The following is a 70,663-nucleotide window of genomic DNA, read 5'->3' as shown; positions in this document are numbered from 1 at the left end:
TTGTGTGACGCACCTGAGTGTAGCTACTTATTTCAGATTTCAGTTCAGTCCAGTTCCATCGCTCAGTCGTGTCCGACTCTTTGCAACCCAATGAATCGCAGCACGCCAGGCCTCCCTGTCCATCACCATCTCCCGGAGTTCACTCAGACTCATGTCCATAGAGTCGGTGATGCCATCCAGCCATCTCATCCTCTGTCGTCCCCTTCTCCTCCTGCCCCCAATCCCTCCCAGCATCAGAGTCTTTTCCAATGAGTCAACTCTTCGCATGAGGTGGCCAAAGTACTGGAGTTTCAGCTTTAGCCTCGTTCCTTCCAAAGAACACCCAGGGCTGATCTCCTTGAGAATGGATTGGTTGGATCTCCTTGCAGTCCAAGGGACCCTCAAGATTCGTCTCCAACACCACAGTTCAAAAGCATCAATTCTTCAGCACTCAGCTTTCTTCACAGTCCAACTCTCACATCCATACATGACCACAGGAAAAGTTTAAATTAGCTTTTAAATGTTGGAATGAGACCACAAAGCTGTGGCGCTCCAGAGCCCTGCACAGGGAGCACAGCCCTGACCCCGGGACATTTTTTCTCCACAGCATCTCCTGGGGCCAGCCTGCCCCATTCACAGAGGTGCCGTGGAGGTGGGCAGGAGGCCATGTGTACCCCTGGCCTGGAAGCAAGCCCCTTCCTCTCTTGCCTGACCTGGCAGTCCCAGTAAAATGATCTCACGAAGGATCGGTCACCTCCCCGAAACCCATTAGAAACCTCAGGGTCCCAGGAGAGGCTGGAGGGGCCTCTCGGGGAGGCCCTTGGCCCTCCTCCGGCAGCTTGTGGCTGTGCGCTCTCGGGCCAGTCAGGAGGAAAGAGCAGGAAGCCTGTTAGCGCCCGATGTGGACGCTGAGGATGTCCAGGCCGTGTGTACAGGCTGAATTCTGCCCCCACTTCCAACATAGGACCAGCTTGGGAGAGCCTAACACGTTCCCCTCGGCAGTCATGTGGGAGCCCCACATGCAGCCTTGCCCCAGCCCCTGCCGTGGCACTCCTAATCCCCCTCCCATGACAGAGCTGTCCTGCTCCATGCCTGCCTCCGGCATCCACCAAGCACACACAAGGGCAGCTGCCCCCAGCTCCAGGACCCCTGAGGAAGCCACCTCTGCTGGCTCTGCTGTGGGTGGGTAGCAGTCTGCTAGTGACTTGGACAACAGGAGCCGAGTTCTCAGAGCTCTGGAGGCTGGAAGCTGACAATCAGGGTGCTGCAAGTCAGGTTCCCAGGGAGAACCCTCTTGCTGGTTCACAGATGAATCCTCTGGCTGCGTCTGCACCCAAGAGAGACAGGGAGAGCTCAGGCCTTTCTTCGTCTTATAAAGCCCCTAACCCCACCATACTGGAGGAGGAAGCGGCAATCCACTCCAGTTTTCTTGCCTGAAGAATCCCCATGGACAGAGGAGCCTAGCGGGCCACAGTCCATGGGGTCGCAAGAGTCGGACACGACTTAGCAACTTAACCACCACCACCAGTCCCATCGTGGGGTCTTATCTGTACCAGCCACCTCCCAAAGGTCTGTCTCCAAGAACCATCCTGTTAGCGTTAGAGCTTCAACAGGTGAACTTGGGGCAGGAGGGAGACACACGTTCCGTCCAAATCCGAGGTTCTCATCTTCATCTGGCATCCCTGAGAGAAAGGTTTCAGGGGAGCTGCTGAGGAGAAGCAGGGACCCTGGAGCTGGAGGAGGAGCCAGCCTCGGGGACACGGCCTCCCGGGGGGAGCTTCTCAGAGCATTAGGATTGGCGGGCCACTGGGCGCTGGCCCTGAGACACCTGGGCTCCGTCCGCAGTCTCAGAGAAGCCAACCACCATCTGAATCCCGTCACTCACTACATAGACAGGGGGTCAGAAGACCAGAGAAGGCAAGGGAGTTGCCCAAAGGCACACAGCAAGGCAGCCGCAACCCCAAGGCAGTGCATTGATCATTTCTTTCTTGAGGAGTGACGCCCAGGCCCCCCTCCAGGGTCTAACACAATTCTCTGGGTGTGCGGGGGGAGGCAAGCCCAGCCCCCACTCCAGAGCCAGGTTTTCTGGAAATGGGTGTCATGGTCTTGGTTCCAGGCAAACGACGGATCCGTGGATGCCTCCTGTCCCCTTCTGTTCAGCCCTCTTTCCTGGGATCTCAGTGGATCAGCCTAGGAAGCAGTAGATGCTGTATCTGTGTCCCAGGCCAGGGTCTGAAGCCCCTGAGGGTTTGGAAGTAATGTTTGGAAGCAGAGCACCCTGAGCAGGTCACACGTCGACCTCCATTGTGGCTCTCCGTAACGTAGACCTCCAGCCCCAGGATGGTGGTACGGTGTGGACACACGGAAACACACACGTGTTTGAGAAGCACCGCACTGAAGGACACGGCCCCACGGGACCTGAGCAGGTGTCCCCAGGGCGTAGGCTTTGGCCCCAAACATCCAGCATGCTGGAGGACCAGCTATGACCACAGGAACTGCTCCCAGGAGCCAGCACCACGGGCCGGACTCCCCTGGACGGGTCTCTGGCCACTGGCAGGTATGCGGAGCTGCCGCGGGGCAGCCAGCACCCACGACACCCTCAAGAGGCCCCATCTGCCCTCTCCTTCCTCCTCTCTGGCCCCTGGAGCTCAAGCAGACCCTCAGGGCACGAGGCGGGCGCTTCACGCTGGGAGAGGCAGAGAAGGAGGAACACGCCTGGGGTCCGGCAAACCCCAGCCCCGGCAAACCCCCCACCCTAGCCCGGTGCTGCTCTCCGTGGGCTTCTCACGTCCCACGGGAAGAGCTGTTAGGGCGTTGCTCCAGGAAGCAGGATCCCCACTTGGCCTCATGCCCTGGGACTCCCAACCTGCAGGGGGAACCTGCTGCTGTTTGCGGAGACAGGAGCTGTATTGAGCTCCTGGGGAGCCTCTTGCCAGTCAAAGGCTGGGTGGGTCACAGCCCCTGGGCCCCCGAGGCTCGTGGTCCTGCAAAACTCATCAGGCCTCATCAACATCACAACACACGGCCCTGGGCGCTTCAGCACAAAGCAGGTCCGTCTTCGATGATTCAAGAACCAGGCTTGGGGACCAGGCAGCGGCTTCAGAGCTGGCATGACGTGTCAGTTACACAGGAGTTTCAGGGCTGAGCTCCTCCGCCTGGAGAAGTAACAGCCTCTCTGCCCCGCTCCCCCGTTTACCCTCCCAGTAGAGCGGCCCTGCTTCATCCACAGCCCGGCTGGAAGGGGGGCAGGCGGGCGCAGGGGGCGGAAGGGAGCAGGCGGGCTCTGTGGGCGGCCTTTCTGGGCCACCTCCCCTGTGCCCTGGCGGCGGGGCCAGGAGCTCGACTGGTCTTCCCGCGCTCGGGTCCGTCATTCGTCAAGATGAGCCTGGCAGGGGTCCTAGCTGCCCGGGGGCTGCCCTAACAAAGTGCCCCAAACCGGGCAGCTCAAGTGGCAGAAATGTATGCTCTCGGGACGCTCGAGGTCAAAAGTCTGCGATGAAGGTGTTGCAGGAAGGGGGACCCCTTCCAGGGCCCGAAACTGGGCTCTTGTCTAACACTCGGAAATGAATTGTCCGAGGAGACACATGTGCTGACAAAGCGAGAGATTTTATTGGGAAAGGGCACCCGGGTGGAGAGCAGGAGGGGAAGGGAACCCAGGAGAACAGCTCTGCCACATGGCTTGCCGTCTCGGGTTTCATGGTGACAGGATTAGTTTCCAGGTTGTCCTTAGCCAATCATCCTGACTCAGGGTCCTTCCTGGTGGTGCACGCCCTGTTCAGCCAAGATGGACGCCAGAGAGGAGGATTCTGGGCGGTGGTCGGACATGTGGTGTCTCCTTTTGACATTTCCCGCGCTCTTCTGGTGGGAGGTGGCTTATCAGTTCCGTGTTCCTTACCGGGACCTCCTGTCATAAAACAACTCATGCAAGTGGTTACCGTGGTGCCTGGCCAGGGAGGGCGGTTTCAGTCAGCGTGCTTTCCCTCACAGAGGTGTTGGGGCGTGGGCCTCCTCCCGGCTTCTGGGGGTCCCTCCGTTGAGGTGGAAGACCTCCGACCCTCGGACAGCCTCACCTAGCCTGCCCGAGTCCACGTTTCTCTGTTCCATGAGGCCACCTCCCCCCTGGTCAGGAGCCACCCTGCCGGCCGTATCTACACTTGATCATCTGCGATGGTGGAGCACAGACCCCTGGAGAAGGTCCCATCCATTCAAAGCCCCTGCGGGTGAGTTAGGATGGGGTGGGGGGTGGGGGCAGTGACGCATCTGAGCCCCTAACATGGGGTTTCCTGCCAAGGGACAGCTTGGGTGTTGGGGAGGAAGGGGAGACCGGGGCCCGAGGGGGCGGCAGGCCTGGGGGTCCGTGAGCCGGCCTGTCCTCCCACCCCGACCCTGGAGGAAGCCAGGCTGCCCCTGGAGGGATCTATGCGCTTCTGGGAAGGGGCGGCCACAGCCCCCCGGGCCCTGCAGGGCTCCCCACTTCCTCCGGGCTCCCGTCTGGATTCTCCCAGTGTGCACCTCGGTGGAGCCGGGAGCCATCCACGGCCCTGCCGGCGGCTCGCGTCTCAGGGAAAGGCTGTGGGGCCCGCAGCCACACCCGCAGGGGAAGGCCCGTAGGAGTGGGGCTAAGGGGCCTGCCCCCCCCACCCCAGGCACGTGCTTCTGGGCCTACCAGGGCTTCCCACAGGCAACTGAAGGCCTTTCTTTTAATTCTAGAAAATCCCCAAAGCAGCTTACTGACCCTCAGGAGGTGTAGCCCTCCTGCCCTCCCCAGTCTTGCCTATAGACGCCTTCCCACCAGGGCTTCGGGTTTCCTGAGCGCGGGCCGCCCACCCACCCTCCTTCCTGGCCCCGGCCGGAAACCTCTGTCTGCTCCAGGTTCTGTTCAGCCTCACTGGAAGTCAGGCATGGCCTGGGAACCCGGGTCCCAGGGCAGTTGGGCCTGAGGGAGCCATCTTTGCCCCTGGCATCGTGGTTTCTACCAGAATACCCCGCCAGGCGCAGGGGGAGATTTCCTAGGCAGACATCCAGGAGAGGGTCGGGCAGTCTCGCTGCCCATGGGGACACCCCATCCCACCTCCCAGGATGGAGTGGACAGAGGCCCTGCCGACAGTCAGCGAGCGGCAGGGTATAAACCCACCCAGCAAGGATGGGCTGGCCCAGAGGAGCCGGGCTGGTCCCCAACCAGCGTCCGGTCCCCTGGCCTCCCTGAGAGGCCTTGAGGGCAGATGGGCGAGGTGCAGCCTGCCGGCCACAGGCTCCGCGCTCAGAGGGCCGCCCTCCACCTGCCTGCTGGCCGCTGTGTGTCCCGGGCAGGTGTCCTGGCCTCTCTGGGCTCCCACTCCCCCTCTCAGGAGGCAGCGGCCAGCTCAGAGGGGATGAGAACTTGGGTGGCATGTGATTCCTGATGCCTGGGAGCCTCGTCTCACCCAAAGAGCTGGAAGGATGCCTGACAGTTTGCATTCCGAGTTTCTTAAACTGCAACCTGAAGAACCTCTGGGAAACAGGTTTCTGGGCTGGAGGTGGGCGTGCTCCAGCCCGTGGGGGAGTGCTAGGTGGGCAGAGGGTCCCTGGGGCGTGGGCCCGAGAAGCGGGGCGGGGGGGGACTCCACGGGGGACCGCAGGCCAGGGTCACAGGGGGGCTGCCCCGAGCCTTCCAGACACAGGGCCGGGGTGGGGGGGAGCAGCGGGCGGAGCCTGCGCCCCGGGGGAGGGCCCCCACCAGGCCTGAGTCAGAGCTGCGGCCAGCAAGGGAGCGCCCAGCCCAGGGAACACTCACCCGCCGCCCTCACCCGCTGGGGAGCTGACGCTGTGCCCGAAGCCCACAGGGGCCAGGGCGGGAGAGGCCTCGCTCGGGGACCCCCGGCGAGCCCCAGTTGTCTGGTTGGGTCCCTGTCACAGGCCTGCTGGGGCGAGGAAGCAGCCAAGGACTCGGGAGAGCTTGAGACCCCAACCGGGCAGCGTCGCCCCCTGCCCCAGGGCAGCTGTGCCTGCAGTCCGCGTCCAGACAGGCCGGGGAGCGCCCAGGATCCCGGAGAACCCCGGGGAACAGCGGGTGGCCCGGGCCTCGTGTGCAAGGGATGCCCAGGTCCCCCAAGGCCGCAGGACGGCCGCCCCCGGGACCCTGCGGCTCACGGTGGGGATCCATGCGTCCGGCAGGCAGCTCGGCGCCTCCACAGGAATGTGCTTGCCTTTGTGCGGCTATTTCCTAGGAACTGGGGGGTCAGCTGTGCCCAGTTGGCACTGAGCTGGTTGTGGCTGGATGGGATCAGGGCCCTTCCAGCTGGGCCTGCACAAGTGCCCGGGGCCTTCGGCACGTGGGGCGGCCTGCGGCCCTGTGAGCCCCTGTGGAAGGACCAGTCCGCACCTTTTCCCAATCACCTTTCCCCGTGCTCCCCACGTGCAGCTGCCTAATTCCTTATCCTGTAAACGCCCCAGCCCAAGGCCTTCTGGGAGGCAGACTTGATTGTTCCGTCTCCTGCTCCGCCGCCTTGTGAGCAAGCCCTGGCGTCTCTGCGTTCAGCTGAGCAGCCGCCAGGAGGAACGGGTTGGGGACCGGCTGCACAGCCTCCCCTGGGACCCAGCGCTCAGGACCACTGACTCCCGCTGTCTCCACAGGCCTGCCATTTTGGAGACACCAGGTAAGGTCGGCTTCAGGCAGACCTGCCCCATTTGGGCTTCTCAGCGAGTCCCACCTGCATTCCCAGGCCTTGGGGGCGTCCGGGGGGCGCCCTGCAGCCCTTCCTGAGGGCTGTGTCCTCCCCCAGGCCGCGCTGCTGCTCCAGGCTGGTCCTCAGCACGCCTGGTTCCTGCTGCGTCTGGTTCCTCTTTGTGGACAGGCCGTGTTCTTACAGGCGCCTCTCAGGGAGTCTGACCAGGGCCGCGACTGTTGTAGTTTGGTGGATTAGTCATGTCGGGCTCTTTGTGACCTGTGGACTGCGGCCCACCAGCCTCCTCTGTCCCTGGGACTCTCCAGGCAAGAACACTGGAGTGGGTTCCATTTCCTTCTCTAGGGGGTCTTCCCCACACGGGGATGGGACCCGCATCGCCCGCGTCTCCCGGATTAGCAGGCACATTCTTTCCCACTGTGCCACCTGGGACGCCTGAGCAGCTGACTGGGGTGTGACCTGTCGGTCTGTGCTGCGACCTGCTGGTGTAACTGTCTTCGGCGGGAAATTACATGTGATGGTCGCCATCACTACCACCTGGTACCATTAGGCAATAAAACGAAGGAGACCCAAGCCTTGGCTTATGGGCAGTAGTAGTTATCTTAGAATAGTGTCCTTTTCCAAGGAAAGTTATCCAAGAGGATAGTTTGTTGTTGTTGAGTCTGACTCCTTCAAACCCTGTGGACTGTAGCCCATCAGGCTCCTCTGTCCATGGGATTTCCCAGGCAAGAATACTGGAGTGAGTTGCTTTGTTCTTTTTCTTCGAGATGGTTTTAGCAGTTCTGGGTCTTTATGTTTCTACCTAGGTTTTAGGGTTATTCTAGCTGTGAAAAATGTCCTGGGTAGTTTGCTACAGATGGCATTAACTCTGTTGGTTGCTTTGAGTGGTCTGGCCGTTTTAACACTCATTCTTTCAATCCGAGAGCTCGGGGTATCTTCCCACTTTCAACCGTCTTCAGTTTCCGTTATTAATATTTTTTTAGCCCTTTTATTGTTTTAAACCTTTTATTCTATATTGGGATATAGCTGATTAACAATGTTGGTGATAGTTTGAGGTGAGCAACAGAGTATATTCTCAGTATATAATTCTTCTACTTCCTTGATCAGGTTTATTCCTAAGTACTTTATTTTGGGTGCGGGATGCAATTTTAAAAGGGAGTTTGTTTTTTCTTAAACATTCCCTTTTTGATATTTCATTTTCAATGTAACAAATGCCACCAGTTTCTGTATGTTAATCTTGTATGCTGCTACCTTACTGAATTCGTCTCTCAGTTCTAGGAGTTTTTGTGAGGAGTCTGCAGGGTTTTCTATATATAGTATCATGTCCTCTGCATATCATGACAGTGTCACCTCTCCCCTCCAGCTTAAATACCCTTATTTCTTGTCTTTTTATTGTGGCTAGGACTTGCAATACTATGTCGAACAGAAGTGGTGAGTTCTATCTTTGTTACAGACTTTAGGGGGAAGACTTTCAGATTTTCACTGGTGAGTATTACACTATCTGTGGATTTGCCATAGGTTTTTATTATGTTGAGATACAGTCCCTCTATACCCACTTTTGTAAGCTTTTTAAATCATGAATGGATGCTGAATTTTTGCAGAGGCATTTTCTGAACCCACTGAGGATCATGCGGTCGTGGTTTCCGTCTTTGCTTTTGTTGCTGTGGTGTATGGCATTAACTTTGCTTGCGCTGAGCCACCCTTGCAGTGCTGATTTATCTGACTTGGCCGTTGCGTGTGGCCCTTTCTATGTCTTGTTGGCTTTGGCTTTTGCTAATTTGTTGAGAGCTGGTCCATCTACATTCGTCAGAGATTAATCAAACGACTACAACGTGTTCATCAAAGACACTGGCCTAGTTTTCTTTGCAGCGTCTCTGATTTTGCTATCAGGGTGATGGTGGCTTCACAGAGTGTCTTGAGTGTTCCCTCCGCTTCAGTCTTTTGGAAGAGTTTGAGTAGAATCGGTATAAGTTCTTTGCTTGTTTGGTAGAATTCCCATGTGAAGCCATCAGATCCTGCACTTTGGTTTGTAGGGAGTGTTTTGTTTTTTAATTTGCGGATTCTATTTCACTTCTGGGCTTCCCAGCTGGTTCAGTGGTAAAGAATCCACCTGCCAATGCAAGAGAGACAAGAGACATGTGTTTGGTCCCTGGGTCAGGAAGATGCCCTGGAGCAGGAAATGGCGCCCACTCCAGTATTCTTGCCTGGGAAACCCCATGAACAGAACAGGGGGGCCTGCTGGGCCACAGAGGCATAGACACGACTGAGCACACACACACCCTTCAACTGTCAGATCAGTTCAGCCGCTCAGCCGCGTCCTACTCTTTGCGACCACATGGACTGCAGCACATCAGGCTTCCTCATCCATCACCAGCTCCCAGAGCTTGCTCAAACTCATGTCCATCAAGTTGGTGATGCCATCCAACCATCTCATTCTCTGTCATTCCCTTCTCCTCCTGCCTTTTGTCTTTCTCAGCATCAGGGTCTTTTCCAGTGTCAGTTCTTCACATCAGGTGGCCAAAGTACTGGAGTTTCAGCTTCAGCATCAGTCCTTCCAATGAGTATTCAGGACTGATTTTCTTTAGGATGGACTGGTTGGATCTCCTTGCAGTCCAAGGGACTCTCAAGAGCCTTCTCCAACACCACAGTTCAAAAAGTATCAATTCTTTGGTGCTCAGCTGTCTTTATAGTTCAACTCTCACATCCATACATGACTACTGGGAAAACTATAGCTTTGACTAGATGGACCTTTGTTAGCTAAGTAACCTCTCTGCTTTTTAATATGCTGTCTAGGTTAAGGAGATCAGCCCTGGGTGTTCTTTGGAAGGGATGATGCTAAAGCTGAAACTCCAAGACTTTGGCTACCCCATGCAAAGAGCTGACTCATTGGAAAAGACTCTGATGCTGAGAGGGATTCGGGGCAGGAGGAAAAGGGGATGACAGAGGATGAGATGGCTGGATGGCATCACTGACTCGATGGACGTGAGTCTGAGTGAACTCCGGGAGTTGGTGATGGACAGGGAGGCCTGGCATGCTGCAGTTCATGGGGTTGCAAAGAGTTGGACACGACTGAGCGACTGAAATAAACTGAACTGAACTAAGGTTAGTTATAGCTTTTCTTCCAAGGAGCAAGTGCCTTTTAATTTCATGGCTGCAGTCACCATCTGCAGTGATTTTGGAGCCTAAAAAAATAAAGTTTCTCACTGTTTTCATTATTCCCCCATCTATTTCCCATGAAGTGATGGGACTAGTTGCCATGATCTTAGTTTTCTAAATGTTCAGTTTTAAGCCAGATTTTTCACTCTCCTCTTTCACTTTCATCAAGAGGCTTTTTAGTTCCTCTTCACTTTCTGTCATAAGGATGGTGTCATCTGCATATCTGAGGTTATTGATATTTCTCCCGGCAATCTTGATTCCAGCTTGTGCTTCTTCCAGCCCAGCGTTTCTCATGATGTACTCTGCATATAAGTTAAATAAGCAGGGTGACAATATACAGACTTGATGTGCTCCTTTCCAATTTGGAACCAGTCCATTTTTCCATGTTTGGTTCTAACTATTGCTTCTTGACAACCATACAGATTTCTCAGGAGGCAGGTAGTCTGGATTCCCATCTCTTTAAGAATTTCTCACAGTTTGTTGTGATCCAGACAGTCAAAGGCTTTGGCGTAGTCAATGAAGCAGAAGAAGATGTTTTTCTGGAACTCTCTTGCTTTTTCCATGATCCAGCGGATGTTGGCAATTTGATCTCTGGTTCCTCTGCCTTTTCTAAATCCAGATTGAACATCTGGAAGTTGTTCACATACTGTTGTAGCCTGGCTTGGAGAATTTTGAGCATTACTTTACTAGCGTGTGAGATGAGTGCAATTGTGTGGTAGTTTGAACTTTCTTTGGCATTGCCTTTTTTTGGGATTGGAATGAAAACTGACCTTTTCTGGTCTTGTCGCCACTGCTGAGTTTTCCAAATTTGCTGGCATATTGAGTGCAGCACTTTCACAGCATCATCTTTCAGGATTTGAAATAGCTCAGCTGGAATTCCAACACCTCCATTAGCTTTGTTCGTAGTGATGCTTCCTACGGCCCACTTGACTCCGCATTCCAGGATGTCTGGCTCTAGGTGAGTGATCGCACCATTGTGATTATCTGGGTCATGAAGATCTTTTTTGTATAGTTCTTCTGTGTATTTTTGCTCCCTCTTCTTTATATCTTCTACTTCTATTAGGTCCATACCATTTCTGTCCTTTATTGAGCACATCTTTGCATGAAATGTTCCTTGTTATCACTAATTTTCTTCAGATGTCTAGTCTTCCCCATTCTGTTGTTTTCCTCTATTTCTTTCCATTGATCACACTCAGGAAGGCTTTCTTATCTCTCCTTGCTTTTCTTTGGAACTCTGCATTCGGATGGGTATATCTTTCCTGTTCTCGTTTGCCTTTCACTTCTCTTTTCTCAGCTATTTGTAAGGCCTCCCCAGACAGCCATTTCGCCTTCTTACATTCCTTTTCCTTGGGGATCATTTGATCACTGCCTCTGCACAATGTCACGAACCTCCGTCCACAGTTCTTCAGGCACTCTGTCAGATCTAATCCCTTGAATCTATTTGTCACTTCTACTGTATAATCATTAGGGATGTGATTTAGGTCATACCTGAATGGTCTAGTCATTTTTCCCTACTTTCTTCAACTGAAGTGTGGATTTTGCAATAAGGAGTTCATGAAATGAGCCACGGTTGTTTTTACTGACTGTATGGAGCTTCTCCATCTTTGGCTGCAAAGAACATAATCAATCTGATTTTGATATTGACCATCTGGTGATATCCATGAGTAGAGTCTTCCCTTGTGTTGTTGGAAGAGCATGTTTTCTATGACCAGTGCGTTCTTTTGTCAAAACTCTGTTAGCCTTTGCCCTGCTTCATTTTGTTCTCCAAGGCCAAACTTGCCTGTTACTCCAGGTATCTTGACTTCCTACTTTTGCATTCCAGTCCCCTATAATGAAAAGGACATCTTTTGGGGTGTTAATTCTAGAAGGTCTTGTACGTTCTCATAGAACCGTTCAACTTCAGCTTCTTCGGCATTAGTGGTCGGGGCATAGACTTGGATTACTGTGATACTGAATGGTTTGCTTTGGAAACAAACAGAGATCATTCTGTCATTTTTGAGATTGCACCCAAGTACTGCATTTCAGACTCTTGTTGACTATGAGGGCTACTCCATTTCTTCTAAGGAATTCTTGCCCACAGTAGTAGATATAATGGTCATCTGAATTAAACTGCACCCATTCCAGTCCATTCCTAGGATATCAGTGTTCACTCTTGCCATCTTCCTGCTTGACCACTTTCAATTTTCCTCGAGTCATGGACCTAACATTCCAGGATCCTACACACTGTTGTTCTGTACAGCATCGGACTTCACTGTCACCACCAGACACATCGTTTGCAGTCACTTCATTTTTCTGGATCTATTCGTAATTGCCCTCTGCTCTTCCCCAGTGGCGTACTGGACACCTGCTGACCTGGGGGCTCATCTCGTGGCATCACATCTGAGAGATCTCCTCTCCTTCCATGCTAAATGACCGTCCTCCTGGGTAGAGTATCCTAGGTGGCAGGGTTTTCCCTTTCAGGACTCTGAACTTACCTGGCCACTCCCTCCTAACCTGCAGTGTTTCTGGAGAGGAGTCTGCCGGCAGCCTTGTGGGAGTTCTCTTGTAATGAATCCTTTAGACACCTGAATGCTTCCTTTAGACCCCTCTTTCACTTCTGACATTTTCATGACCCTCCGTCTTGGTGTGGGTCTGCTTGGGACCCCATCCTCTGTGGGGGTGCAGGCAGGTGGCCCTCGGTGCTGTGTTCAGAGCCACTGGTGCAGATCCTCTGAAATCAGCAGTTGTGCACCCAGGCCCGGCCCCCAGGTGCACCCACAAACCCACGGCTGCCCGGGCCCGACCTGCCCCAGCCAAGGAGCCGCCGCTGTCCAATCGGGTGCCCTGCAGGCGCCTAGTGGACAGAACCAGAGATCGGCCACAGGGAGGCTGATTTCAGCCCCACCTCCACAGGTGAGGGCCCTGCTGGTGTCTGAGTGCTCCTGGGGCTTGTGGTGGTGGAGCTGTGCTGGGGAGTGTGGAGGCTGCTGGGGGCCCACTCTGCCCGTCACATCAGTGCTTTGCTTCTACGACGGCCGGGGTGTCTTCCACACCACCCCAGTTGCAGCGGAGCCACACTCCAGCCCCTCAGGCTGTTCATGCAGCCAACCGTGGTCCTTTCCCCCGCCTATCCTGCATGAACCAGCTGGCACACATCTCTGGCTGGAGACTGGCTGCGTGCAGGCAGCACAGAGCCTCTCTGCCGGGCTCTCTGCCCTGCCTGCTACGTGCTCCTCCAAGTCTCTGAAGATCCCCTCTCTGTTTGGGTGAGGGCCTTTCTGGGGGCCGGAACCTGTCCCCTATCAGAGCTTCCTCCTGGGGGCACAGGCCTGGTTCTTCTTCCCCCTACCCGCCCCCCCCTCCACCGCCCGTTCTTCCCCCTGGGTTACCTGGAGATCTCTCCTGTGCTCCTTGCTGCCTGAGCTTTCCTGCCAGGAGGTATTGGGAGAACTGTTCCGTGCGTAGATGTATTTGTGGGAGGAGGTGAGTTCCATGTCCTTCTGTTCTGCCATCTGGATTCAAAGTCATGTACTTGTCTACGCAGAGGTATGAGATGATCCTAGAGGCTTGTTCGGATAGCAAGTGTGCCGTCTGCAGTCGGTCCGTGTTTCTCCCACCCGTTTGCAAAGTGAGATGGTGCAGACCAGCCGCAGCAGCTCTCCAGGCACAGGGCACAGGCCTGGCGAGAGAAGGGCCCAGCTGCCAGCCTGGACGGCAACTTTAAAACCTGCACTTAGAATAACTTGGGTATGTAAATCTGCTCTTTGAACTGTTAAGTGGTCTGAAATCTGAAGTATTTAAAAAAATTTTTTTAATATTACTTATAAATGAAATAACACTTCAGATATATTAAACTGTAGACACTAAAATCTAAAAGCTTTCTTATTGTGACTACTAGAAACTTTAGAATTACATACGTGGTCTACATTGTACTTCTGCTAATTCTTGAGTCAGGCCAGACAATGGGACTGAGAGACTTCCTTATGAGAAATAATTTTATAACCTAATCAACCTAGTAAGTTGATTTATCTTTTTCTTAAATCTTCATATGTAATTTCCTCTGAGCCTCCAAGTCAGTGCTTAGCAGCTGTGCAGGCCAGTTGGCTGTAGACAGCTCCTGGAGTTTTTAAGGAGTATTTCTTGGCAGCTTTTGCAAAAACACTCATTGAAAGGTTAATCAAATCAGTCAGACTTGCATGTTGCTTAAACAAACCCCCCTCTTCACTGAAGACTGCACAGATGCACAGACTCTACCCAGAGGCTTTTATGCCTCGATCATGTTCACTTTCCTTCAAGGGTGTAAGAAGCGGCCCATAACTCTGAATACTGAGCAACCAACATTTTGTGCTAACTCATGAAACTTCTGCCGTACTTCGGGGCCTTACAGATTCTAAATTCTTTCACATCAACATTCATTCCACCTGCGGTTCATGAGGAGAGTCAGTTCTGCAGGGAAGTGCGTTTGCTTAGGTACAAAAATGAGAACCAAAATGGACACACATTGAGACATAGTCTGTTACAGATGCAAGGAAGTGCCAACGGGGTGTTTGGAAGAGCTTGACAGATTACTGTTTCCAGCAGACCACCAGCGTGTCATGCACGAGTGCTGAGACTTAACGGTACCCACACGGCAAGAGACGGGTCACGGGGAAGTCGCCACAGGTGAGGTCCCAGCTGTGGAGCCTCACTTCACAGTGGTGAACTGCAGGATGCCAGGAGGACATCCCACGTAACTAAGTGATGCCCGAGCCTCCCAGCAGTGCTGACCACTCCTGTGGCGTGAAACTCCTGATGTGTTCAATGCACGTGCTCCCCCTTCACTTTGTTCGGGAATTAAACGGTAGGGACTGCGCAACAGGACAGACTGGAGCCAATTCCAGCTCCTTCTGGGAAGACACCTCAGCTACTGCCATGGAGGCAAGTTCCGTGTCTGAGGAGCATGCGGATGGGCGGTGATGTCGGGGCAGGGCTGAACCTCTGTGGCAGCACTGGACTGGAGAATACTGGAGTATACTGGAGAATACCTGTAGCATATTCAACACGCTCGAACGTCAGTAGTCACTGTAAGACGATGGTCTCCACTTCCGCTTTTGTACCTACAACCCAACAGGAAGTGTATTAGAACCGTACCTGGAACAGAAGTGGGAGAGATTAACGCCGTCTGGCCAGTTGGTGCCTGTGCTGTCTTAACTGCTAATGTTGTGAACATACCTCTGCTCAGGAGTTTATGTCTCACCTTGATAGAAAATTACTTCCACGAGAGAAAATTCTACCAGAAAATATTTTGCCTTGAAATTACTTAAAATGTGATCCAGCTTCATGCAAGCCCTATAAACTATACCAAAAAATGTGTCGTAAGAAAGGATCACTCAATTCTAAGTAAAGTTCAAAAGTACATTTATTTAAAATGTGGGCAAGATTTCAATATAAAAGAAAAGAGTATAAGAAATAAAAATAAAAGTACAAAACGTTTCAAATCTTCAACATTCATAATTTAGAGATAGCAAGGTCTTTATTTACATCATTTCTATTTGCAGCTGAAGTTCCATTAACAGTGTTGTGAAAACAGTTAAAAACCTGGCAAATGAATCATAAAACCTAATGTGGGCTCTTAAAAGTCGTATAATACAAAACATAATTTATGTTTCCTCAGAATAAAATTACACATCTTAAATAAGATGCAACATATTTAATATATTTGTCTTCCTGCTTTAGAAACGCTTGTCCCGAAGAAAGCAGCTGGAAAACAAGGGCGTCCGCGGGCGTGGCCGGGGTAGGCCGCGGCTCCTGGCAGCGGCGCAGGGGCATCAGTTGAACTTATATGTAGGCGTGTTGAGGAAAACAACCCACAGCAGCGCAGACCAGGCCCACACCCAGCACGGCCACGTGCAGACACAGAGTCCCAGTGCCCGAAGCCCTGCTCCGGAAACCAGGCCCTGCCTTCCCCTGCAGGGCACCTGCCAGGCCCTGCGGCCCAGGCCTCCACCCGCAGCAGGACGACGCAGCTACTCTCAGGCTACAGACGCGACGAGAGGCCCGAAGGGTCACCCACAGACGGCTCAGGCGAGCTTTACACCAAGTCTTCCTTCCGCAAGGAAAGGCAGTGCAGGACGGGCTTTCGGACAGAAACACGGAGGGCAGCAGAGAGCCTGGAGATGTGAGAGCGCCCACTCTAGAGGACAGCCTACGGGGTTCAGCGGGCCTCCCAGCGGCTCCACCACTAGCCCTGGCAGTGTGCCCTGGCCTGGGGGCTCCCGGAGCGCTGAGAGGGGCCCACCCACCGCCTTCCCAAAGGATATGACTCGTAGTCCAGTGTCTGAGTAAGCACTCCAGTGAGAACAAACTCGGCATTGTGAACATCTGCCAGGAACAAAGAAAAAACCCGTCAAGCGGACGCACCTGCCTGCACCCATGCCGACACGCGGCAGAGCAATGAGGACCTGCCCGCACCCATGCCGACGCGCAGCGGAGCAATGAGCACCTGCCCGCACCCGTGCCGACGCGCAGCAGAGCAATGAACGTACCTATTCCTCTGGCAAAGTACTCTCGACACAAGTGAAGGTCATTTTCACAGGATATCAAGATTATTTCTGACAAACTCTAAGGAAAAGAAAAGCAGCTCCTTGGTTACTGAGCCTCATGCACGACACTGACACCCAGCAGCGCCCCACTCCTGTGCACCTTATTCTGCTTATGTTCCACGAGTTTCCGGAAAGACGGCTGCTTAGACAGCACTTTGCCTCCTGCGCACTCCACAATCGCTCTCATGGTTGACAGACTCGGGCAGATCCCAGGGGTGATGTAAAAGTATTTAGCCTAAAAATGAGGATACACGTACTGGTTTTAAACTGAATTTTCAGTGTGCGTAATTTCTCCTTCTACCCCAAAAGTTTGACAAAATGCCTAAATCCACAGAGCTAAACAGTGCTAGACCCCCCTAGTCCCCAACATGAAGTGGGCCTGGCAGAACCCAGACATGGCATTTCAGAAACAAGCACCCTCATATGCTAGGTGTGACCTGTAATTATTAAAAGTGACTAGGACTTTAATTCCTGTAATACATGAGGTATTCTGTGGTAAAAGCCAGAATAAGAACATTTTTCACAATTTCTAAAGCTCAGATGGAGTACAAAATGATTTATTATGGTTAAAATTTTCTAACACCCTTACTCTTAACTGTACCAAAAGTACCATTTTGTGTTAAACTTCTCAAACATTTAGAATAACAGACTATTTTAGGTAATGTAGAAAAAAAACTGATTACCTTATTAATCTACTAAGCCACTGTTTGATACAAAAAAATTTTCCAAACTGTTCTATCTTAGAAACATTTAAACACTGTAGTCTAGAATTATTAGACACATATTCGGTTAGTATTTTCTCAAGAATGGTCTCCATCTTCCAGCTGAATAAAATGTTTTATGAGAATAGAGTTGCTAAAAGCAAAAAAAAAAAATTTAAATCTCTTACAAATTATTCATAACATACTCTTTGAACCCAGGTTATGTGTAATGCATCTCTCTCCATATCGATTCTCTGAGCCCTGGAACACACCCTGGAGAAGGCCCGACTGCGCAGGGGAGAGGGGAGCGCCCGGCTCTCTGGGGGCGAGCCGCCCGCTTCGTTGCGGCCACATGGCCGCAGCAGCTGAGCTGAACTCCTGTCCAGGCATACCTTGAAGAGCGGAGAAGCGTGGGCCCTCCTCAAGGACTCCTCCAGGCTGAAGGAGAAAAGCACTTCGGCCTCCGCGTCTCGGAGGAGGTAGTTCTGCTCGTCTGAAAAGGAAGACAGCACGGCCTCAGAGAGGGCCTGGCGCTGGGGTACAGCGTGTGCGACCGGCTCCAGGCGCCCCGGGAGAAACCTGTGAATGAGTAAGTCTCCCCGACCATATTTCAGTTCCCTTTCCTCCCGAAAACAGCCAGGCCAAAGACACTCTTCCTCCTGGACCAGGGTTTCTTAGCTTTTAGGAACAAATGTCCCGAAAGCCGTGGACCCTCCTCTCACCCCTGGACGGCTCCCCACCCCGAGCTGTAACTTTACACTGTTGGGGGGGCCACAGTGCCCCAACCCAGATCCAGGTGAAGGGCGCCGGTGCAGAGGGACAGCCCGGGAACCAGCTTCACAGCCGGTGTGTGCTCCCAGGGACCAGGGAGTTCAGAGCCACCGGACTCCAGCCGAGAGTCAATAGCCACAGTTTACAGATGTACCAAAAACAAGTCCCTTTTATATACAAACACACACAGCAATTTACAAAGAACGGTTCTACCAGATCTTGAGGATCTAAGGATTTTTAAATAATACCTAATTTGTCAAAAAGTAAAGATCACAAAATGTTTTAATCTTATGAATACATCTCTTTCAGAAAAGCGTTTCATCATCGTAACCAAACAGTCCAGGGTCGGGCTGAGTCAGGTGACACGCTGTAGGGCCGACGGGCCACACGCTGGGTCCGTCACTCGCCCTTCTCTTCTCAAAACACCACCTCAAAAAGAAGGCATTACACTCAGTGAAAGAAGAGAAGAATGTCTTAAAAGTGAAGTTAAAAAATGAACAAAGAAGTACTGTCATGCACGAAGTGATATACTTGAATCAAGGGATGTATCTGAAATCTTAGCGTCTACAGCAGGATGAAGGTTGCTGGGCCTACTGCAGAGCTGTGACGGAGGAGAGGAAGCAGTCTGTGTGTAAGGAGAGGACTCTGAAAGGAACACAGTGGCTGCGACAACCCTGGATTTCTAAGAGGAGCAGCTAGAGTCACATCAACTTGGTCAGAGCTGTGCTGCTGCTGCTGAGTGGCCTCAGTTGTGTTCGACCCTGTGCGACCCCACAGACGGCAGCCCACCAGGCTCCCCCGCCCCTGGGATTCTCCAGGCAAGGACACTGGAGTGGGGTGCCATTTCCTTCTCCAATGCATGAAAGTGAGAATGTAAGTGAAGTCGCTCAGTCGTGTCCGACTTGTCATGACCCCATGGACTGCAGCCCACCAGGCTCCTCCATCCATGGGATTCTCCAGGCAAGAGTACTGGAGTGGGGTGCGACTGCCTTCTCTGCGGAGTTGTGGCAAGAGTCAACTTGAAAATCAAACCTCCCACAGCAGCGCAAATGGCATGTGTATTCCAGAAAGAAATAACCTATACAACTGGCGTCTCAAACTATGTAAAGACAAACACAGAATGTCAAAACGCCCGTCCCCCACAGCTGGAAGCGCCCAGCGTTAAAGCTGTCAGAGCCCCGGCGGGGGCCGTGCTGCAGGGTTGGGGTGGAGGGGTGGCCGTCAGGGGCTGCCTCCGCACAGGGCACTCGTCCCGGGAGCTGGTGCGTTTAGGACATGGGGAGCAGGCATCTCGCTGCTGGAGCACAGACGCAGGAAGGCAGAGGCGTGCCTGAGCCTGTGCCGCAGGACTGGCAGGGGACGGACGGGCACGAGACGCACCGTGGGAGTCGGCTCGGCACAGCCAGAGCCCATGGGCCTGCGCCGTCGGCTCCTGGTCTGCCCTGCGGAACCGGGGGTGGTGGGGGTCTCTTGGACACGCTGGCACCGGTGTCAGGGCAGAGAAGCCTAAGACGGGCCCAGGGCGCGCCTGTTTCGCCAAAGCCACCAGGAGGCCACGACCGGCGGCAAGAGCGGAGAGGACACCAGGGCCAGCCTGGCCGGCGGCCAGTGGCACAGCAGGCGACACGGGAACGTCGACGAGACGGCAAGGAGACGTGAGGACGTGGGATAAACGGGAGTCGGCCGCGGGGCAGTGGCCAGGGCAGACTTCAAAGCGCTCCCGACAGACGACTCGAGAGCAGGCGGGGTGGAGAGGGGACCACCGTGGACACCACCCAAGCACAGGTCCACCCTGTGCAGCCCCCGGCAGGAGGCGTGCGGGGGGCACGCAGCAGCAGAGAGACGGTCCCACCACAGATGCCCTGCCTGCCCTGGGGTGGGGGGGGGGGGGTGTGTGCCCCGCACTGACCCCCAGGCTGCGCGTCCCATATTCCCAGGACGCTCCTGCCGCCCTGGCCCTGCTCCGTCCACCACCCACACCTGGAACCCTGCTCGACAGCCAGCGTAGCAGAGAGGACGAACCGTCCGGAAGCAGCAGGGCAGGGCCACAGAGCTCTTCCCCGGCACTCCCCATCACCACGGCCTTCCTATTTCACGCTGAGACATGAGAGAGTCTGTTATAAGTCACTTAAAAACTGAACTCGGTGTTTGCTGGGATGAAAACGGGGACAGACTCAAGGCAAACCCCTCCTAACTGGGCACCCAGTCCCCGAGGGGCGGCCCGGCCCCTTACCGATGAACTTCTGGCACTTGAAGCACTCCTCCAGCCACTCGGGGGTGACGATGTGCTTCACCACAGAAATGGCCGTCAGGAACTTGACCGTCCGCGTCACCTTGCTGGCGATGAGGTGGGTGCACTTCTGTGCGGACTCGGCGACCTCCCCGCCCAGGATGTAGAGCTTCTGCAGGCCGGGAACACAGAGCAGGCGTCAGACCACCCTGTCTGCAGAGCCACCCGCCCGCCCGCAGCTGGGACCTGTCTAGACCGTGAATGGGGCTCTGGGCCGCGGAAAGCGGTGAAGCCAGACCCACGCCACCGTGCGAGCAAGGCAGAGACTGGGAGCGACGGTGAGCATCTCCCTCGTCAGTGCCGCACGAGTCAGGAGTAAAGCGGGCCCTCCACCGGGCCCCGGGGGGCACCCCGTGAGAAGCAGGACGTCTGTAGAGGCCCCAGGCCGCCCACGCCCGCCGGGAGCCAGCACGGGAGATCCCACCCACGACAAGGCCATGCGGAGAGGCCTGACGGGCAAGGCGAGTCAGGTCTCGAGGGGCCCTCTGTCTGAGCGTCTCCCCCGAAGCCAAAATCTGCCTGTCCGCTGCGTGCTATACTATACTCGTCTGACATCACCACCTTTCTCTGGAGAGTGAACTCAGAGCTCCAGTGAACAGTCTCCTGCATATAAAAAGACTGTCTCGGCTTAACCCCCTTGACGGCTTTCCAACTTATCTGACCGGTCTGCCCAGCTTTACAATTTGTGGATTCTTTACAGCCCCCAACAGGCACGAAGCTTAAAACATCTTAAAGTTATAGAGCCTTCTGGAACTAAGAATTAGTTTGGTGAAGAGTTTGTTGAGTTAATGTTTGCCACCAAGCCTCCATATCCTTTATCTTTTAGGCACCTGAAGGATATTAATCAATTTAATTGGGATATAGAAAAAGGAATATAGCAGTTTTGATGTTAGCAATACTAGACTTTTGAGTTAATTGATTTTCTCTTTGTTATAAATCACTGTACTCCTTTTACTTGTTATGAATTGTTGTGTCCTTGCTATGTAAGAATGTAACTATTTAGTGCTTTCTCAGAGTGGCACCAGACTTTGGGAAGAACACCACTATTACCCTTATCAGAAAAGGGCTGTAAAATGTTAACTGGCCCTCTGGCCAGAAGATGATGTACATCACCTAAGACTTGTGTATACAGCTAGGTATGCAGAGAGAGAGCCTGGTCTCGATAAGAGTCAGGGCTGCTGCTGCTGCTGCATAACTTTGTATTATCCATTGATCTCTATGTACAATCAAAAGGTATATAACGCCTTTCCGGACAATAGAGGAGGAGCCAGTCATTGGAAAGACTGGTTTCCCCCGTGTCTTCTTTTCTTACTCTATTTTCTGGCTGAATTCCCATCTGGGGCGTGGAGGCTCGCCATGTCTACTTACTTGCCCCGGCTGTTAAGATCCATGAGAGAGGGAGCCCAAGGCGGGGCACTCTCCACTATTCAAATGGATGCGGGCGGCCTAAGGTAGATGGTGCAAACTTCTTGTCCTGAAGTTTTATTCGTTTTCCACGTAAACTAAGTTATTCAGCCTTTTTTCTCCACTAATTTTCCTACTACACTATTTCTTCCTAATCTAATCTTATATTTCTAAATAAATAAGTTTTTCCTCGCCTACGCCATTTCCCCTTCGAATTCCCTGGATCCACCGGGGCAGGACCCCAGCACACGCCCAAGTGAGTGCTGGTGAGGCAGTTAAGACATGGTCTCTAAGAAATGACGACATGAAAACCGACCTAAGACATAGCCACTAAGAGCTGATCTCTTTATGCCCAGTCTTAAAAGTAAAACAAGAATTTTATAGTAGCACTTATAATTGTTTCTTTTCCTTAAAAAAATAAAGGGAAATGTTTGAATCCGTGATACAGGTCAACTATACTTCACCCATCCCCTCCCCAGACAGCCACATAACAAACACAAGCCCACAATCCCTCCTGGTGTCACTTCCAGAAGTGCATGTCTGTAAATAAACACAAATATACTGCTGAGCCCTGGGCCCGCCACACTCCAGGGAACACGTCTTGAGAAGATGGTGGGTTCATTCAGGAAAGCAGGAGGGGCACAGCTGCTCTCGTAAGCTGGAGTCCTTATGGAAATGGGATTTGCGCGGCCTCGCTAACGTGTGCTTACCAGACTGCTCTTGGCCTCCTCGCCTGAGTCGTCCTAACAAGAAAGCACGCATCTAAGGAGGAAGCCGCAGCAAGAGGAGGCGGGAAGGCGAAGGCGTCATGACGACACAATAAGCACACACCATGGACGCTGCTACAGCAGGCTACTCCTGACTACGCATTAGCTTAGAGACAGCTAACCTAAAGCAAACAGACACAGCAAGGAACATTTCTAGAAGTCCTTATGCAAAACAGAAGGAAAGGTCACCTTTATGTACTGCTGAACTTGAAGAGGCTCAAATCCAGTGAAAAGCACAAAAGGGGTCAGTTCTGGGGTTAACTTCTTGGTGGGAGGTGGAATATCTTCGATCCTATGAAACAGAGAACGGCTATTACTTCCCTGACGTGTTCTTTACCAAACAAGGGGTTCCAACAGCTTTAAGAGGCCCTGAGAGCTTTACCTGTGCGTGGTTCTCTTTCCTTAAAGGGAAAGCGCAGTGGCGCATCTGCTCTTTCTTCCCCACCATTTACACAGTCACCCCAAAGGGCTCTCACCCAGCACCCCTCCCACCCCCAGCCCGCGCTGGCCCTGGGGGTCTGTGAGGGCAGGAGCGGGGGCTCCCAGGGGCCCCTGTGGCCCCTGCCCCCCACCGCCTCCCACAGGCCCCATCTCACCCCAGACGCTCTGACGCAGGACGAAGCTGGTTGACCCAAGCACACCTTCTATATTAAACTTTTTTCCCTTTCCTTAAACTTTTTCAAATCCTATTTTTAGGTTATATTTGAGACAGTCTATTAAATTAAAAAACCTGCAGCATTTTAATGATAGATAGTCACATAAATAGGCTTTTACTAAAGAATCCAACGATCCCCAGCCTGGGTGGCTGAGGAGACAAAGACCCTCACTCAGCACGGCCCCGCCGGCTCAACTTCAGCAGGCAGACCAGACAAGTGTGGGCGCGCGGCTCCGCCCCTCCCGGCGCGGCTCCGCCCCTCCCGGCGCGGCTCCGCCCCTCCCGGCGCGGCTCCGCCCCTCCCGGCGCGGCTCCGCCCCTCCCGGCGCGGCTCCGCCCCTCCCGGCGCGGCTCCGCCCCTCCCGGCGCGGCTCCGCCCCTCCCGGCGCGGCTCCGCCCCTCCCGGCGCGGCTCCCAGGCACACACTGCAGAAGCCCGGAGCTGGGCTCCAGTACCCCTGCCCTGTCCCACCACAGCAGATCGTTTCCCAGAACAGGGGTTCCAGAGAGAGAGGGAAAAGATAAAGAAGACTGGACTGGTATTTTTTTTAATAAGAAAGGAAAAGACACTGTCTATTCCCCGTTTGTCTCCAGCACTGAAACGAAAGCTGTCACGATACAGCTGCGAGGCAAGCAAGCAGCAGATCCTTCCAAGTCCTGGTAGTTCAGTTGCTCAGTCATGTCCGACTCTCTGTGACCCCATGGACTGCAGCCCACCAGACTCCTCTGCCCACGGGCTTCTCCAGGCAGGAATACTGGAGCGTGCAGCCATGCCCTCCTGCAGGGCATCTTCCCGACCTGGGGACTGCACCCATGTCTCTTATGCCCGCTGCATCAGCAGGCAGATTCCTCCGCACCAGTGTCAGCCGGGAAGCCCTTCCAAGTGAAAATCCCGACTGCCACCATTTCCTAGAACATACTGGGAAAGACCATCAGCCTTAAAAAAACAAGGTGATTCTTCCTACCTGGCTCTTTTGGAAGAAGGCTGGATATTAGTTACTTCATTCTGCTTCGGTTTGGGAGGTAGTCTTACACCCTGTAATTAAAGGACGATTTACCTTAGTCAGCCTCCCCAGTAACACAGCAGCTTCTGAGCGCTTTCTAGCCACCTCACCTCACACAAGAAACGCTCCCCGCTGCACAACCGGCAGAGGCCACGGGCGCCACGAGCTGCCCAGGGGGCCCTGGCCACCCTCCCTGTTCACCTGACCCAACGGCACTTTAAGACGTCTTCACCCCCTCTCAGCTCCTGTAATAGATTTAATCCTCAACCTTGAACTTTTCAAAACACTTTTTACTTCAAATATTTTTTGTGTCTCAATGGAATTTGGAAAACATAATGATTGCAATCACATCCCTCCACAAAGATGGAGGTTCCCCTCTGAGGGTGCAGGACGGTCAGGTCACAGCACTCTGGAGGCGAATGCAGGCCTCTGACGGCCACTCCAGGACCTGGGCACGGTGCCCGTGCTCCTAACACCAGTTGGAGGCCGTGACCTGCGGAGACGCCGAGCCCAGAGGGGAGCCGGTGCCTGAGGCCGCCACGGCCAGCCTTGCCCTGGCCTCTAATGCAGACCCTCTCCCACAGCACACTCATTTACTTACTATCGGAAGCAACCGCCTCTCCACCTGAGGTGAGGGTGGCGGTGACGCCGCCACCCTGAGTGAAGGGCAGCCCTCACTTATTCCTACCAACCAACCCCTGGTGCTCCAGTGCAGAGTAGCCCACCCAAAGGCAGCCCACCAGAGATTCCAGCCCGCGGGCTACAAGCCCGCCGCCACAGTGAGGAGCTGCAGCCAGGGCTGACGCGCCGGTACCCCAGTTCCCGCCTCCCGAACCCCACGGAAACACACGATCACCCTCTCTTCTGCTCTGCAAACCTTCGCAGCTCTCTAAGAAGTCATGGGGCTAACGTGTGTGTGAATAAGGAACTCCCAGTATCATTAACGAAGAGGTAAAAGGGTGCACCAAACAGCTAACGACAGGCGAGATGATTCAGCCCTCATCTGTCATGACGGCCGATTACTACGTTAGTTACAGACACAAACATAGCCCTCCTTCTTCGTAACACAGTAACGCCACAGCGGGGTGACCAACTTGACATACCATCAACAACTCTGCTGACACTTTCAACGGAACTCTCCAAGCATCTGCAGAGAGAAGACAGGTTACTGTTCAGAAATACTGTGTAAAGAAAGGACCCATAATCAACATAAAAGCCTTTTCAGGACCCCTACACATTATTATATATAAAACAGGTTAACAACAAAGACCTGCCACACAGCACAGCGAACTCTCTACTCAATACTCTGTTATAGCTGCATGGGAAAAGACCCCCCAAAAAATAGATACATGTACAAGTATGACTGATTCACTTCGCTGCACCCCTGAACTAGCACAACATTGTAAATCAACCGTATTCCAATAGTGAAACAATTAAAAATGGAGGTGTGTCAGTAACAGCAGAAATGAGAGGCCTCTCCAGGTGCGAGTCATCCTGGACACGCAGAGGCTCAGGGGACGGCCTCCAGGAAGGGAGCCGTGAGGACTATTCCTGAGTTCACAGGGAAGCCTGGCAGGGGCCGAGGGTTCCGTGTGAGACAATCCCGAGCACACTGCCTGCCCGTGGCCCAGTGCAGGCACCGCCCGCCCGCGTGGGCTGCACCCCAGACCGTTCTGGGAGCCCCGTTCTCGGGGGCTCTGGCGTCCAAGAAACTCTGTGATGAGCGCAGCGCGTGGGGGCGGCGGCCCAGCCGGGCCCTCAAGGACACGTGTCGCCGAGGAAGGGCCTGCCACCTGCACCACGGCTTCAGAGCGGACGTTACACCCAGGTCTGTCCCAGGGAAGCAGGCAGACCGTGGGTCAAACCAGGGAGGGCTTTCTTGCAACTGAGGCCATTAGGACCAGAGCTGGATGGGGCCCCTCACGGCAGCGCGTGTTCTAGCAGCTGGGAGCGACCACTCCTTGGAGGGGCCGCCTGGAGCACAGTCAGGGCAGCACAGAGAAGACAGCACCCAGAGGAAGCAGGAGATGAGACGAAAACCGACACCACCCTGAAGCCAAGAGCAGCGCCTGCAGCGCCAGCCCGCGGCCATGGGGAGCTGCCTGCTTACCCAGAAGGTTCAACACCAGCTGCGGGGTCGGGGCGAAGGGGTCCTGCAGGCCGAAGGCGGTGTAGCGGCCGTACTGCGTCTGCCGCAGGGCCTCGAAGTTCCCCAGCAGGATGTCCCCCAACCACTGGGCGTTCACGCATGGGATCCGCCACTCTTTGGCCTTCTCGTACTTTAAACCAGTCGGTCTTTTTTGTTGTGGGGGGTGCCAGGGGAGGAGAGGAGAGAAAACACACTCATTAGCCTTATCGGTGTTCAAACTTATACTTCTGTTAACACAAGCCAGTCCACACTTGCTCACACTGGACGTGGCAGGGATGGGTCTGCAGAGCTGGCTGGGCTGTAAGGAGGCATCCCCGCGACGCGAGGCCACCGCCGGGCCGGCTGTCAGCTCAGCACCGCCACCTATTCTGACTGAAGCCTCCTAAATCATCCCGTTTCATTCCCCTGCTAGCATCGCCACCAACATCACTGCCACTCTGTCAACAGACTCTGTGACGTCCACCCCAGAACTCAGACAGACCAAGGGACCCGGAGCGGCGCTGTGCGGGCCCAGACGGAACCCGGCTGACCGAGGGACCCAAGGCGGGGCTACACGGGCCCAGATGGAACCTGGCTGACCAAGGGAGCCCCGGCTGACCGAGGGACCCAGGGCGGGGCATGCGGGCCCAGACGGAGCCCCGGCTGACCGAGGGACCCAGGCGGCGCCGTGTAGGCAAAGACGGAACCCAGCTGACCGAGCGACCCGGGGCGGGGCTGCACGGGCCCAGATGGAACCTGGCTGACCAAGGGACCCGGGCAGCGCGTGCAGGCACAGACGGAACCTGGCTGACCGAGGGACCCGAGGCAGGGCTGCACAGGCCCAGATGGAACCCCGGCTGACCGAGGGACCCGGGCGGCGCCGTGCAGGCACAGAGGGAACCCGGCTGACCGAGGGACCCGGGCGGGGCGTGCGGGCTGAGGCTGGCCGTGGCGGCGCCGCGCTTACTCTCTGCAGATGAGGATGGTGTTGCTGCGGCACAGGTAGCCTGTGTACTTGGCGCCCGCCAGGTACGCCATCAGCTTCAGGTCGTCCCTGTCATTGTCGACGAACCCCGTCACAGAGATGATCTGGGGGGAAAGGCCCAGTGAGGTCAAGAGGGCACGATGGTTAACCCGCCTGACGTGGCTCTTCTCCGTTAGCTCTGCTCAGACAGGCGCGGATCCGTTCCTCCTCCAACACTGACGGGCAGGTTGGTGGCACCGCCTCTGGGAATGCTGTTACTGGCGACGATGCTGCACACGAGCCACCCAGGGGGACAGGAAGCACACACCAAAGGGGAGCGCGTCTCTGTGTCAGCTCGACACTGCTCCGATCGCGGTAACAGAGCTACCTAGGCATATCAGTCAGTTCTTACTGACCCCGGTTTTGGGCTTATCTGACCAGGAGAACCGACAGGAGATCACGTCTGGCCGGCTGTGGCCACTCCTGGTGTCACAAACTTAGTTGTAAAGTGAGTGAAGTCGCTCAGTCGTGTCTGACTCTTTGAGACCCCACAGGCTGTAGCCCTCCAGGCTCCTCCATCCATGGGATTTCCCAGAAAAGGATACTGGAGTGGGTTGCCATTTCCTTCTCCAGGCATCTTTCCAACCCAGGGATCAAACCCAGGCCTCCCGCACTGTGGGCAGACGCTTTACCGTCGGGGCCACCAGGGAGCAGGCATTTATTAAACAGTGTCTGAGACGCGGGAGAACCCGTTAAATGTCAGGAAGCCGTGACTGTTACAGGGGGGACAGAGAAGGAAACAAGGCGCTCGTTCCGTGCAGGGAGGCGGGGGAGCCTTACGTGCTGGGAGCACGGCTTGCCCCCCGGGGGGAAGGCCACGGGGAAGTGCAGGGCCCGATGGGGCGGCACCAGCTTCTTCTTCTTCAGGACTGTGTTCAGCCAGTGCGCCGTGACACACCTCTTCCTCTCCTTTATCGCCTGCGAACACAACAGTACGGGCCGGTCGCTGGGGGCTTTACCGCGACACACAGAACTGCAAGGCTGTAACTACAAGGTCGCTTCTGTTGGAAGTCCTATCAATAAAGAATTTCAGGAGCTTAGCACTCAGCTAAACTAATAAACTACAAGTGTCACCAGTTAACTTGAACACAAGACGAAATTGGTACCGTTTACACAGGAACAAGAGCCAACAGCAGGGAGGAAAGCTGGCAGCCCAGGGAATGAACTCAATCACGCAAGGAGAGGACACTCCCGACCATCAGAATTAGAACTCCCCCGTGAGAACACAGCGAGTTACGAAAACGTAACTGCCCCTGAAATTACCGCAGGATGGGGACCTGCCAGCGAGCGGCCCTGCTGGGGCGGATGGTGTCCACCTCCCTCTCACTGGGAACCTGCCTTTCCGCCCCGGTCTTCACGGGCAGAGAAGCCGAGGGCCACAGAGGTGTCCACACGCCAAAGGCGGACGGAAATGAGCGAGAAGCGGCTTCCTATCTTCAGAGGTGGGAGAAAGTCCTTTCCAAGCACGACCGTCCCAGCGTTGCTCAGAGCCCCCCAGTCCCAGCAGAGCCGAGCCCTCACCTGTGCGAACAGCCCGCTGACCTGACTCTCACAGAGCAGGTGGGTGCAGCGGCTCGAGAACGTGGGGTCCACGGCTCCTCCGTGCGCCTGGATTATCTGCACACACACGAGACCCACGGTCAGTCAGCTCCTGCACCCGGGGGAGAGGGCCTTGCGATCTCCAAAGGGACAGCGCTCACGATACCCACCATGTATGCACACAGTGTATTTCCCAAAGTGTGAACTAACCATCGGTTATACTCACAGGCTTTCCCAGCCAGCACTACACAGCAAAGATGAACGCTAAGCCCTGTTTCATCTGAACTTGGAGGAAGAGTGGGATGCCCTCTCTCTGAGACAGGGCACTGCGGATGTTTTAGGTAAACCAGCTGTTCTGCACTGTGGGCATCCCACGTCTCGGGGCTGGCTGCACCCCGACCCCCAAGCCAGATGCCAAGAGCACCTCCCCCGCTGGGACAGCGAGAAAAGTTTCAGACAGCGCCAACTGGTCCCTGGGGCCAGAAGCGCTGCCTTTAAGAAACTTTATTCTAAAGAGAAAGAAAGAAAAGCAGAGCAGCATGAAGTTAAATTCAGCTTCTGAATTTCTGAGCTTCTTCATCCCGGCTTGTATCCCAACTGCAGTGGCTGCCCGGTTGTGTGGCACTGAGGGGAACAGTTACCACAAGGGCGAGAACTTTCTTGGGTTGGCCAAAAAGTTCCTTTGATTTTTTTAAACTAAAAGATGTATTTTTAATGCGGCCCAAGAGCTTGACTGAACAGCGTGTCCACCGCTTCGTCCCTCTGCCTGCTGCCACTTCCCAGGCAGCTTCATAGTCCCACGCTCCCAAGACTTCCTATCATTCTGAGCAAACAACTGTTCCAGGTGCCTGCCTACAGTCTTCTAGGGAATTAGCATTTTTCTCCAGAAAGAGAATTTTGTAAAGACCGAAATAAATGGAAATTAGAAGGTGCCATGTTTAGTGAATATGGTGGATGAATCAGAACTTCCCCGACAAGCTCTCCCAGTTTTTGCCTGGTCGTCACACATCAAAGAAACATGTGGTCTGAGCTATCTTGCTGGAAGAGCGCGAGCTTCCTGTCGATTAACTCCGGGCGCTCTTCATGCAGTGCTGCTTCCGCTGGTCTGAGCGGGAGGAGTACTTGTCGGAATTAACCGTTTGGTCTTCCAGGTGGAGCCACAGCAGAGGACCCCCTTCCACCCACTCCTGATACACAGCATCACCTTCTCTGGTGTGGTTGGTGGCAGTTCACTTCACTTCAGCTCAGTTCACTTCAGCTCAGCTCAGTTCAGTTCAGTTGCTCAGTCGTGTCCGACTCTTTGCGACCCCATGAATCGCAGCACGCCAGGCCTCCCTGTCCATCACCATCTTCTGGAGTTCACTCAGACTCACGTCCATCCCGTCTGTGATGCCATCCAGCCATCTCATCCTCGGTCATCCCCTTCTCCTCCTGCCCCCAATCCCTCCCAGCATCAGAGTCTGTTCCAATGAGTCAACTCTTCGCATGAGGTGGCCAAAGTACTGGAGTTTCAGCTTTAGCATCATTCCTTCCAAAGAAATCCCAGGGTTGATCTCTTGCAGAATGGACTGGTTGGATCTCCTTGCAGTCCAAGGGACCCTCAAGAGTCTTCTCCAACACCACAGTTCAAACGCATCAATTCTTCGGCGCTCAGCCTTCTTCACAGTCCAACTCTCACATCCATACATGACCACAGGATAAACCATAGCCTTGACTAGACGGACCTTAGTCGGCAAAGTTGTGTCTCTGCTTTTGAATATACTATCTAGGTTGGTCATCACTTTTCTTCCAAGGAGTAAGCGTCTTTTAATTTCATGGCTGCAGTCACCATCTGCAGTGATTTTGGAGCCCCCCCAAAAAAAGTCTGACACTGTTTCTACTGTTTCCCTATCTATTTTCCATGAAGTAGTTCACTTCACTTGCCCCCAAATCTCTTCTGTTCATTATTGTACAGTATCTTTTCATCGCTGGTCACAGTTTGTTTTAGAAACAAAACGTGTTTTGTTACGTTTCAATAGAGAAATGCATGTGGAAAAAAGGTCAAGAAGGCTTGTTTCGCTTTACTTGTGTGGAACCCAAACATCAAAGTAATGAACACAGGCAAGCTGGTGCAACTCACTCTCCGTGCTGGATGTGGAAGTCCTGAGTGTGTTGGCTACCTCACACGCGGTGTAATGTTGACTGCTCTCAGCTAATGTCTCGATTTGCTCACTATCCACTTCAACTGGTCTACCCAGCCATGGGGCCCCATCCAGCAAGAAACCTCTAGCAGGAAACTTTGCAAACCACTTCTGGCACACTTGATCAGTCACAGCACCTTCTCCATACGCTGTACAAAGATCCCTTTTATTCCTTTTCAGTTGTTTTTTTACCTTTCTTGAAATAATTAAGCATAATATGCCAAGAATATTCCTTTGTTTCTTTCATCTTCAATATTAAAATGGCTACACAGAAATTCACCAATTTTGATAACTTTTAAAAAGAATACAAGCTGATAAGACAGCTGTCACAGAACAATCTAACAAAACTGTTTTGCATGTGAAGTTAAAGTCAGTTAAGCGGTATCAGAGCTGTCTTACAGAAAAAAACAAATTAGCTTCTTGGCCAACCCAGTGTGAGTACAGGTGTAGGTACACGTGTGTGTGTGTGTGTGCAGGTGTGTGTATCTTAGTGCCCTCACCCTTTTCCAGGTGGCCAGCAGCTGCTTGTCAGACATCTGCTCTGGATAATCCGCGATTGCAAACACACACCCCAGTAGGAAGCCTTCTTCTGGGACTAAAACAGAATCACATAAGGAAAATGAACCAGAGCCCGCGCTGTGAACGTGTGCATGGAACATGAGAAAGCGCACTCTGCAGAGCTCAGTGTGAACCTATGAAGTCAGTCACGCCTGCCCATGATGTCTCCACCCATCGAGGACCTCTGCAAAAGGTCCTGCAAAAGCAGCTGCTACAATGGAGCTACCCAATCGCCCGTATCACGTGATTCAAAACCGGGAGCCACCACGGTCTATGTCTGGGCGCCGAGCGCTCCGAGTGGTCCTTGCAGCAGCCCGCCATTCCAAGGACACCGGTGTTCACTTCAGGGTATGGATGGAGGCCCAGACCACCTGAGAAACCTATCGATTCTGAACTACGGTCCCCGTTTTCTACCTATTTCTCTGACACAAATCCTTAGCCTGCCCTCAAACGCTCTCAGAGCAGGTACAAGGGTTTCAGGGGAGGGAAAGAAGGATGCACATTACTAACTCTCCACCGCTGGGTCGTGTCCAAACAGTGGGGGCTGTGCCTGCGCCTGAGGTGGTGGGGGCTGCAGGGCCTGGGCCGGTGGGCCAGGCGGCTGCGCCGTCGGCTGCATCGGCTGCATCTGCTGCAGGCGCTGCAGGTGCTGGAGGTGCTGCTGCTGCAGGTGGGCGAGCTGCTGCTGCTGCTGCAGGGGCGGCTGGGGCCGCTGCAGGGGCTGCTGGGGGAACTGGTGCGGGTGGGCCGGCGGCGGCGGGAACGGGTGTGGTGGAGGCGGCGGGTAGGGCTGCTGCGCCAGATGCTGCTGCTGGAGCTGCAGGAGCTGCTGCGGCTGCAGGTGCAGGACAGGCTGCGGCGCCGGGGCTGGCTCCGGGGCCACCTTCACCTGGCCGAGCAGTACAGCGCTCCCGGGGCCTTGCTGGCCGTGGTTCACCTGCTGCTCCAGCGTCTTCGTCGGCGCCGAGAGGGACTGCAGGATCTGGAAGCGGAGATCAGGCAAGGGCGCGTCAACAGCTGCTGCCCCCACCTCCAGGCCCCTCAGAGAGCGGAGCGCACGCCCGACACGCCGCGCTCACCCTCACCAGCGGACCCGCCTCTCCCAGTGCACACACACTGCCAGCTCAGTGAAGTGGACACGCTAGTACTTGAGACCTCTTCACCAAAACGTGGAACAGAGCAAGTAAAATGGAAGAGGCTACGGAATGGACGTGGGCAGATACACTCCCTGGAGTGGCTGACTCGCTCCAGAGAAGGACGGGGGGTGCTGGTGGGGGGCTGTTGTGTCCCGCTGACCCCACAGTCCTGCTGCGACCACAACGCCCTGCCACCCCCCACCTCCCCCAGGCCACACAGCCTGACCAACCCTCCCTCCCACAGCTGCCATTTCCCAGCAAACAAAGGGTACAGAGGACGCCAAGACCCCACCCGCATGAGGGCACGGGACACCGCAGCCCCGGACGGCAGCCCCCAGCCCGCCCTGTCTGTGGCCGCCCCGTTCCGCCACACACACGAGGGGCAGGAGAGACCCAGCCCCAGGTATGTGCATGTGGGCAGCCCTCCCCAGGCCAGAGGCCCATGCACAGCAGTCCATTCCCCATCCTCAGGGTGACGTGGGGCCCTGCACACACACTGGACAGAAGGCCTCAGGCTAGAGCCCCCACCGGCCACGGCATCTCCCGAACTCATCCCCTCCTCGGGACAGGTGTCGGCCAAGCACCCGACAAGCAACCAACAAGCCTCAGGAACCAGGGACATCACCTCGCAGAGTCACATCCCATGTTATTCTACTACCTGCATGGCGCTGGACGTAACAAAAGAAACCCGTCTTATTATGAATTTTCCCTACATGCTCAAAAAAATTGGAAGGCAACTTCCTATGGTCAAGGAAAACAGTAACAAACAGATTTTACTAAAGGCAATGCCAAAGAATGTTCAAACTACCACACACTTGCACGCATCTCACACGTTAGCAAAATAGTGCTCAAAATTCTCCAAGCCAGGCTTCAACAGTACATGAACTGCAAAACTTCCAGATGCTCAAGCTAAAGGCAGAAGAACCAGACATCAAACTGCCAACATCCACTGGATCATGGAAAAAGCAAGAGAATTCCAGAAAAACATCTACTTCTGCTTTATTGACTATGCCAAAACCTCTGACTGTGCGGATCACAACAAACTGGAAAATTCTTAAAGAGATGGGAATACCAGACAACCTGACCTGCCTCCTGAGAAACCTGTATGAAGGTCAGGAAGCAACAGTTAGAACTGGACATGGAACAACAGACTGGTTCCAAATAGGAAAAGGAGTACGTCAAGGCTGTATATTGTCACCCTGCTTATTTAACTTCTATGCAGAGCACATCATGAGAAGCGCTGGGCTGCCAGAAGCACAAGCTGGAATCAAGATTGCCAGGAGAAATATCAATAACCTCAGATATGCTGATGACACCACCCTTATGGCAGAAAGTGAAGAGGAACTAAAGAGCCTCTTGATGAAAGTGAACGAGGAGAATGAAAAAGTTGGCTTAAAGCTCAACATTCAAAAAACGAAGATCATGGTCTCCAGTTCCTTCACTTCATGGTAAATAGACGGGGAAAGAGTGAGAACATTGACAGACAATTTTTTGGGCTCCAAAATCATTGCAGATGGTGACTGGAGCCATGAAATTAAAAGACACTTGTTCCTTGGAAGAAAAGCTACAACAAGCCTAGACAGCGTATTAAAAAGCAGAGAAACTACTTTACCGACAAAGGTCCGTATAGTCAAAGCTATGGTTTTTCCGGTAGTCATGTGTATTTGTGAAAGTTGTACTATAAAGAAAGCCGAGGGCCAAAGAATTGCTGCTTTTGAGCTGTGGTGTTGGAGAAGACTCTTGGACTGCAAGGAGATCCAACCAGTCCATCCTAAAGGAAATCAGTCCTGAATATTCCCTGGAAGGACTGATGCTGAAGCTGAAGCTCTAATATTTTGGCCACCTGATTGAAGAAATGACTCATTGGAAAACACCCTGATGCTGGGAAAGATTGAGGGCAAAAGGAGAAGGGGACGACAGAGGATAAGATGGTTCGGTAGCATTACTAACTCAGTGGACGAGTCTGAGCAAGCTCCGGGAATGGGTGATGGACAGGGAAGCCTGGCTCTCTGCAGAGCATGGGGTTGCAGAGTTGGACACGATCGAGCAACTGAACTGAACTGAAAAGTCAACCAATACAACTAATCCCTATTTTTGTATCCCTGTCATTTAAATAAAACTCTGGAAATTCAACTTTCACATAAAGCAAAGTTATACAAAAATCTCAAATATGTTTTTAACATACATCTTTCACTTAAATAGACTCCAAAACGTTATATAATCTGCCAGACTAACAGGCCTTGGATTCAGTGATGAAACAAATTAAAACTGAAAGAAGTTAAACTCAAGAGTCTGAGGATACCTGTCTTAGGAATCACCCTACATGAAAGAGGAGACTCTGGCACTCTGGAAACTTCGAGTTGAGCTCTGGGCGGAAAAAGCAGATTTAAGTAAGTTTTTAAGTAACAAGATCACTGTTTTCTCTATGCAAGTATTAAAAAATACCCAGTCAAGTGGGGCAGAAATGAAGCCCACCACAGACCCAGCCGAGCAGAGAACAGCACTTGGGATGCTGACCCTGCAGAGAAGCAGGCAGGAAGTGGGAGGGGGCCGGGGGGCATCAGGGAGGTTATTACCACTTTACAGCCTTGGGGACCATTAGAATGGGCTTCCCTTGTAGCTCAGTTAGTAAAGAAACTGCCTGTAATGCAGGAGACCCTGGGTCAGGAAGTTCCCCCCAAGAAGGGACAGGCTACCCACTCCAGTATTCTTGCCTGGAGAATCCCACGGACTGCAGCCTGCCAGGCTCGTCTGTTCATGGGGTCGCAAGAGTCGGACACGACTGAGCGACTACACCACCACCACCGTTAGAACGTTACCTGCATGCACGCACTGCTTCCCCGCAGCAGTGGCAGCCCGCGTGAACCTGACAGCCTGCCTGCCGTCAGCAACAGGGCTCCCGAGGGGCTCCCGAGGGGCTCCTGAGGGCGGCATCTGACGGGGCCGGTGCGTCTGGAGCGGGCGGAGAGGCAGACGAGCCCAGCCGGCCTGAGGTGGGTGCCGCCCAGAGGGCCCGCACCAGCCCGCCAGCCGCCGAGAGGCCCGGGGAGCGCCCTCCCTGGCCACCAGACGCTGCGTCCAGCTTTCTGACCTGCGTCTGGCTGGAGACCTGCGTGAGCCCACCTGAGCGGGCAGGCGGCGTGCCGCACTGCCAGCAACAGTTTTCAGGGGACGCCGAGCATGGATGCCGCTCTGCGCTGCCACAGTCCTCAGTTACGTCCCTGACGCTGAGCGCCACATCTCACACACACGCACAGCTCCTCACCACCAGAAACGTGCAATCTCAGCAAAAGTCTGATGGCTGCTGTGTTTCTCCAACCTCCTGATCTAATTTTAAACTAAATCTTCTATTTCTAACTTTCAAAGATTCCTTTTCTCCACATCTAGCAGTGAAATGTCCCAATGTTCTGATGCTGCTGAAGAGCTCCGCAAAGGTCTCCTCCGAAGGTTTCCCGTCGGTATCACAACCCTGCCCTGGTGAGGACAGACCCCACCCAGCCCACACCGCGGGCGGAGAGAGACTGTCTTCCCTGGAGGTGGCACCTGCAGGACGGCTGGCGGGAAGGCAGACGTGTGCCCCGCCACGGACTGCGCATTTCCAGGTGCAAGGGGACAGATTCCAAGGTACAGGGAACTTGGGATTTAAGCCAACCTCCACTGCACTGGAAAGACACAGAAGCCGCTGGAAACACCGTCACTGACGAGCAGGGCCCTCTGCGCTGCTGGCGAGGGGGCACCAGGCACACCTGTCCTGTCTCCACAGCTGAGGAGGAGGAGGCTGGCACCCCCCACCACCCCCAGGCAGCCCCAGGGAGCAGCCCAGGGAGGCATCCGCTGGCCCACAGGGCAGGTCCCCTGGAGGCTTCCCCAGCCTGCCCCACCCCGATTTCTGACTTCCTCCCTTTCTCTGCCTCTGGCCGGGCATCTGCACCCCACCCTCCCCACGGCCCCTGCAGGGCTGGGTGCTGACACGGGGCCCACCGCCCACAGGGGCGCCTGGTCCTTCCCAGGCTCCAGCTTCTCCCCAGGTCTCGGTGGCACCACCTGGCCGGGCCTGGCCCTCCCGTTTTCTGACCACCTCCTCGCTCCTCCTGCCACTCGCCACTCATAGCCGGGGCCAGCACACGGAGTGCAGGTCCTCTGGAGCACAGCAGACGCCTCAGCAGACCTCGCCCTCCACCTTCCCCTCCGAAGCCTCCACTCTCCCAAAACCGCCCATCCGAACGCGCCAGCTCTGCCTCCTCCGGCTTCCCTTGCGGGCTGTGGGTGCTGCCCCAGCCCTCACCGTGGGCCAGACCCCACCGCGCGCACTCTGCCAACACCCCAGGGCAGGGTGCCCCTCACCCTGGCTCCTATCCAGCTCCAGCACACATCCAGAACCTCACATCCATGTCGGGACACTCGCCCCCCAAGTCCCTGACCCCGTGTTCCCCCGCACTCCCCCCTACCCCAGCCGGGGGCCGCCCCTCCAGCGTCTCAAGGACCAGGTACTATCCACTGGTCACTCTTTACCGCAAGACAGGGAGGCAGGGAGGGGACACTTCTCATACACTTTTAACCAACAGGACTCTCAAACTAACCCCCCACGCAAGCTGAGGCCCCACCCGCCAGGCCCCTCCAGCCCTCAGGACTCGGCAGGGTCAGTCTGCTCGGGGTCTGATGGCTGGCCCCCCACCCAGAACTCGCTTTCAGCTCTGCCAGGGCCGCCTGGGGTTAAGTGCTCGACCTAAGGAGCCTCCTCTGCCTGCGGCTGGTACACGACTCAGCACCACCGTCCAGACACCCACGTCATGGGGAGCCCTTCTGCTCAGACCCGTCTGCGCCCTGCCCACCTTCTGCACCCGAGAGGGGGCCGGGCTCCTCATCCTCACTCACCACCTTGTCTCCAGGGCCCACACACACAAACACACAGGGATCCCACCCTATACACACACACACACAGGGCCCCCCCACACACACACATAGGGACCCCCCCCCCCACACACAGGGACCCCCAAACACAGGGGCCCACACACACACACAGGGACTCCCCCCACACACACACAGGGACCCCCAAACACAGGGACCCCCCTACACACACACAGGGACCCCCCGCACAGGGACACACACACACACAGGGACCCCCCCTACACACACACAGTGACCCGCACACACAGGGACCCACACACACAGGGACCCCCCCCTACACACACAGGGACCCACACACACATTGACCCACACGCACTCAGGGACACACACACACACACACACACACGGACACACATACACCTAACTGCCTTCTTTTTGTCCTGAACGGAAGAACAGCTACTGAAGCGTTTAAGGTCCATTCTGTACAGCAGGCTCCCATCACAAAACTGTAAATTAAAACTGAGGCTTCTTCAATGAATGAGCGAACCACGCCGTGCCCTCTACCAACCCATAGCTCGTGGTAAACACCAAGGCACAGCTGGCAGCCTCGGGCTTCCCTCTGGGGCCACCGTCCGGGGCAGCCTGGCCGCGGGGCGTGTGCCGCTCAGCGGGGTCAGGGCCTGTCACCGCTCTCGTCGGGAGTCTGCGACACTGAACACACGGTGTGCAGACACCGAGACTGCAGAACATGCCCTCGGCAAAGAAACACTGCCTGTGCGTTAACTGTTCTGAAGCAGCAGAAAATAACTGGATCTTCTAAAAAGACTGAAATCGACATTTCCATTTCTGTCTAGAAGAGAGACTTACGTGCGCCACGTTGGAGGGGCGGCTCATCTGCTGGATGTCGGCGTTGTTCGTGATGTTCCTCAGCGTCCGCATGGCCGGACTCCAGGCGGCCATCACCTCGGGCCTCTCGGGGCCCTGCAGGCTCTGGCCCGGCGCCAGCAAGCTCCCGCGGACCTCGGGCGGCAGGATGCCCCCGGGGACGGGCGGCACGTTGGCGCACAGGTTAATCAGCCCGGGCTCCTTGCTGGTGGGCAGCCGGCGCTTCGCCGCCGCCAGCTGGGGGACCTCCGCAGGGGTCCAGTTTAAGTTCCTTTCCTGCTTCTCGGGCGAGGAGTCTGAAGAGTCGTCGAACATCAGCTCCCCTTTGGACTTCTCAGCACTCGACTTGGGTGAGAAGGGCGGCTCGCCTGAGGGGGAGCCCTCCTGAGAGCTGGCCGGGCTGGACTTCCCGTCCGTGCTGCCCTCGTTCGGGGAGTCCGGCTCCTCATTGCCCGCCCCCTCCTCCTCCTCCTCTTCCTCCTCCTCCTCCTCGTAGACGATGAGGCGGGGGTGATAGAGGGCTTCGTCCTTCCTGGTCTTCTCGGCGACGCAATCCAGGACCCAGTCGGGGGTCACGATCTTAATACCGGCTCTCCTCAAAGCACACTCGTATTTCTCCTGTGGGTGAAGCACAGACACACACAGAAACAAGCTGCGGGGTTTATCAGATCTCCCAGAATCAGGGACGCAAAGCAAGAACTCTAGGAAGAGAAGAGTCAGCTACTGTTGCGGCCACTTCACCCACAGGAACCACTCAGACCCCTTCAGACAGGAGACAGGAAGAACCACGTATCAGGGGTCACAGGACGCCGTCCCGTGTGCCAACAGCAGTCTGAGAAGACTGTGCTTCAACTGTCGTTTACAAACACAACTTCAGACAACACGCAGCGCCAGGACTCCCGTGAGATGCTCAGGAGCGAAAGGCGTGTCTGCCGTCCAGCGTGGTGATCACCGAGAGCTGCTCGGAGCCGTGCCGCGGTGGACGGAGCCCCCAGGACCACAGGCAGTCACGGCGCGCGAGGACCCCGCCCCAGCAGGCACCGGCGTGCCCCAAGCTCGTTCCACTGAAGACACAAAGTCGCAGCGATCCGGACCCCACGAGGCTTCCGACTCAGCTCTGCACAGAGGTCAAACAGGGGACGGGACCACGAGGGACGCCAGCGCCACGCCGCGTGGGCCGCGGGCAGGGAGGCCCGGCGGGCTCTGCGGGCAGCGAGCAGGGGCGCCTGGGGACGCTCCAGGGGCAGGGCAGGCCAGAAGGCACGCCGGAGGAAGAGAGACGGAGGAAACCCTACGCGGGAGCCATGTGATAAAGCAGCTTCCAGTGAACCAGTTCGTAACTGTGGCTCGGTGAACCGGCAGAGTCCCACCCACCTGTGCTAAAGCCTCCGCTAACAGCCATTCTCCGGGAAACAGGGATTTGGGGCCCTAAACTACACCCACTTCCTGCTGCAGGGCCAGGGGCAGGCTGGAGGACCCGAGGACCCTCCCCAGCTCCGCCTCCCGCGGAGAGCGAGCATGTACACCCGGAAACCAGCTCCCTCCGCCAAACACTGAGCAACATACCCTGTGTTTTGGCCGTTATTAAATTCCTCCATTCTTCTCAACTTAAAACATTTTAAAAATTCAAGAATACAGAAAACATAGTTTCATCATGCCATTTATGTATTTTCTCTATAAATTTATCAAAAATGAAAAAAATTAAACGTGCCATTTATTTTTGTGTATATAGTCAGCTAGCTCAGTTGGTAAAGAATCCGCCTGCAATGCAGGAGACCCCGGTTTGATTCCTGGGTCAGGAAGATGCCCTGGAGAAGGGGTAGGCTACCCACTCCAGTATTCTTGGGCTCGCCTTGTGGCTCAGCTGGTAAAGAATCCACCTGCAATGCGGGAGACCTGGGTTTGATCCCTGGGTTGAGAAGATTCCCTGGAGACGGGAAAGGCTACCCACGGCAGTATTCTGGCCTGGAGAATTCCATGGACTGCATAGTCCACGGGGTCGCAAAGAGTCAGACACGACTGAGCGACTTTCACTTTCGGCTGGTCTGACAAATCCACTCGATTCATATACTGCCTCCAACTGTAATCTGACCCTTTACAAGAATTCTCTCATAGTTTTAAAACTTATAAACATTTCATTCCCCTTAAACTAGCTACCTAAAATCAAAGGATTTATTTTCAGCTATAAACCAGTTGAGAAAAAGAAAGGGGGAAAAAAAAAAAAACCTATACTCTTTAATCAAAGCATACTACTTATCTCTTAAATTGTCATGTAAGATACAACTTTTTACTTAAGTAGACTTTAAGATTCGCCCCAAATTTTCAGAGCTTCTCCCTGGAGTAAGTGGCTTACTAAGGTAAAGCACACTCACCAGCTCACAGCTCACTTTCTTGTCAGAGAATAAGCACTATGAACAGTACACATCCACGGGCTGCCCTGCTTCCGGGGTCCAGGGCAAGGGACCCTCCTGGCAGGTGGGTCTGTCAGCTTCCACGCCCCCTTCACCCCAGACCTGGCCGGACGCCCACCTCCCACTCAGTGAGTCAGCGCACTCGGGTGAGACACACATGGTGTCGATTCAGACTGAAGGCAATGAAAAATATGGAGGTAATGACTGACGTGAGAACATTAACTTGTCAAAAGACCTTCCCACTATGAATACACTATACTTAATTCTCAAAGTTCTAAATAATTGTCCATGGGAGGAAGAAAGCTCGGCCTCCACACAAGAGCAGTTTTCGCACTTCATGTGGGGGTGCAGCAGAAGGCCCGGGCTTCCTCCCCACCCCAGTAGGTCCTGTTCCACTCGGTCTGGGGCGGGTGGGAGGCCAGCCTGCAGCCCTAACACGTCCTGCGGGGCTGCGCTGCTGACCTGCACCCCACTCGAGGACCCCAATCCCCACGGCCCCACCCGTGCTTAGGGAAGAGGTAACCACCGCTTAAATATTCCAGGTTATTAAGAAGGACAGGACACTGAGAACTGCTCCAAATGCATGTTTATAATTATAGTCAGTACGACCCTTTGTAAAAACTGTAACGAGCACTAACACACATTTTCACAAAATTGAAGTTTTAGTCGATGTGAAAGGAAACCTAAAGATTAAAAAAATCTGTCCAATCTTCACCATGAAACAAACCCAAATTTCTTTGTATTTAAAAGTCACATCCGGTTCAAAGTAAAATTCGTCACCTCCCATCCTTTGTGGAATGAAGCTGTTTTACAAGTGACATAAGCTCATGTCATCAGCTTTTGCAAACAGAATCCAGTTAATTTAAAAGAAGTTCAACGAAGACATGTGATGACTGGAAATGCTTAGAAGACGTTTAAAAGGAGAACGTACATGGGTCGCTTACCCCCTTTGGCTCCGGAACAACCAGGTGCGTGCACTTCCTGTTGAGGTTCAGCTGGCAGCCGCCCCCGTGGAAGGTGAGCATCGCCCACAGGGCGCTTCGGTCCTCAGGCGACACCTGGTGGGAACCAGAAATCACGCTTCCATCACACTCACCGACTTGCCTGCCCACTTTATGTGACATCATAACCACTGTGCTCATCTACTTTCTTCCTTCTTAAATGAAATTAACCTAAGCATATTAGTGGGAAAAACAAGATGAGCTTTCAGCTATGCGCTTGTTTCAGTAACTTTTACTCCTATCTTAAGTTTTATAAACATCACCTTTTTTGCCTTGTCACCAAATAAATTAAAAAATACTTATGTCCACACTCCAGGGGCTGAGTGGAGGATTACTTGATTACATAACAAAATGACAGGGAAAAAGAACTAGCACACCACACTCCATCTTCCAACTCTGTCATTTTTTTAAATGTTTACATACAGTAGTATAAAGATCACATTCAAGGGATTCCTTAAGAATTAATGGATAACAAATAAATGCTTATTATGAAATGAATTAAAAATAAACGACAAAAATACAGTGGCGTATAAGCTCAAGGGAAAACGTAATTACCAAGCACACAGAAAATGAGGCAAGCATAAAAGGCGTATTCCTATGCTTGCGCAAGTGATGAAGCTGAGACTCAGATGCGATGGCTTATGCTGTGACAGAGGCTTTCACTCCAGAACCAACAGCTCCATTTATTGCCTGCCTACTATGTGCCAGGAACTGTGCCAAGGGCTCCTCATCCCTGCGACCCCGCAGGGGACACACGAACTCACAGAAGTCAGAGCTGATCATCGTAAAACCTAGGTCTGCCTAAGTCCAGGCCTGACTCCAAACTGCGCTTCCCACTGTTCTAGACTGCTTCGCTAAGGGCAGGTCGTACCAAAACCAATTTCTAAAAAATAAAATTTTATCATCTGAAAGTCAAAAGAAACATTTAAGGAAAACAAGAGCGTTAATTCTAAGATAATCATTGAAGTCAATTTTATGCTAGGTAACTTACTATCAACTGTCTTTGTCTCAAGCTAATTTTTTTTAACAATATTTTTTGTTTTTAACTGTCATTATTCAGATTGCCGAAAATCTAACATCCTGTATCTACTCTCCGTTTTACAAATATTTCTAGAAATTATTCTGCATTCCATACTATGTGAATACTAACAAGAACACATTAATTTTACAAAATCACCTTAAAATCATTATTTTGTACGTCTTTAATTTAGTCAGTGACACATTTCAGGAGACTTGATCAGAAGGTGTTATTTTTAATAGTGACTTCCACAAAAACATACCCTGCAGCATTTGGTGGTGAGACTTAATTACATGATAAAACATATGACTCTAATAAATTATATAATCTTTATTACAAATGAAATAAAAACCGCAATCTAGACATGGCTTTATTATTTTTATTTCACTGACTAGTCCTCCACCCTACAGCCTGGACCCTGGCTGGGTTTCAACAGAGCACAGCAAGCTTGCATGGGGGAGGTGAGGCCCCGCATGGACCAAGCCCCCAAATTCTAGCTTGTATCAACTTGGAAAACTTCCTGGAATCAGAGTCTTCACCAACCTGCGTCTGCATTAAGTGACTTGAACATATCTGCACCAGCTCATCCAATGAGTTTCTAACAGTGTGATGAAGAATGCTCTTTCCACACCAAACTGTTAACAATAGCTACCTAGCGGTGACGGGGTCATGGGGATGTTTCAATTTTCATTTTTATACTTTTCTGTATTTTCCAAATTTTCAGAAGCATTTATAACTGGGGGGAAAAATGCTCTTTTTTAAAACAGCAATCTTCCTAATCTATCCACTCAGCTAAAAGAGCCTGGACATCTCCTCGAACCATCGGGCTCAGATCTGAGCGCTTCCAGAGTGTCTCAGGCACCCCCCAACCCGCCCCAACCTGTGCGCGGCTGCCCCCTCGCTGAGCACCCGCCCAAGCGGCTGGCCCTGGCCCTGGGCCACCATCCTCTCAGCTCAGTGCCCCTGGCCCCTGCACTCCCACAGCACGCTGCCCCCAAGGGGCACTGAGCCCCCTCCACGCTGAGCAGAGGGTGCTCCTGGCTGCGTCCCTGTGGGGACGGGCCTCCCTCTGCACCAGGACGGGCCCCTCTCCAGGCCTCCCGCCCAGACACTCCTGGGGTGCAGCTCCTCGAGCCCTTCTTCGTCCCTCCTGCGCAGGAGCTCTCAGCCCGCCAACCAGGCGGCCTGTCCTGACCTTGGAACCTCGGCTGGGGCCTAGTACAGTGCGAGGCACAGGGTAGGCAGTCAAGAAATTCTTTGTTGATTGAGATACAGATGGAAAGGGCCTCCCAGAGTGCAGTCGGGCCCGGCAGGCTCTCACACACGGGGACCTGCCCACCACCTACCCAGCACACGACAACCGCGGCCACAGCCTGCGCCAACACCGGCTCGGGAGGAGGCGGGTGACGTCTGCGCTTCCCAACTTCTGCCGGCACAAGCGCCCTTCCCTACCTCTCCCTGGAGCGCTCTGGAAGACTCCAGCAAGAGCTCCAGCGTCTCAACACCCTGACGGGAAAAGACAGAAGGTCACTGAGAACCGCCAGCAACAGTCCCTCCGCGGCGGAACCCCGCCTGCCTGCCTGCGCGTCCGTGTGCGCGCGCGTGCGTGTGCGCGTGCCCGTGCTGCAGAGGCCGCTCGGGGCATGTTACCCGTGCTGGCCCCCCCCATCCCCGATGCCGCCCACACCCTGCGCCCCCACCTGAGGGGAACCTGTCTCCTGCTTCACAAGGCACCCGCACAGGCGTGGTGGGCGGGTCCTGCAGCTGCACACTGGACAGACACTTGTTATCCATTCCACAACTGAGTGAGCGAGTGTTAGCAGCCAGAGTTAGTGTCCCCAGTGTGCTCTGAGCTTTCCTCACTCAGCTGAGCCATCGACTCCGATGAAGCAGAGCTTCCTTCGCCACAAGTGACGGACGGTGAGAGTAAGTGCAGTGAGTGACGGACCCACAAAAACCACACTTCCATCCCAGTGAAGATCACACCAAGGTTCTGGGGTCTGAACGGCATACCTAATCGATCTGCTTCAGGGCCACAAAACCCTTGTCAGCGATCTCGCTAAATCCACTGTTTTGTCCACCACAGCTCCAGCCGCACCCCACACCCCCCATGAAGTGCACACCTGGACAAGCCCCCCGGCTGGGCCACCTCCCAGACACCCCGCCCGTTGACCCCATCTGCCTCTCAGGTCCTTCCCGGGGTCCCCGCTCTCCCTGCTGCCGACCTCACCTGTAGCTTTCTCAACCCAGAGCCGGAGGTCCACGCAGACCCCCGAGCCCGCATGCAGCCGCAGCCAGCCCCCTGCCCGCAGCACTGAGCCGGGCAGAGGGGCTCCAGCTGACACTCCGGGTCCCCCTACTGGCCCTGGTGATGAAACCACGCAGGGCCTGACCCCCGGCTCCTAGAGCTGCCCCCGCCCGCCCGCCCGCCCCCGCTAGCATCTCTGCTCACTCTGAAGCCTCCTGTCTTCCCACTCAAGGCTGTCTTCCTGAGCCTGCACCTCCCTCCCCCCTCCTCTGCAAGGACGCACTTCTCAGCCTTCACGCGTGTCCCAGGTCCCTGCGCTTGGACAGTACTGGGTTTCAGGCTGACTTCGTCTCTTCCCCTTAGCGGCCAGGCCCAGCAATGGTCCTAACCTGGGAAAGGAAACCACCCGGCTGTGCCCTTCTGTGGAGCTCCCACCGGAGGCCCACGGTGAGCGTCGGCCCCTCCTTCTTTGCGCCCCCGCGTCATGCAGACCCTCCGACTCCCGGCAGCCAGCTCCTCCGTCTGCGCTGTCTTCAGGGACACGGTGCTCGCCTGGGTTGCAGCCCCCGCCTCACCCCACCCCTACTCAGCCTGCTACTCCTGCTCAGGGCTCTCCGATCAGTTTCACCTACAGGAAGGCAAGTGATTTTGAACTTGTTTGCTTTCTTCCTGTGTTTTCCAAACGTCCTGATGTAAATATCTGCCATCAAGACTAGAGGCGTGAGAAACTAAGGAGGGAAGCCAGCAGCTCATCGAGCTCCCTCCCGAACCCAGGTTTCCGCCCCCTGGATCCCCAAGCTGTCCTCTCCACCCCAGCAGGCAGCCCCGCTCTGAGGCCGGCGCCCCCACCGCCCCTCCAGCTCCACCCGCTGTGCCTCAGCCTTGCAGACCTCGCCACCTCCACCAGGGCCATCCAGACCCTGCCATCCACACGTCCCCGCCATCTGTAAGCTCACAGGTGACCCTGCAGCCTGGCCACGCGCACCGGTCCTCACACACCAAGTGTACTGACCACGTGTAACCCGTTGCATATGCCAAAACCTTCGTCGAACGTCACTGCACTTCTATTTCTCCAAGACTAGAAGGCTCTCCAGTGTCAAACTCAGATCCCTGATTTAAAACCCTGTAATCGTCTCATATTCACAGACTCTAATCAACGAATAATCTTATTTATTTTTCCAAGTCAGGTCTGCTAAAGACCCTGTCACTATGACCTTGACCTGTGAAACAGCCACAGGACTCCCTGCCTCGGCCTCTTCCTCTCATCTGGACAGTGGGCTCTGGATCATGAACCCAAAGATCCAATCAGTACAAATATAATTAAACGCAAATTTTACATTTTAGCCACAGTATACTGTGTTTACGGATAAGGAATAATAGTAATAAAATGTTTTCATTTAAAAAACTTTTCTGATGCTTATTATAAATTTGGAACATACAGAGAAGTATAAAAAAACAATAAAAATTGCATGTAACCACAGTACTCATTATAAACAGGTTTCCATTTTAGCCAATTTTAAAAATCATCATCATATAAATTTACATTTATTACAGATGTGAAAAACACTGAAAAACACAAATACCAACAAGATTTCTATTCTTAAGGAAAAAAGCCAACTTTTCAAGGATCTCTATTAAATCGATGTAGCAAAAACGAAAAGGAGACCATTTTATAATTTTAAAGAACTTCCAGAATTTACAGAAACACAAAATCACTCAACGTACTGTCTGGGCAGAGACGGGGTCGAGGTGACACCACCTGTACAAAAACCTGAGTCTGGCTGATAATCAACAGTTTCCAGTCTTCTGTTACAAAGCTGTGAGGAGGCAGGGTTCTCATCAAATCCCTCATAGTCTCACCTAACATCCTGGACACCCCGTTCTCGAAGGCCTCCAAAGAGATGGGGAGACCCAAACTGTCATCAGAAGAGCCTCAGACGAACGAGGTCCTCGGGCTACAGAAACCAGATCGGGCTAACCAAGCCTCCTCCTGCTCAGTGGCTACGTCTGACTCCGAGGAAGCTGAGAGTGAGCTCGAGCACCACCAGCCTGACTTTTCGTAAAAGCTGTTTACAGACTGACGGTGTCCGGCTGGGGACTGAGAGGACAGACTGGGACGGAACGACACTGATACGCACTGCCCAAATCCATCGCTGCTAACGTCTGGTCCCCCTTCAGATGTTTCTTTTCTTCCCGGATATTTCTTACATATTTTATTTGGTTGATGTAACACTGTACATAACTATGTTATATCCTGCTTTGTCCCCCATTTAAAAAATTACCCATATGTCTGTGCATACGTTTATAAAACAAAATTCAAAACTGGCTAGATAGCTAGATTATTACATATTAACAACAGGCCAAAATAGTTCCTTAAACGTTTCCAAATCGTGGATGATCTGCTTATTTCCAACTTTACCCTCTCATGAATAACGCTGCTTTTATGCCTCAACCTGCCACTTTCTCCATCAATTTGGGATAAATGTCTAAACACACGAGGCCTGCAGGGAAACAACTGAGTCTCCGACAGCTCCGACGTGGCTGGACTTTTCCAGAAAACTGCTCACTGCTCTGCACTCCTGTGGGGGGCGGGGAAGCCTGTCTACAGCTCAGCCAGCACTGAATACACTGTCACACGTTTGAGACACAGACAATCTCATCTCAGTGCTACTAAAGGGCACACCAAGTGTATCAGATGTCTTGCTGCACTTATCTGAAGCTCCTCTTCATAGAAACGTTTCACTGGTCTGCATGAGCCTCTTACTTACGACAAAAAGCTCTGCTTTTACTTCTGAATGGAGTCTCCTTGTCACCTTTTAATTTTACTTTTAACGTGTTTTCATACTCAAGTTTTAAATCTCTGTAATTCTTTAGAAAGACCATTTTCACCCATTAAAGCTTTGACTCTTAAGATTGGGTATGAATATTTAAATAATTGTTCTAAGTTCATACTGAATATGCAGTTTAGTTAAGCAACACTGGTTTACAAATACAACGTATGTCCAATCACATAAAAATTCAGAACTGTTATGTAAATAACACAAGAGGATAACACTGTGCCACACTTACCTGAGAGAGGCAGGCTGTGATTCCAAAAAAAATCTGACACGACTCTGGAGAAAAACCATTTACTCTGTTGCACACGTATTAAGAGTCCAATGAAATGAGACCAGTGCAATCTCTACTCCGCTAAGAGACAGCTCCAACCTGCCCGTGTGGACACCACCCACCTTCTGCTTCCCACTCCATCCCTTTAGCAAAGAGGCAGACTTAAGCTGGCCGAAGAGGGCAGGGCAGGCGGGCAAAGCACCCAACTGCACACACAGGCGCACGCACGCACGCGCACGCACGCGCGCACGCACGCACGCACACACGCGCGTGCGGCCTGGCATTACCCCAGAAGAGCCCTGGGAACCCCGCGCTTGCTTTGGCGCGGTCGCCCCCGTCGCCTCGAGGAATCTTTCATGAAAGAACCCAGGCTCCAGCTTTAGCACCGCCATACCCTATGAACCTGGGCGAGACAACTCTGAGCTTCAGCTTTCCCTTCATTAAAACAAGAGCTAGAGTATGTATGTCATTCCCAAGGCCTGTCCCATTTCTGAAGCTCTGGCTCTTAAAACTCCATCAACACATTCTCTGAGCGCTCACGGCATGCAGCCCCGGGCACAGGGCTCTCCGTCAGCAGACAGGACCTCCGGGGGCCTGAACGTCACAGTTTGTTCAAAGCAAACATGACTTTTTAAGGAATCTGGAGTGTCTGGACCTCAAATGGGCTACAGCGTTACTTCTGCGTGCTGAGCCAACACACAGTGCAGGGGCAGCTTCCTGGGGGCAGACGTGCGGTCCTGGTGACCCTGTCTGCTGTGCGTGTGCGTGTGGGACGGGGTGTGTGTGTTCCACAGTCACACTCGGGAAACGGCAAATGAACCAACACGCAGTGCAGGGCAGCTCCCCGGGGCAGGAATGCGGGCCTGGCGACCCTGTCTGCAGAACTAGGCCCCGAGCAGGCACTCCACATCAAGGGTGGAATTAATGTAGAAACGGATTAATATATTTCCATCCAATGTAATTAAAAGAATAACAGTACATGATATAAAACTAAAAATGTCCTGAAGTTCTCTTCGCCCATCTATTCTTCAAGCAGTTCGTGACCGGGTTTGTACAGACTGAGACTTTTAGCAACAGTCTGTCTAACCAGACACCACAGAAGCCATCTGTTCCAAAGTCAACAGAACTGGGGTCCAGACTGCCTGGGTCCTAAAGCCAATTTGCAGAACGAGAACTCGTGCCTCAGGCCCAGGCTACAGCTGCCTCCATACAGCTGGCCCCCCGCCCCCGGGGGAACGACAGGGATCAGGGACAGACGCCTGGATACGGGAGGGACGGAGCAGGACACACAGCACCCCCCGACTCATGCGTCAGCACAGGAAGTGAGGCTCGCTTGAGTCCTGGACCCAGAGTCACCCTCTCCCTCCCTCCTTCCCCAAAAAGGATACGGGAGAAGAGCTCCACACTGGACGGACAAGATCACCCAAGAAGGCTGAAAAAGAAAACAAAAGTGCAAATCAAAACACAGTTCCGGTTTGTATTCAGAACACCACCATGCGACCAGTGCGGCTCCTGGAAATGAAAGGCTCTGTTATCACCAGTAATACAGCATCCAGACTACAGTCACCAGCTTTCAAGCAGCAGGGCCAAACATGAGCTCTCAGTCCCCAAGGGGAAAAGCCCAAGTGCGGAAGGAGACACTAGGGCCCTTTAAAAGCTTGTTACACGTAGGAACCCCTATTCCAGGTTCCCACACTTGCTCAGTCGCTCCAGCTGTGTCCGACTCTCTGGGCTGCTGCGTGAGCCTCTAGTCCAGCTAGAAGCTGTCTTCACAATCGGAGGCTTACCCTACCCACATGCCAGGCACACATGGTCCCTCCAAGTCTCCTCTGGGGTCCGAGTCCTGGCTCGTCTAAAGGTGGGAGTTTTGGAGTTTTTCTTCAGGAGGCCAAGGAGATACAATGTTTGTAAATCACATGAGGCCTTTCTGTCTGCTGATCTTTCTATGAACTGCAAAACACATTACTTACTACCTTTCTGGGTAAATTACAGTTTTGAATAATCATCTTACTTTGACATTTAATTTTGAAAATCACATTAACCATTATCCTGGTAGGTCTGCTTCACAGAATTACTGTGAAAAAACACACAGTAGCCAGCTGTAGCCAGCGGACTTCAGAAATCTCAGCTGCTTGTACGACACTCACTTCTAATATACCATATACACCTTGAAAGAACATCAGGAATCAAAGCACCCTCTCCTACGCCAGGTAATGCCAACAACTCCTCAGCGTGAGTCTGTATGCTGTGCGGCATCTGTGAAGAATCACTTCACACTGATCTCACCATTGCACCAAAGCTGTAGCTCTGTGGCTAAGCCACCAAGCAGGAGGGAGTGTGTAACGTCATCGTGACTCTGGTCCTGGGGAGGCTCCAGTGACAGGGGAGGGAGCCGCCCCCCAGGAACCCCCGATGGGCTCCGCCTCCTGCTCCATTCAGCATCTCAGCTGCGACCCCAAAGCCCTCAGCAGCCACCACGTATGGAGCACCAGGTGGCTTTCCTGAGACCAGTTCTCCAGCCACCCTTGGTCCACGGCAGGAGGACACGGCAGAAGGCCAGGTCAACACCCTGAAATGTGGGCAGGCCAGAGGAGCTGACACCGTGGATAGGCACCCTTACCACTCTGCCTGCAGCAGTCACCCCGAAAGCTGTCCCTGGGGGCTGCAGGAGGGGAAAGTACAGGTGCACTTAGAGGCTGCCGGGCTGGCTGCTTGAAAGTCGCCAAGCCATAAACAGACTCGCCCTGACCCCCTCATCCAGGGAAGTCTAGGTAAGATACTGCAGCTAAGAAGAAGACACGCATAACAGAGCAGAAATGGAGAACTAGAAAAGCACAGTAATAGGGAGCGATTTATCCCAAAAGCAAGTAACAACATATAAAATAAAGCCACTGCAAGTCAGCATAATTAACGCTTCCAACGAGGCCTCCAAGGCCACTGGGGAAAGCGTTTCCACAATAGAAAAGGTTTAAAAACTCTTGGTGCCAGGCTGCCCTGGTGGCTCAGTGGTGAAGAGTCTGCCTGCCAACACGGAAACATGGGTTCGATCCCTGGTCCAGGACAATCCCACATGTTGCAGAGCAATTAAGCCTCTGCACCACGGCTACTGAGCCTCCGCTCCAGAGCCCAGAGCCACGACCACTGAGCCCAGAGCCACAACTACTGAGCCTCCACTCTAACACCCGGGAGCCACCACCACTAAGCCTCCACTCCAGAGCCCAGAGCCATGACCACCGAGCCTCCGCTCCAGAGCCCTGGGTACCAGGCCCCACGTTCGTTCGGCTGAGCGCAGCCAGCAGCCTGGCAGCACACCAAGCGGGTGAGACGAGGACTGTGTGCCGTGCGGTCCTGGAGTGAGCGCAGACCGCTGCACTGCTCTGAAAGACTCGGCCACCCCGTCCCCACACTGCAGCCCTGGACAGCGCGGTGCGCCACGAGGTACAGGCAGGCTGGCGCACTGAGAGGGAAAGCGAGCAGTGTGCCCAGAAGCAGCAGGAGACGAGACGCAGGGCCATGGTCAGCCAACTGGGACACGACAGCCACGCTGCAACTGCGTGATGGCTACTTCTGGGCAGCCGTGTGGTGGACGCCCTTCCTGGGAACGCGACCTCTGGGAGGGACGTGCTGATGGGCTCAGGACTTCAGCAGCGCCCAGTCACCAGCCCGCACTCCCCTCAGAGCTGGTGCTGGTGGGCGGGACAGAGGACCAGGTCCCTCAGGATCCACCCCCCCCCCCCCACCAGGGTCTCTCCACTGAAATGTGGACTTACTGCCATCTGCCTCCCTTTTTTGTCTACATTCCCATTTGGGCCATTTGTACATAAATACTAATATGTATATTTACAATACATGTTATCTTACATAACAATTTCATTTCAGGGTAATAAAGGGGGTACTACAAAGTATTTGCTACAAATACGGAGCTTGATGGGGTCGCCAGGCTCAAGAAGCACTGCCGTAACTGGGCTGGGGACAAGGACCCTGGCACCGCAGATTTGTTACCAAGGGGTTGCCCTCTGAAGGCTCATGAAGAGTCCACAGTCTACCTGCGGTCACTGTGACAACAGGCTGCAGGCTACTATGTGGGAGAGGTGAGGTTCGGTCCCCACAGCCACGGAAGGACGGAAGCAGAGCAGGGCCCCAGGGCGCCTGGTGCCGGAGGCAGGTCCACTCTTCCACGGCGGCACAGGGGAAGCGGGCAAGACACCTGTGACATCAGTCTTCACGAAGGACCGGGTGGAGTGAGCCTGCTGGCCAGGCAGAAAGACGCAGCCAGCCAGAACCGCGACTGCTGTGCCTCAACCCCGCAAAGCAACCGCGCCTGGTTCTGACGCGCAGCGGCTGCGGGAGGGCCTGGCGGGCAAGGACCCTCCTGCGAGACAGACCTGCCTGCAGGCTCACTCTCACAAGTCGGGCTTCTGCACCTGCGAGGCAGCGTTTCCGAGCCTCCATGCTGGTGAGGCGGACAGCCACAGCAGCAAGCCGGCCTGCAGGCTGCCCGCCACAGCACTCGCCCCCAACTGCCAGGCTCTCGGTATTCAGCTACGGTAACCTTCATAGTGATTTTAAGATAACACACGAAACAGCATGAGAAAGAGAAGAAGGAAAAAAACAGTGGAAGAAAACCATTTCAAAACAAATGCATAATATGAAGCTGAAGGATCAAAATCGCAAACCTAAATTTCAAAAACCCACATTTAACAGCAGTCAGTTCGACCCTCAGCAGCAACAGAGCAACAGGCCACACACCAACAAGCTCCGAGCGGTTCGCCCACCAGCAGACGCTCCGCTTTCTAGAACAAACGACCCACAGCTCTCAAGCTGCACGGCGGGAGTGAGAGCTCCTGGGGGACAACGAGACCAGCGGCCACCATGACCCAGTTGGAAAACAGCGAACAGCCAGACCGCCTGCCGGGACAGCAGGGCCCCTGGCCGCTGTGGGTGCGAGGGAGCCAGGAGTGTCTCCGGGATTAAACCCAGCTTCCGAGCAGAATTCACCAGCGTCATCTATGTCAAGACAGCACGTCCACTGCCTTCAACCCGCTTTCTTGGCTTAGAGAACTTCCAGCCTGCAGCCAACGGGCTCACGGTGGCAGGAGTGCAAGCCGTAGAGTGGGGACTGGGCCTTCTGCTGGCTGGCCTCACGGTGGCAGGAGCGTAAGCCGCAGCGTGGGGACCGGCCTTCTGCTGGCTGGCCTCGCAGGCGTGCAAGCGCGTCCCACCCAGACCCGAGCCTGAGCCAACAGCCTGAGCAGAGCCGCACAGAAAGCTCAGCGCGCCGCTGGCAAGACGCGCGAGCAAGGGAGCACAGTGGGGCAGTCACCACCCACCTTGACGACAGGCAAGTCAAAGACCTCGCGGGCCTCTCCCACCTCCGGATTGTCCCCATCCTCCGAGATGATGTGCGACGCGAGCGCATTGTACGACACTTCCTTCGCTTTCCCGGCTTTCAGAAGCTGAATAACCTGCAAAAAGCACACCAGTTAGAACAGAACACGCCACATTTCAGTGCACACCAGTGATTACGAGCCGTGAAAATTCCAATAAACATCCACCACGCTCTCCACACGGGATTAATGCCTGCCACCGAGTCATTTGCAAGGAAACCTACGGGACGACAAAATGCAGCAAGTCTTGATTCACCGACAGGGAAGCACAGAGCTCCTGCAACCGAGGCACTGGGCAGTGTCCCCCTTGAGGACAGAAGGGCTGACAGACACAGTGAGCGTGGCTGGGCGAGCACTGGACACGCAGCGTCTCAACAGAAAGGCGTGGGGACAGGCAGTTCTGATAAACGGAGAGATTTATCGGAGTTTACCGGAGAAGAGCAAGAGGCGCTACAGGAGCCGCATCTCGAGGAACTTAAAGGCGTCAGCCACGCAAAAACACAGTCACTGTGCGGAGAGGGCAGCGTTCGACATGCCGGGCAGAACACAAGCCACACCGTAGGCGGCGTGGCACAGATGCTGCGCCTTTGTATTCTACCACAAAATAAAATGCAGAGTGTCTTCTGAAAGAGAGGCTGACGGGCAGGCGACCAGCAGGGAAGACCATGGTCAGACAAGACAGAAAGACCACCGCCAGTGGAAGGAGGACAGGTTTACCCTGCGGGAGCGAAGGCAGGACAGGCGTTAAGAAACGCCTGCGATAACTCAGGTGAAAGAGGCAGAGACGGGAAGATGATGCAAGGGAATCAGCAAGACTCGGTGACTGAGGGGGCGTGTGCAAGAAATCGCGACAGCACAGCTCGCGAGCACCACTAAGCCGACGGGGGCAAGTTTCAGTTTAGGGCACAGCTTCCTCGGGTGCCACTGTACCATCTAGGAGGACACGGAGCGCATCGAGGAGACCAGGGTCCCACCCGAGTAAAGCCGTCTGTGTACGACAGAGATGGGGGCAAAGCGCTGAGCCAGCGAGACCCCAGAGCACAGGGGGCCAGACACGGAGGCAGGGCGGGCAGCGGAGGCTGGAGGGCGGGTCGAGGCCCCGGGCCGGGTCTGAGCAGCACACCGCAAGCTCCAGGCGGTGAGAGCGCCCATGTGTGGTGGAGACTAGAAGTCCGTCCGACAGAAGTGAACTCCTGGAATCCACACTTTAAGATTCAGAGGATCAACCATCTTTCAGGAAACACAGTTTCAGACCTCAGTGGTCTGCAAGGACGTTTTTAAGCCCTTAGACTTGATTCACAGTTGAGTAAGTATGGCTCCAGTTCAGCTTCCTCCAGATTTTAAGTAATATTCACTTCAGTTGTGTTCAAAGCCTTAAAATGAACCAGAGAATAGGCAGCAGAGGGGAGAGGAACAGCAGGCAGTGAAGAAAGGGCACCCACGCGGGAAGGGAGAAGCCTCCACCCTGCTAAGGGCACTTACTTTCACCTCTCTGAGCTCACCACCTGTTTATCCAAGTCAAAGAATCTACTTCAGAGTTAAGAGGGGAGAAAGGATCCACCTTGGGGGCTGCCGAGCGTTTAGTTACTAGGACACCAGCTCACAAACCTCTAAGAAGGCCAAAACCCATCAGCTCTTCTGTCTCCAGTTTATCTATTAAGTCCGCGTCTCTACTCGGGAGGCCCAGGCCTCAGTTCTCCATGCTCAGCGCTCACAGCCAAGGGGACACCCAGGCGATGTAACTGTACACATAAAACTTTAGGGAAGACAACACCTGGAGACCCAACTAGAGTTTAATTCCACGGTGGAAGCATAAAACTCTGACGTTCAAACAGATGCACTACTTTAGGAGAGGCGAGGACAGGAGAGGACCGAGCTGCAGACCTGCGAGCTGGGAGGGTGGTGGCTGCCACCCGGGGGCGGCTAACTGTCCCCTGAGCACCCTGGGACCCGCGTTCCTACTGGTTCCACCCTGTCGAAGCTCCCACCCCGGACGCACCCGTTGCCCCGGCACCCCAGACCGCCCGGGCTGCCGCGGGAGAGTGTCCCCGTCCGGACTCCGCCCACGAAGGAGCGGAGAGAAGGGGTGGGGTGGGGGGAAGCCGGCGAGGCGCCGCGCGACCGCAGACAGGCGGGTCGCCCCACGGGCAGGGGACGGGGACACCCGGCGCTGGACTCTCCGCGCAGACCCCCTCCACGTGCCCGCTTTCTCCCGAGTCTGGGCACGCGTCCCCCACCCCGCGCCCGCCGCGGACCCCGCAGACGCGGCTCATGTCCCCTCCTGGGGTCCCCACCAGCCCCGGGTGCCCTCCCGCGGGGGCTGCAGACCCCGGTGCCCGCTCCGTCCCCTCCGGCCTTGCTCAGCGCCGAGCGGCTGAGTCTCTGCACAGCCGGACTCGCGAGCTCCCCGGGACCCGGACGCGCGCGCGGGGGGCGCGGGGACGCGGCGGGGTGGAGGCGGGGTACCTGCGGGTCGAGGTCGCCCACCGCGTAGTACTTGACCTCCTTGAACATCTCCTCGGGGACGCGGGGCACCTGGCCCGACATGGTCGCGGCGGCCCCGAGGCTCCGCAGCCGCGGCTCCCGCCCGGCCCCGCGGGGCCCGCTCCCCAACAGCGCGGCCGGCGCGCGGCTCCGGCTCTGGCACTACAAGTCGGACCCTCGGCGCCCCCGCCCTCGGCGCCGCTGGAGCGCGGGAGCAGCGCGCGTCCCGTGGGCCGCACCATCCCGCCGGCCGTCGAGGGGGAGCCGAGGGCCGGGGGCCGCTCGGCCGGCGCCGCCCGGAGCCCTCCGCCTCGGCCCCGCGGTCGGAAAGCGCTCAGCGCAGAGGGTCGCCCGCCGAGGAGCGCAAGGCGCGGGGCGGCCGCCGCCCCGGGGGAGCTCGGGGGTCGCGGGGAGACGCGCCCCCCCCGGCGGGGCTGCAGTGGGCCGGCCCCGGGGAGGACGGCAGCACGGCGGGCACTCCCGTCGGTCCGCGCGGCCGCACGCGCTGCGCATGCGCGCGCCGGGGGGCGGGGCCCAGGCAAGCGGAGCGCCGCCGGCGGCCGCCCAGCGGGGACTTGAGGTGACGGTCTGGAGCCGAGTGGGGGAGGGGGAGGCCCGGACTGGAGGGCGGGGCGCGCCGGTCCCGCGGGCGCGGGCACTGGGCTTCTCCCCATCGCCCGAGCCGGTTCCCGCCCGGGGACCCTGTGCGATCGGAACCAGCCCCGCTCTCCTCACTGCGGGCGCCGCTGACGACGCCTGGCGCGACGCGCGCCCGCGCTGTGACGTAATCGGGCGGCGCCCGGAGAGCCGCGCTCCGGGCGCACCTGCGCAGGGTGGGAGCTGAGCGGGGCGGCCGGCGGGACACCCCGTGCCCCGGGGCTTACGCCGCGGCCGCGGCCTGGGGGTGGGAAGGCACGTGAGGGAGGCCCGCTGCTGCTCCCTGCTAAAGGAAAGCCGTTCGGTTCAGCCGCTTAGTCGTGTCGGACTCTGCGACCCCATGGATCGCAGCACGCCAGGCCTCCCTGTCCATCACCAACTCCCGGAGTGTACTCACACTCTTGTCCATCAAGTGGGTGATGCCATCCAGCCATCTCATTCTCAAACGTGAAGTAAATGTTAATGGAATTGGTCGGGAAAAAAGAGAACCTTTCAGAATGACTGTGGCAGCCTCCTGTAACGTTCACTCATTTCTGAGGCTACCGCTTTTTCGTCTGCGATCACACACAAGTTCTGAAAGTGAGTTGTGGTTGGTTCGTTGACCAGGACGCAGTACCGGGGACACTGGCTCTATTTAGTCAGCAGACACGCCTGTGATTGTACTCGTTATGTGTATGATAAGCGGTTTTTGTATGGGCAGAAAGGAAGCACATTGTGCGTCAGTGGCTCGGTCGTGTTCGGCTCTTTGCCTCCCCATCGACTGTAGCCCGCCAGGCTCCTCTGTCCATGGAATTCTCCAGACAAGAATACTGGAGTGGGTTGCCATTGCCTCCTCCAGAGGATCTTTCCGACACAGGGATGGAATCTGCGTCTCCTGCATTGGCTGGCGGATTCTTCGCCACTGTGCCACCTGGGAAGCCCAACCCTTTTAAATATCCTTATGTTTTATCATTTTGATGTTTACTCTTTTTCCATTTGTCTTTTGAATACTCTGAAAGAACGCTGTTCTAATGCTTTTTTTTTTTTTTTACAAATAATAAAAACACTGGGTACTTGCCTGAATGAGTAAGAATATACTGTTTTCCTTTTGACTACCCAAGCATAAGTTTGGTATTGGCCATTGTAACATTTTACCTTCTTTGTTAAGAAAATGTAGGGGTGATAAATTAGTTCTAAATATCGAATCAAAATTGGCATCCCCTTTTATTGACCTTTGTGAGAGAACTTACTCGCTTTTTTCTTCATTAAACAGGAACTAAGCATGTATTTTTATAATAAAAGACTTAAAACATATCTCAACCAGGTATTTTATTTTGTAAGTTAAAAAAAGAACTTGTAACATTCAGCAGGGCAACTTTACCCTATTGTGATTTCTGATAGTCAAGAAGGCAAATTATGGAACTAAGAAATCTGTTATTTAAAATCTCATCAACCTGTCAAAAGATTGTTAAACATTAAACTGTGCAAGGTCAGTGTTGTACATGTTGGACCTTATCTCACCAACATCAAGAGGGTCCGGGTCAGTGGCCCACAGAGAAAACATTCAGTAGGGTGTATCTAATGTACTGCTGCTTTGCCAGTTATAAAAGAAACTTCTTTAGATGAAATCTGACTTCACCTGGATAAGGCATGTTCTGAGGAAGTATCAGTTCACTTAACAAAAGCTTTGTACTTCTTTAACTTCAGTACATGTGTGACCCCAAACGCGACATTGAGCATTAATCTATCTCCCATCTAAGTTAAGCATGATCATTTTGTTGGTAATCAACCTTCAGAGAACAAACAGCCTTTAATACTGATTTGATAAAGAGGGTAATACACACTTCTCATGTTTTATTTTGCAAAATTGGGTATCTTGAAGCTAGCGGGGAAAAGTGTAAAATTAGGAAATGGAAAGTAGAGAATATTTAACTCAAATTGTACTTACTGGCAGGAACTTGAGGCCGTTATTTAAGCATTTACAATTTTTTTAATGCAGATCTTTCTGTTCTATGCGACAACCTCAGTCTTGGCCTCATGTTCAGTTCAGCGAGTCACATACCCCTTAAAGTTAGGTGCTGTCAATTTTTAGTAAACCTCTAGTTGGGGTTTATAGACTACAACATTTGACCTTTTCATGAAAGGGAGTACTTAAGTTAGAGGCATCATTTAGAGAAAACCAGAGTTTTCTCACAAGAGAACCTGGGAGCCAAAAAACGTGTTTCTTTATAGGAGCGGTCAGTCAGCCGACCCACAGGGCACAGTTGCCACCCAAAGTCATGTATTCAGTGTAGAAAAACTAGGGAACATGAGTAAGGCAAAAAAGTAAATTACCTCAAATCCTATCCTGGAAGCAGTGTTACTGAAATCCTTCCAGACACTCTCACACAAATACATTTTTTCTTGAAGAAAAATTCTGTTGCTGGCCTAAAAACAACAGAAACAAGAAGGTCCTTCCAGGTCAGTAGATAAAAGGTCTGCATCGTTTAGTGGATACATAATGCTCCGTTTTTAAATGTACGTTAACTTATATAACCAATCCCATGGACAGAGGAGCCTGGTGGGCTGCAGTCCATGGGGTCGCTAAGAGTCGGACAGGACTGAGCGACTTCACTTTCACTTTTCACTTTCCTGCACTGGAGAAGGAAATGGCTACCCACTCCAGTGTTCTTGCCTGGAGAATCCCAGGGACGGCAGAGCCTGGTGGGGGTCGCACAGAGTCGGACACGACTGAAGCGACTTAGCAGCAGCAGTAACTTATATAACCAACTCTGTGTCATGCCTTTGTTTCCAGTTTGACAGTTTTCAGGGCTGTAGAGTCACTGCAGTTAGCCCGCGCGCGTGGTGGTACACCCTTCCGTGCTCCGAGGTCAGGGACTAGCGCCACCCCTCCGCCCCTCGTGGACCGCGTGCGGAGCACAGTGTCCATCACCAGGGCTCGCTCACTGGTTCTGGCTCTGGCGGTGGTGCTCCCCGGAGGCATCTTGAGGGGAGGGGAATAGCTGGCCTCCAGGGACAGAGGCCCGGACGCCCGGGGCAGCCCGCACGAGGACCGCCTTGCGCACAGGGCCCAGGGAGCCGCGAGGGGGCGTGGCCGGAGGACCGGCAGCACGTGCAGCCTCCGCCAGATCAGGACGCTGCGCGCTTCTGAGCGGCACGCTTCTCACGGGGCTTGGGGGCTTGCTCAGGTGGCGTTCCTCAGGGCTGCTGTCTGGGAGCCATTTCCTGCCTGCTGTCCAGGAGGGGAGGAAGCAAGCAGAACATCGCTCGGGAGGCTCCCCGGCCGCCAGGCCTGCGGAGAGCCGCCTACCTCCCAGTCCACCCACTTCCACTGGCCAGAACCGGGTGTTGTAAGCCCAGCCTACCCTGCAGGGGAGGCTGGGAAACAGGGTCTTCCTGGTATCCAGGAAAAGGAGATGAGATTGAAGGCACTCTGCCGATTTCTGCCATCTTTAGCTTCAAAACAGTTCTAACAAACTAAGATCATACCAATAGAATACAATAAAACATTAAAAATTTTTTATTAAAGATAATTTTAAAAAGCCATGCTTGCACCTAGCTACTTGGTAGACATGCTGAGTTGGGGGGTCGGTGGCTCTGCGTGGAAAGGGTGAGCGATGGATGTCCTCTTAGAAAGCATCAGGCATTGGTCGGAGGCCTGCAGCAGCCTCCAGCACCCCTCCTCCCGCAGGTCTGCACCCCGTCCGCGGCCCTGTTCCCTGCGCGGGACGCCGACCTCGCTGGGTGACAGTTCAGGCTCCCAGATGAATCTGCTGAACGAGGAACCCAGCACAGCTGAGATGGCAGGAGAGAGGGACTGCTGTGCTTATTTCCTGGACCTCTGGGCAGGATGCCCGGAGCTGGCAAGGCCACGTGACCTATTCAGGTGCCTCCTCCGAGGCCCCGGTCGCCTTTCCTTCCTCTCATTCCTTTGGCCCTTCCTTCCCCTGCCACCCACACATCTGCCTCCACCTTTGTAGCCATCCCTTTATAAATCTGCTTTCTCAGGTGATGCTAATGTGAGTAGGCTGCTTCAGCCGGGATCCGAATTACATAACAGACATGGAGACCTGATGAAACATTGAGAAGTCTTTTCTTCCAGATAAATGTTATGCCTGCCCTCGAAAAGCTAACAAATACTTGGGTACACAAGCCTTACAGTGGTGGAATTAATAAATGCAGCAGAGCTTTAGAGAAGCACTCCTTGTGTGCCAGGATCGATGGGACAAACTTCCCAGAAGGAGCAGGTAAGAGGAAAGTGGCACGTTTTAGACAGTAATTGGTTATTTGATATAAGGGGTAAAGAGGAAATAATACAAAATAAATGCCAAGTATATGAAGGTCCTGAAGTCCCACCAGAGCAGGCTGCTGAATTTGAGGTGTAGAATAAACTTGTAGCTGTGGCAACAGGAAAAAAAGGCCAGCTTACTAGCTACTGAAGGTGAACTGCTTTGTGGCAGGCCGGCTATGGAATTAACTCTTGCTTCATTTACAGCCTTTGAAGTGCATAAACAGAAGTTGTCATTATGAATTGCACTGGCCATCTGATGGGAAGCGCCCAGTAGCACTGGCATGGCAAGGAATTAGAACACGTTCATTACAGCTTTGGGGCATCCGCGTGGGCTCACCTCCGCCATCCACACCCGGAGTGGAGCCCCAGAAAGGCCCTGGACCACAGTGCTCTATGTGCTTGCCAACTGCGTGGAGAGTGAGAACAATGTAAAAAGGCCGGAGGGTCCGCAGGCGTCTAGCAGGCCCTGCTCAGGTGTCTTCACCCTCGAGACGCCGCGGCCAGTGGCGCTGAGCGCCACCACCTTAGTCTATCTCTGTGGTCGCTCTGAGGCTTTCCTGGCCATTAGAAACCATTCCCAGAGGTGATGCTGGCGCGCACGACGGCCTCCCGTCATGGACAGAGTTGGGCTACTTTGAAAATGTATTCTTAGTTTCATCTCAGATCGTTCACCGATGAATCCTAGACTAGGACCTGGTTCTGTATTATAAGACACTGACCAAGACTTCGACGGTCTGCTCTGACTCGGGCTTCCGAACCCATTCCTCCTATTTAGACATACTTCCATCGTAGATGTGCTTCCATCTGCAAGATGTTGTGAGTCAGCCTCACTTTTTAATAGAATATACTGAGGATGAGAAAACAGGCCCAGGGAATTTAAGCGACTTGTTGATGATGAGAATCGCTAGCAGATTTGGGGCTAAATCCATCTTTTTATATTATGTTTACTGGAATTCATTCTTTTAAAAAAACAGAAACAAGACTTAATTTCACATATAATAGAAGTAGAAAAAAAGTACTAGTGGTATGGAAGGTATAACTTCATAAAAGTTGAAAATAGTGCACCGATTTACATTTTTGCAGCTGAGACGTATTCAATCCTCTCCTGGAATTGACTGAAGATGAAGAGATGATGGTTAGCTCTAAGTTCAGAATTTCCCTCTTTTAATGTCTTGTGTCAGTTTTAATTTTCTGATTTAATTAGTTTCCTAATTAGAAGGGGTTAAATTAATTAACCTCATTATTTACTATATATTTAATGATTTCTCCTCTATAGGGAGTCACTTCATTTTCAATAATTGGAGAGCTATGGCAAGAGGGAATACTGCCGAGCGCTACACTTATTGCTTTACGGTCAGTGGCAGGACAGGCCAGATGGGAGGGGATTTTAGGCGAGATACCAGATACTTGCAAACTTCCCAGACACTTCCCACTTGTTCTGAAACACGGTACAGGTGAAAACATGAGCTGGGAATCAATAATTTCTGCCAAATTAAAACTCAACGGATAAATCCTTTATATAAGGTCAAAATATCCTAGAACATAGGTTGTTATGAGAAATAGCCCAACCACGTGATTTGAGTTATAGACATGACAGGCATGAGTCACCGAATACTGCTAAGTAATGCTGATGAAAAGGAGAGTCTCTGGAGTTACCACCCGGTCTAACGGCATGTTCTAAAGTCCATTCTGAAGGAGATCAGCCCTGGGTGTTCTTTGGAAGGAATGATGCTAAAGCTGAAACGCCAGTACTTTGGCCACTTCATGCGAAGAGTTGACTCATTGGAAAAGACTCTGATGCTGGGAGGGATTGGGGGCAGGAGGAGAAGGGGACGACCCAGGATGAGATGGCTGGATGGCATCACCAACTTGATGGACGTGAGTTTGAGTGAACTCCGGGAGTTGGTGATGGACAGGGAGGCCTGGTGTGCTGCGATTCATGGGGCCGCAAAGAGTCAGACACGACTGAGCAACTGAACTGAACTGAACGGCCTATTAAAAGATCATTATTCCTCAGACTTGTCAGTGGGCTGAATGGAAAACATTTTGGTAAGTCACAGTAAAATCTTAAGCCTTATAATTGCATGACTTATGGAAATCAAATAGGCCTCGTTCTTTCATGTTTATAGATTTATAAATATAAACAATTTGTGGATAACTATATTTTAACGTAGCAATACCCCCCAAAAGATGAAATAACCGCTTTTTTAGAGAAAATGAGGCTGTATCCATGTCCGAGTTGTTCTTTTTCCCACCAAGAAGCACCTCCCGGTGCGGGTCTGAGCCACTAGGCACACGGGCTCTGCACCACACCGCGTCCCCCCACTGGTCCGCAACACCACTGTTCCCCAGCTCCACTGAGAACCCCACGAGAAGGCTTGGGCAGGGGCACAATTCTGAACCCAGATCTAACGTAGGAGTAAAGTGAAGCGGTCTGACTCTAGGAAGTTCACTTCAGCTGAGCAAGCACAGGGCACTTAGGTGCATTGCAGATGGGCCTGGCTTAAGAAGCAAGGCCCAGCAACATGCACCCATGGGAGGCCCGAGCTCCAGTCTAGAAGCAGCCTGTTCCCGTGCCAACACGAGTAGTACAGGGTGACGGAGTTCAAAGCAGGGAGCTTCCATGGGGACTGGGATGAACACGGAGGGCTTCTCGGAGGAGGTGAGTCTTCAGAGGGCTCTGAAGGATGACGGGAGGGGACCAACGGCCACTTGGAGAAGCAGTCTGAGCAGAGGCCTGGGCCTGGAGGGAACATGGGGCAGCAGGACCAGGGCAGACCCCGAGGCAGGGGACACCGCCGAGGAGCCAGTACAAGGAAGTAGGCTGAAGACAGTCAGGGAGAAACCATGCAGGAAGGCCCAGTGCCGCCCACATGGCTCAGAGCGAGGGATCTATTACAGACCCTCACCCAACAACGCAGCGGCTGCAGTGGAGGTGGAGGACGCCGTCTCTCGTTCGTTCCCGTTCGGAAAACACTTGCTCGTGTTCAGTGTGGAGCAGGGCAGCGCTCAGAACAGCACCAGCCAGACAGCGCTTCCTGCCCTTGCCCCAGCTCTCCAGCAGCTCCCACGGCTGGCTGGCGGAGGAGGTTCAGTCCCACCAGCCTGCCGGCCGCGCCCCCGTGACCTCCTGTGACCTACCCCAGACGCCCTCTACACACTCCAGAGCCCAGCACCCCAGCCTGCCTCCTCCACCCCGCTGCATACATGCCTCTTCCCACCAACCGGCTGCTTGAACCCCCTCGAACACACCCACCACGCACCCCCACACCCGCCCTCCGCCCCCCAGCTTCGTGCAGACTCCGCACCCACCCCCCAACCTGAAACGGCTGTACCCGTGCACAGCTGAGCCGCCCACGCCTCTGCTGTGTCCGTGCCCAAGTGCCCCCTTTCGTGAAACGTCTCTGATGCCTTGACACAGAACTGCTCTGGTCCCTTCTGTTGCCGGTGGTAAAGAAGTCATCAACTGGGGCTTCTCTGGACGGATGGAGGCTGACTAAAGCCAAGCAGGTTGTGAGAGAGTTCATTTCCGCTCCGTGGCCTGGCTGCCCAGCACCTGTTTTCAAGGCAGGGGACCTAAAATGTGGGTGCTTGCCTTCCTCCCAATGCTTCTATTTAAAATTCCAAAAGACTTGATTTTAAAATACTTGCCCATCTCACACAGTACCCCTACCCAACTCCCACATAATCCTGCCACTGTTAACAGAAATAGGTCTTACTGCTCTGAACAAGTATATCCCCAGCTGCTCAGCATGGTGCCCGATGCCAAGTGGATGATGGATAGATACTGAGAGAGTAGATGGGTGCATTTCGAATGAGCTAACATCAACGCTAGGGATTTTCCACCTTGGTTTTAAGGCACCACCACAGTCACAGCTGTGCAAAACTTAAAGTTCCTTCTTCGACTGGAAGTTGCTCCACTGTTACTGACGCCCAGACTTTGCTTTACAGATGGGGAGACAAGGTCCAGAAAGGTTAGGCCAGGGGCCAGCCAGCTTGTCCTGTGATGGGCGAGACAGAAGACACTGCAGGCATTGTGGTCCAGGACACCCGTTCTGACTCCTTAACCCGCCACTGCAGGGAGACGGCAGCTGTAGAGGAATACGTGTGCCGATGGGCGGGGCTGGCTCAGTGGCACCCCCTCCTCAAAGGCGGGCGGCCGGCCAGATTGAGCCCGAGGGCCTCCGCTTGCCGACTGTGGGCTGGGGCATCCAAGGTCACAGGCTCCAGACTCCATCCCAAAGACCAACACCCAACAGGTGTGAACTAACTCACAGGTCCCTGGAGCGCCAGCCGGCACTTCCTCTACTTGGCTGTGCCAACTCTCCAGTCTCCAGAGGTCTGTCTGAGTGCTTGACCATCAGGAAGACAGGGGAATTAGGGCTAATTAATTAGTCCAAACTTTGAAGTCCAGAGAGGAAACGGCCTCATATTAACTGCAAACGATCATCCTAAGTAATATGCATGTGGCACTTTCATTAAATTTTCTCTCAAATCTTGAAAAATAAGTATCTCCTGGCTGCCAACATTTTCATCTTAGGATAATTATGAAGCCTCCCCAAATAGTCCTTTCTCAGTCTGCGATCCGCAGCGGGGCACAGTGCCAGCTGCTGAGGCTTGATGGAGCTGTTTAATTTGAGACTTATAAGCACAGCACAGGTGAAAATGAATAAAGACAGTGAAATTTACTCAGAACGCACCCAGTGTACATGCCTATTGTGTAGAGATGTTCATGGGGAAAAGAAATTATATGAACCTAAAATGAAGGTACTTCAGTGTCTACCAAGGTAAATTCAGGCATTTTAGGAACATCGTCCAAAGATAATAAAAATCATTTTACTGTGATAAAGGCAGACGTTTCAACATAAGACAACCATTCTTATGAACATTTATTCACAAAAAGAAAACAGTCACAGAATAACACGACCAAGAATCTCAAACTTTAAGCTTGTAACACATTTTTGTTTTTGTTCAGTCACTAAGTCGTGTCCAATCCCATGGATTGCAGAGCTCCAGGCTTCCCTGTCCTTCACTATCTCCTAGAGTTTGCTCAAATTTATGTCTACTGAATTAGTGATGCTAGCTAATCATCTCATCCTCTGTTGTCCCCTTCTCCTCCTGCCTTCAATCTTTCCCAGCATCAGGGTCTTTTCCACTGAGTCAGCTTTTCTTATCAGGTGGCCAAAGTATTTGAGTTTCACCTTCAGGATCAGTCCTTCCAATGAATATTCAAGGTTGGTTTCCTTTAAGATTGACTGGTTTGATCTCCTTGCAGTCCAAGGGATTCTCAAGAATCTTCTCAAACACAATTCAAAAGCATCAATTCTTCGGTGCTCAGCCTTCTTTATGGTCCAGTTCTCACATGTCTACGTAACTGCTGGAAAAACCATAGCTTTGACTATACAGACCTTTGTCGGCAAAGTAATGTCTTCACTTTTTAATACACTGTCGAGGTTAGTCATAGCTTTCCTTCCAAGGAGCAAGCATCTTTGAATTTCACGGCTACAGTCACCATCCACGATGATTTTGAAGCCCAAGAAAATAAAATCAGTCACGGCTTCCATGTTTTCCCCTTCTATTTGCTATGAAGCAACAGGACCGGATGCCATGAGCTTAGTGTTTTGAATGTTTAGTTTCAAGCCAGCTTTTTCACTCTCCTCTTTCACTTTTATCAAGAGGCTCTTTAGTTCCTCCTCACTTTCTGCCATTAGAGTGTGGTATCATCTGTGTATCTGAGGTTGATATAATTTAGGTGCTGTGAATTAAAAGTGTCATTCTTTGTTTATTAATGTTCAATTCCCAGCCAATTCTGAAGATAATTTTTGAGATATTAAAACCCAGCTACACAGCAGTTCTAATATCACATTCGATTTCCTGACTTGGGCTCAAACTAATTCCTTCCTGTTGTAAACCAGTCATTTTCCTCATTTAAAACACACTATTCCTTAGAAAGACGAAGACAAGGCTTAGGGTGTTAGTGGTCAGGGACAGAAGGCCATAGGATGAGTTGAACAGAAAACCAGAGGAGAGAAAGCCCCACAGTGCTCTCACTTATGTCAGAGTCCCTTCTATTTCAGGTGTCCTGTAAGAAAATTCCAAGGAGTGCACATTAGGGATATTGGTGATCCTTCTGCTTCTGTTACTCACCTGCTCATGTAAAACAAAGAATCTGCTCCAAAGCTGTGCAGAGAAAGAAAAACCAGACTATGGAGAGAAAAGAACCACCTCGCTGAGCACAGAAGCCATCTATATTTACAACCCTTTGTCCAGCCAGCCATTTCAAGGATTAAATGATTTAATAAGAGTCCTGGATAATTCTAATACGTTTCTAAGTGGGAGGATTTATTCAATCTATTTGCCTATATCTGGCAGCTCTGAGGACTTTCATAAAAGTCTATTAAAATAAAAGCAGAGGGCTTTGCAGGTAGAATTAAGTCCCATGTTCCACTCCTACAGAAAAATTTCAATGTATTGGAGAATATGTGTATAGTATGATCATAAATGGAAACTTCCATTTTATCTTGGGCATTGTGACTGATGCATTTTATCCCACTCATCTACAACATGTTCATTAGAATCCGAGAAAGAAGCTTCAGGGATCCTTTCTCTGTGTGTTAGTCACTCAGTCACGTCTGACTCTTTGGGACCCCATGGACTGTAGCCCACCAGGCTACTCTGTATAGGATTCTCCAGGCAAGAATCCTGGAGTGGGTTGCCATGCCCTCCTCCAGGGGAGCTTCCTGATGCAGGGATCAAACCCGGGGCCCCCACATTGCAGGTGGATTCTTTGCCGTCTGAGCCCCTAGGGAAGCCAGGGAAGGTTCTCCTTCTCTCCGTTCCTCCATCCTTCTGTCCTTGGCTCTGTCTAATCCGCCAATGGCACTCTTGGTTCTTTACAGCGGCTTTAAGAAATGACTGCAAAATAATGTAAAGCGGCAGGTGGTTGTCATAGGCACACGGCATTACGACTTTAAAGTTTGGTTATCATGACTAGTGAAGTAGGATGAAGCTTAATATTGCTATGAGGAGTGCAATGAGTGACATTCTTACTACTTTTAAGTAAATGGGCTCGTGACAGTCTCGCGGGCTCCATCCTGCTGCAGGATATGAGGTGCTCCTGCTGTTGACGTTTTTACTAAAGCATAATAAGGCAATGGCACCCCACTCCAGCGCTCTTGCCTGGAAAATCCCATGGATGGAGGAGCCTGGTGGGCTGCAGTCCCTGGGGTCGCTAGGAGTTGGACACAACTGAGCGACTTCACTTTCACTTCCATGCATTGGAGAAGGCAATGGCAACCCTCTCCAGTGCTCTCGCCTGGAGAATCCCAGGGACTGCGGAGCCTGGCGGGCTGCTGTCTATGGGGTTGCACAGAGTCGGACACGACTGACGCAACTTAGCAGCAGTAGCAGCATCAATATCAAGCATTATACATATATAACATTACATTATACATATATAACATTACATTATATATATATATTACATTACTATATATCCAATAATGTGCACCAGCCCTACTCAGAGAGCCTGACGAGGTGGATACACCTGTGTAACCAGCTAAAGACACGGTATTGCCTGTGTTACACTCCATCACAAACCACTGCTTCCTGTCCTGACTTCTGATATCTTAGAGCCGTTTTTCTGTAATTAAGTCTATATAAACGGATTCACATATTTTGTGTCTTGTCTTTGGCTCAAAATTATAGTCTGTGAGAGCCATTCACACGCCCCCACGTCGTTGCGGGCTCTCCATCCATATTGCTGAACCGCCGTCCCGGGCAAGTGCTCCACGGCGGTTCACCCACACGACGATCCTGGGCATTCGAGCAGTTTTCAGCTTTTCGTTGCTGTGAGCGTGCCGCGACGAGCATTGCCATACATGCTATTTGGTAGATAGATGCACGCGTTAAGTTGGATACACATAGTCTGGCCGTGGAATTGCTGGGTTGGAGGAACGGCATATGTACGGTCCCACAGATGCTGCACAACCATTTTCCCAAGTGGCTGCACCATTTCATTCCTGCCAGAGGTGGCGCTGTCCTTTTCATTCTGGCCGTCCTGCTGGGCGAGCGGCGGTGTTGCAATACGATTTTCATTTCTTTGATTAATGAGGTTGAGGACTTTAATACTTACTGGCCATTTGGCCACTTTCACATATGAAGTATCTGGTTTGTTTTTTTTTTTAACGTTTTGCCCTCACCACAAGGCATGTAGGATCTTAGTTTCCTGACCTCCTGCGTTTGTAGCGTGGAGTTTTAACCACCAGTGGACCACCAGCGAAGTCCCAATGTCTGCTGTGTTTTTACTCAAGTTGTAAAACTCCCCCCTCCTATAGCTTCTGAGTGCAGGGATGAGGCCCGTCCTCCCTTGTTTCTAACCTGCTCTGTTCCTGGGAGTCCCGTCCGCGGCCGCCGCAGTCTCCGACCGACATTCCCTCCGAACGCCCCCGTCTACTCTGGGACTCTGGGATGCTTAGCCTCAGTTCCCTAGAAGGCAAATATACCAGTACTTGTTTCAGAACTATTATCCCCAACACATCATTTTGGTTAAAATTGTTAAAAGTTAGTTTCAGATTTCTCCTTACTGATTTATGATCAAATATAAGTGTTTTGTTGAAAATGTATACTTTTATGCAAAGTATTTCCCCCTTTTACACTTAAGTGCAGTATAAAACTGGTAAGGAAAACAAAGCGTTTGGAACTGAAAATATTGAGACATCATGTTCTAAATGGTTAGAACCATCTCTTTGATTTACACAGATTTTTTTTTTCCAAGTGAAGTACTGAATACATTAAATTCTGAACTCTGGAAACCTCAAATGTTTTCTCTGCAAAAAGTGATTTTTTTGAATACTAATGTCAGCGAGACATACAATGGTTTTGTCGGCTTTGGGGAATTTGAACTCAAACACTTCAAAGTCTAATTTCTTAAATATTTTATGCATATTTACACACGCTATGTATATATGTGGATATATTCAACACATACACACCGTTTACTTAGCTGTACCAATAGACCCTTTCTTGGGATGGTTCAGCTTAACCTTGGGGGAATTCTAGTAAGGCACACGCATAGCATGTAAGATCTTGACCCATTTTCATGATTTCACTTCATTTTCTACTCAGATGAGCATCTGCCCCTCAAAGAATGTACTCACATCTCTCTTCCTCCCGCAAGAGCTGGAAGGAAGGGGGGCCTTGCGGGGCTAAAACAAGGGGGCATTAGGAGTGCGTGCAGTTCTCGTTCTGAATCAGAGCGTGGGAGCCTCCATGGGGCAGGGAGAAGATGGCGCAAGATTAAAAGAGACAGAATTAACATCCGATCACTCAACACAGACCCCGCGGGAGCCGAAAACTCCCCACCGTCTGTTTACTGAGGAAGGTGGCAGGCGCTCGCGCCCAGATGAGGATGAGACACACGGGCCCCAGGCTTTTCATCCGACAAGGGTACGAGCCACCTGCCGAGAGACCCTCCTCTAGACGAGGCCCAGTGCCCCTCCTGCCCGAGTGTGGGCCAAGTCCTGGCGGGGCGAACATTTCAGACATTGCCTGGGGCGGCGGTGACACGGGCTGTGTTTATTTTCTTTCTGGTTTTAGTTAGATTTCCCAACCAATTCAAAAGAGCAAGTACTAGTCCCACCTCTATTTGGTGTGTGCAGCAAACGCTTGTTTCTGCTGAGGAAACCGTGCCAGTGGTTCTGACTCAGCCTTCGGTTTTGCAGAACAATCTTCCTGAGCTTGTCAGCACACAACCAACCGTGGTCCCTGCCAGCAAGCATGGAGTGGAATGGTTGGCGCTAATGAGGTGCACTTGAAGGAACTGGACTACTTTG

The 70,663-nt window shown here is 53.3% G+C and overlaps 1 protein-coding gene across 2 annotated transcripts; it reads right to left on the bottom strand.

Moving 5' to 3' along the window:
* On the bottom strand, positions 15,157 to 56,097 carry PAXIP1 (PAX interacting protein 1). Of its 2 annotated transcripts, XM_018046657.1 has the most exons (21): positions 55,886 to 56,097; positions 53,363 to 53,497; positions 49,421 to 49,464; positions 47,994 to 48,057; positions 41,602 to 41,715; positions 38,229 to 38,864; positions 31,888 to 32,359; positions 31,320 to 31,414; positions 28,622 to 28,717; positions 27,881 to 28,018; positions 27,044 to 27,165; positions 26,059 to 26,243; positions 25,052 to 25,095; positions 23,910 to 23,980; positions 22,480 to 22,582; positions 20,063 to 20,231; positions 17,451 to 17,551; positions 16,458 to 16,592; positions 16,301 to 16,376; positions 16,076 to 16,136; positions 15,157 to 15,599 (listed from the first exon to the last, which is right to left on the bottom strand). In XM_018046657.1, exons 1-21 carry the CDS (start codon positions 55,964 to 55,966, stop codon positions 15,584 to 15,586), a joined length of 2,958 nt encoding a protein of 985 aa, XP_017902146.1. In that variant the 5' UTR covers positions 55,967 to 56,097; the 3' UTR covers positions 15,157 to 15,583. The 2 variants fall into 2 exon arrangements, with proteins under 2 accessions (XP_017902146.1, XP_017902147.1); XM_018046658.1 differs by lacking the exons at positions 47,994 to 48,057; positions 49,421 to 49,464; positions 53,363 to 53,497; positions 55,886 to 56,097 and adding an exon at positions 44,023 to 44,211.

This window comes from Capra hircus, chromosome 4, assembly GCF_001704415.2.
Source record: "Capra hircus breed San Clemente chromosome 4, ASM170441v1, whole genome shotgun sequence".
In the NCBI taxonomy this organism is placed as follows: domain Eukaryota; kingdom Metazoa; phylum Chordata; class Mammalia; order Artiodactyla; family Bovidae; genus Capra; species Capra hircus.
The sequence above is the reverse complement of the archived record's forward strand: the minus strand, read 5'-3'. Positions and strand labels throughout refer to the sequence as shown.

Bases quoted from the DNA above. Each gene is read 5' to 3' on its own strand.
- PAXIP1 (XM_018046657.1), bottom strand. From the start codon at position 55,966: ATGTCGGGCCAGGTGCCCCGCGTCCCCGAGGAGATGTTCAAGGAGGTC. The intron at 31,415-31,887 runs GTTAGTAATGTG...ATTCTGTTTTAG, and splicing joins ACACGACCCAGCGGTGGAGA to TCCCAGAAGAAGGCTTCCTA. The intron at 20,232-22,479 runs GTGACCTTTCCT...CCCGGCCTGCAG, and splicing joins AAGTTCAGCAGTACATAAAG to AAGCTCTACATCCTGGGCGG.